Below are 72,089 nucleotides of genomic sequence, written 5' to 3'. Positions count from 1 at the left end.
AGCTCCTCCACGACTCTCTACAAGCACGTGATCGCCAGTTCTTGAAGGTTCTTGGAGGCTTTCCAAGTCAAGAGGCGGATCTATTGCAAGAGGAAGAAGTTAGGGTTAGGGTTTTTACTGCACATCTTGTAAGCTTTTGCTTAACTTGTATTTCCCTTTCTTCTTCTTGTATTGAGAGTGTTGTAGGGCTTCTCCGCCTTTGGTAGTTACCATAAAGGAGTGTTATTCATAGTGGAGGGTGTGTGCGTTGGTGTGGATCCTTGGATTAGTCACCTCTTGTGAGGTGGATACCAAGTAAAATCCTAGTGTTAGCGTGCTTGTGTTTGTTTCTGTATTTTCCGCTGCACATCCAAGAAGAAACAAGCAACGCCAAGCAACGAAGCGCACCGAGCGAACGCGACGAGCTATTCACCCCCCCCTCTAACTACTTTTGGTCCTAACAAAAATAATAATAAAATATTATTGATGCACTTTGGAAGCAAAGGACACACAGTGTGCACCAATATTTAGCTCGATAGGTATACGAGTCCGATATTCCTTTTCATACCATTGACAATGATAGCTTCAGGAGATTTGTGGAAGTGGTTGGTCAATTTGGCCCAAGTTATCGCCCTCCAACTTTATACTTATTAAGGAAGCCCTTATTGAAGGAAGAGGTAGATAGAACTAAATGTCTATTAAAGAAGCAAGAAGAAGAATGAGCTTTGAATGATTGTAAAAGTATCATGAATTTGTGCGTCAATTGTAAAGAAGGCATAACTTTCCTTTCTTCTAGGGAAGTATCAGATGGAGCACACACCAGGAATTATATATTTGAATATGTGGACAAGTGTATTGAAAAAGTTGGGCCCTAAAGTGTAGTTCAAGTTGTAACGGACTATGCTTCGAATAATATGGCAGCAAAAGATTTGTTGAAGGAGAAGAGACCACATATATTTTGGACTTCATGTGAAACTCACACCGTGAATCTTATGCTTCAAGGAATTGGGAACCAACCTAAATTCAAAGAGGTGATTGAGAAGACAAAGAACCTAACAATCTTTATTTATGCATATCACAAGACATTGTCAATGATGAGAAAGTTTACTATAAAAAGGGACATCATGAGGTCGGGAGTAACACGATTTGCAACCTCTTTTCTAACTTTGCAAATCTCGATGGAGAAGAAAAGTGAACTAAGATCTATGGTTGCCAGTGAAGAATGGAATGCATGCAAACATTCAAAAAGTGTAAAGGGGAAGGCAACACATAATACCTCTATGAGTGCCTCTTTTTGGAATGGAGTAAGTTTTTGCTTGAAGGTGTTTGCCCCTTTAGTTAAGCTCCTTTGTCTTGTTGATGGGGATAAGAAGCCATCTATGAGTTTTGTATATGGAGAAATACTTAGAGCGAGAGAGAAGATTAAAGTGGCATTCAAAAATCAAGAGCTTCACTATCTTCCGATTATTGATATTATTGATGAGAAAAGTCGTAATCAGCTTGATAGTCCACTACATTTGGTGGCCTACCTCTTAAATCCTTATTACTCCTTCAATGATCGAAGCATAGGAAGTGAAGAAGTGGTCACGGATGGATTATTCACTTGTGTTGAAGCATTATTTCCCAATGATATTGATAGCCAAAGTGAGGTAGTAAATGTAGAGTTATTGAAGTATATCAATAAAGCGGGGGGATTTGGAAGACCATTGGCAATGATTGGATGCTTAAAAAATAATGAGAAATATGATCCGGGTAAGAACTAAGTACTTAGTTACTTTATTTTGTAATTTTTATTGCTTGTTTGTTGTTTATTGATTTTGTTTATTGTTATTGTTTGATTTGTCTTTATTTACTTGGATGGTGGCATCTTTTTGGAAATGGTGCACCTAAATTATAAAAGATGGCTAAAAGAATCATTTCTTTAACTACAAGTTTTTCCGGTTGTGAGAGAAATTGGAGTACTTTTGAGGAGGTAAGTATTTAATTAGTAATTTCTTATTAACTTATTGCTTATTGACTTAATATTTTTCTTTAATGTAGATTCATACAATGAAAATAAATAGATTAGATATCGGAAGGTTGAACAATTTAGTCTATGTTCAATTCAATGCCAAGATCCTAAATAAAAAGAGAAGATAAGAAAAAAAAGGAGTGGATGTTCTACTTGCTAGTGAAGCAACTATGGACACAAGGATAGATTGTTGACAGTGGAGATGAAGATTTTGAGACAAATATTGAAGATGTTAGAGAACTTCATGAAGAAGAATTTGTATTGGATGAAGAAGAGGAAGAAGCCATAGATTTTGAGTTTGAATCTGATACAGAGAAAATGTTGGAGAAATACATAGATGAACTAGAAGAAGAATTAGGGATATAGGAGATTATATGAGTTATTTTGTGACTTGTGAGAAAACTTTTGTAACAACCCAAATTTCCTCATTTCGAGTCCTAAAAGTAATTTAAAAATGCCTTAAAAAAATTCTAGAGATTTTTAGAAATTTTTAGAGTATTTTTATGCAATTTTTGGAGTTCGTTTGGTATTTTTACTAAACGAAAGAAGTTTCGACAAAAAAATATCCAAGCCGAGATTCGAACCCACGGGTGAAGAGACTTGGTCTTCGAGGTAAGCTAGCTCCGATATATTGGGTCATTCCACATATATGGAGAGGATTGGAGCAGTAGCTTACCGTCTGGCGCTACCACCATCTCTAGCCGACATTCATGATGTATTCCATGTATCTATGCTGAGGAGATACATATCAGATCCGTCACATGTTCTGTCGGATATATCAGTTCCTATTCAGGCGGACGTTACTTACGAGGAGATTCCGGTACGGATTCTGGACCGTAGAAAGCGTCAGCTGCGGAACAAGACGGTCCGACTGGTTAAAGTCGGATGGCAGCATCATTCTGACGAGAAGGCTACATGGGAGCTGGAGGATACGATCCGAGCTCGATACCCCCCCCATCTTTTTACTTGAGGTATGTGGGTTAGAGTTTCTTCAGCATTTATACTGCATGGTTATATTTCAGTGTTTGCTGTTGGTTATAGCGAAATTTGGGGACCAAATTTTTATTAGTAGGGGAGGATGTGAGATCTCGAAAAATTTAAATAATAGGGTTATTTGATAAATAGCCTTATAAAATTTTTCCGGAATTTTTAGAAATTTTCTGGGAATTTTTCGGAGCTCGTACTGAGGGTTTTGAGGGGATCGATCGGCGGGTTCGGATAAAGCCTGTTAGGGATACCCGGTTAAGTGAGGAAATGTTTTAATATATATTTCCTTTTTCTTTTTATTTCCTTCCCCCAAAAATGCCGACCCGACCCTCTCTTAGCTGATCTCCCCGATTTCCTTCTCCCCTCTATTCTTCCCGATCTCTTCTCTCCCTCATGGTTTCCCCTCGCGTCGATCGCCACAAGCTCTTCGCCGGTGGCAATCTTCCTCTTCCGAGCTCCGTCGAAGTCAAGCGCCAGTCGTTCCCTCGAGTTGCTCTCGGTTGCTATGGCTGACATCGGATGCCAGCCAACGAGCCGATCCTCTCTCGCTTGGACGACACGACGTCGACGATCGCCGGTGTAGATCTATCCTCGGTGCTTGCCGGAGATCAATCAAGGAGGCACGGATCATCTTGATTTCCTCTTCTCAACCCTTCCCCGATCCTTCCTCCTAGTTCTGCCGATCCTTTCTTCCCCGATCAGATCGCCGACTTGAAGATGCCCTAGGGTTCGAGGGTAAGCAACCGAAACCCTTCTTCCCTCTTGATTCATTGTCGGATTCTTGTAGATTCACAAAGTTGTATACTGTGGATCAAAAATCAAGGCTGTGAAGGTGAGGTTCGGTTCTGACACAGTGAGGTAAGATCAGATTAGGTTGTAGCTTGCATTGGTGATCTCAAATCTGGACATCTTCTTGATCGAAATTGTGGAGTGGAATCCAACACCTTGGTGTTTTGTGGGCTTTTTGGTTCGGCAGCTATAATCCCTGCTGTGGATCAACAGATTAGAGCAAGGAATTGAGGTATGAGTAGGGATTTTGAGTACATGAGGTATTGAAATTGGATATTAGTTTGGTGATCTTGTTCTAGATGAATTTGATTCATGTATTGGATTAGGAATGCATTGGATTAATCCATGATTAGTTAACACATGATGTGTAGATTTGAATTAGGGTTTTTGATTGTGTGTAGATTTAATTGTGTAGAAGAAATCTAATGAAATGGTTAGGGTTAGGGTAATTAACCCTAATCAACCGTTGGATTTCTAATCTAATTGGTGATTAGGGATTAGGTAACTAACCCTAATCGACCATTAGATTTAAATTGGTAAGTTGTGATTGTGGTGATTAGGGTTTTGCCTTAATTTAGTTTTGGGAATTTTATTTAGCCATTTCATTTGGATTTAGCTAAATAAAATATATATGTTGATTGACGCAGGATTCTGATTCGAGACAGGCGTCTCGAAGTTGACATTGGATTAGGACTGGATTGTACCTTCTATTTGAGGGGGGTACCCTTTGACTTATCTTTTGATACTGTCTTATGATATGTGCACTTTATATACAATTACTAGTGATTAGTAGTTTTATCACTTCCTTGGTTATAGTTCATTCGATACCTGTAGGCGGTTACTAGTGATTGGTAGTTTTAGTACTTCCCCTGGTTTTAGTTTAGTTGATATCTGATACATGGTTCTACTGTTAGCTGCTATACCTTAGTATACTTTTCTTTTTGGCTATGTTATCTGTGTTCATAGAGATAGAGGTATTTATTGTGCTTCCCTCTATGCTGGATTAGTTGATAGATATATTGGATATGTGATATTGGATTCATGCTGTTTATTATCCTTGTTATATATGTGTTTATCTTTTTGGCACCTACACATATGGAGGAGGATATGTTCAGGTATGACATACTATAGCCGCATGCACCATATTGCATGATTGCATGCTGGGCGATTGACGACTCCATTATTGTTGAGCTCGTCGGCCGGCTACATGGGCCTGCACACAACGTGACCACTGCATGGGTAGTGGCACAGCACTCAGGGTGTGTATGGTAGGTTGCCCGGTGGTGCTCCGCTAGGACGCTCATGGGTAGCGTGACAGGAGCGTGGTAGCACGCCGGGGTCCCTCCCCGTCATTGTGTACCGGGAGAAGAGAGCATTGCGCTCCCTCACTATGTTTGAGGTAGGAGGATAGGTGTACTCCGACAGCATCCCGTCCACTCGGTCACTCATCAGGGGTAGTGACGGCAGAGTGCACGGTTGTCACATCCCTACCCACTCGGTCTCACCATTGTGTGTGAGATGGCTGAGCATGGCAGTAGGGGTGACCAGGACATGTCATTTGCATCATATGCACAGATTGCATTATTTATGATTGATGCATTTTGGTGATTGCATATGATTGACATGCATACAGGTTATATGCTTTTGCTCTGACTATTTTTATTTGTGTATGTTCACAGTCAGTTGTACAAGCCTCGCAGGTGAGTACAGTTTATTTCAGTTATGCATTTTCTTATTATTCTCGCTATAGACTGTACTTTATGCCTATTGCTGGTTATTACAGTTTATTTCAGCTATGCATATCTGTTATACTGTTAGGAGACTGTATCGTAAGTTGTACTGTTAGGAAACTGTACTGTAGGCTCTATGGTTTAGTGTACTGTACCATAGGATGTTACTGGTGGTTATATGTTGCTGTACATATCTATTGGATTACCTGCTGAGTTCTTTGAACTCACCCCGTTGTTACTATTTTTCAGGTTGAGGCCGTCGGGAGATATTCCAGTCGCTAGCCCCATTATCGCGAGGATTTTCTTTGTCGGATTATATTTTGCTTTTGCATCTTATATTCTTGTATTGTGGGTTTGTATTGTGGACATTGAACATTCGGGTTTGCTACCTTTGTTTTCCGCTGCGGATTTTCTCATTACTTCGTGGATTTGTTTTCTTCGTTGTAGTGGAGTAGGATGTTTACATATATCTTCGAGGATTCTATATCGTTCTTCCTTATTAAACTGCGTGGATTGTTTATATGTTGAGCTGTGTGGAATGTTGATATAAATTGCGTGGTTTATTTCTTATTTGTATTGTATTGTTCCGGCCGTGTGTGGCCGAGGTATAGATATATGTATTCTGGATTCATATTGTCACCCGTACAGGGGAGATGCTGCCGAAATTTCTTCGGACAGGGACTACCTGGGGCGTGATAATTTTTATGCAATTTTTGGAGTTCGTTTGGTATTTTTACTAAACGAAAGAAGTTTCGACAAAAAAATATTCAAGCCGAGATTCGAACCCACGACCTCCGACCGAGCCAACTCTTAAACAAATCCAGCTGACCAAGTGTCCAAGCGGATGTTGCTGAACAAATAAGGGACAAAATTATATTTAAGCAGTAGTTAAATAATAAAATGCCCTAGTTACAAAAAGAGGGCTTAATTTTCCCGAGACCAAAATTCCTCTCTTCTCTTCTCTTCTTCCTCGCGTGCGACGGCGCCGATTCTACCCGAGCGAAGAAAAACGAAGCCCTAGCTTCATCACTGGCTACCGGCCAAGGGGGATTTCCGCGAGCCCTTCTCGGATCCAAGCTCCTCTCGTCAAGAAGGACCTGTGAGCACGAAGAAGAGGCCACAATTTCAAGAGATCCGAACCCTAGAAGCATTAGAAGTCCTTCCTCTTCGGTTGTAAGTCCAAGAACATCTCGGTAAGTTGCTACTCACCTGCAGTAGGATAGCTCCGAATTTCTTTGGTTCCTCACTTTGCTTCCGAAGCACACATGAACCCTAGAATTGTTTCTTCACTGCACAGCAAGTTTTTCTTTCACCGTGAACCCTAGTTTTCAGTTGGTATGCACATTAAGGTGCTTTAGTGCTTAAAACTTAGTATGTAACGACCACCCTTCTTACAACTACTACTCTCTAAGGATGACCGTTACTTAATTACTAACTCTACTTAACCGGTATGATTAAAAAAATCATATGGAAACTCTACCGAAAAATTTCGGCAGAATCTCCCCTGTACCGGTGACCTTAAACTGATATACATAACATAATATACACAGCCACAGGCGGCTGGATCACATATCAAACAACAACCACGCAGTTTAATAAATCAAAACATGCAGGTAATGAAAAGTAGAAACATAACTTCTTACTACAAAATTTTCTTATCAACTTAATAAGAAATTAAACTAAACAAATTCTTAAACTAAGTGAGTTCTTTAGCTAAGTCCAAAGGATCTCCATAGTCCACACATCACACACCGTCACAGCATCTCCTTGTCGCCTTCTTCCTTATACTTTAGCTTTTCCTTTATCTGCAGTAGGAGGAAAATAGTATCTATAAGCTAAAAACTTAGTGAGCGCTATCCTACTCACAAAAACTCGATATGCATGTATATAAATAAAAACATGCTAAAACTGAATGCTAACATGTAAAGCTACTCATGCTCATAAATAGCAAAGAAATCAACTAACTAAAAACTAACATGTATAGCTACTCATGCTCATAAATAGCAAAGGAATCATGCTAACTGAAATACTAAACATGTATAGCTAATCATGCTCATAAATAGCAAAGGAATCATACTAACTGAAATACTAAACATGTATAGCTAATCATGCTCATAAATAGCAATAAAGGAATCATACTAACTGAAATACTAAACATGTATAGCTAATCATAGAACTATCATGTGTATCAATAAGAAACTGAATTGATACCTAAGCTAAACTAATTAATGCTAAACTGAGTCTAACTTGTATTCACATAACTAATTTGTGAAGTTTTGAAAAACTATTTACATAATAGATTAAAATAATAATCATGCTGCTGATGGGCCCGGCAACTGTACTTGCTGTGCGCGCATCCCTAACTAAACCCAGGATTGCAAGTTCCGAGTCTAGTAGGGTTTACTAGGTTATCTAAACCTAGGGACGACTGTGGGAGCCCAACCCAATGGATATCTAATCCAGTACAGTGCCACTGCTAAAAGTAAAATACTGAATCTTAAACTAATTAACTTATCTTGATTTTACTAGGTTATCTGAACCTAGAGGCGACTGTGGGAGCCCACCCATTGGACCGTAGTCCTATATAAGCTGAAGCAAGACTAAATAAGTTATTTTAAATGCTTCTACTGCATTAACTGAGCTATTAAAATGCCTACTGTAGCATTATATTGAGCTAAGCATTTTATCAAGCACTTGGTGTGCACTAGAGCACACCCTACGTACTGAAAATCTGTATACAAAGCTTAACATAAATCTGCATGCCATACTAAACTGAAGTGCCTAAAAATAACATGGTACAACACTTAAAACCTCATACCAAAACTGAAAACACATATAACAGAACGTAATGGATCTACTCATGTTGATTTGTTTCTAACCGAGCATAGCCTAAAGGAAAATTACTACTGCTATCAAAGTTAACACAAGTTACACTAAAGCATGCTCTCAACAGGTTTGCAAATTCTGACTCGTTTCCAGTTAATTGCATATAAACTAAAATCTGTAAAGCTTTCATAAAATGAACCACTTAAACACATGTTGTTCATGTCATTCTAATGGTAAAGAGGACTAGTCATGCTTATTAAATGGCACAGAAAAATCTAGAACTACATGCTCAAGATGAAGAGTTGTTTAGGTTCATGAAAGCAGCCTAAATTCAGAAATTGCATGCTCTAAAATAAAACTGCTCATACACATTGGATAGCATGGAATTAATTAAGTCTGCATACTAAGCTTGACACTATAAAAACAATCTGCACTTAATAAAAAAAAAATTGTGTAAAACTTATTCAAAGCTATACTTTTACATAGCAATTGGGATCTTTAAGCATGCTACAGCAGAAACAAACTAAGGAACGAGTAATTTGGATTCCTTAAACATGCTTCAACAGAAATAAGTCAAAGAAACAAGAAATCTGGATTCCTTAAACATGCTTCAACAGAAATAAGGCAGAGGGAACCATTCTTGGGAATTACTCTTAATCTTCCAGTCATCAATTCCTAAAGCATGCTACTGCCACATTAAAAAGAAATAAGCGAATCTCATATAGAACTCTCTAAGCATGCTATAGAATGCTACGGCAGAAATAACAGGAAGAAAACAAATCTCGGAAGTTTCCCTTAATCCCTAAAATTCTGCACACATGATCCAAACAAAAGAAACTATATCCCTAGCACAATAAATTCGGCACAACACAATCCGAAACAAAAAGACATGCTGTGGATGATAAGGAATGAAATCAAATTCCGAAATCAAAAGGAAAAGAAGATCAATGTCGCGGAACTACTCCTACTGCAGGTGAGAAGCAACTCACATGCGTTCCTTGGACTTACAGCCGAAGAGAAGAACTTCTAATGCTTCTAGGGCTTGCGGCGAGCCTGAAAACTCGGTCTTCTTCGCGCCTTCGAGTTCTCCTTTACGAGAGGAGCTTGGATCGGTGAAGAACTCATGGAAGAAGACGCTCGCCGGTCGCCGGAGACGAAGCCCTAGCCTCGGCTTCGTCTTCGCCCGAGAACAGGAAATCGCGGACGCCGTCGCCGAGTGCGAGAGGAGAAATTTTGAGGGAAAAGAAAATAATTAATCCCTCTCCTAACTTATCCTTTTATAACCTAGGGTATTCTGTTATGGCTTAAGATTATTTCGCTCCTTACCTTTCCATGAAATACTCGCGGAAGAGTTGGTTGGCTGCGGTTTTGACCAAGTCAAGGGTTGCGGTTTCGAATCCTCCGCTGCGCACTTTTATTTCCAATTTATTTTATTGTTCCTAACTACTACTTAAATATATATCGCTCCATATATAATTAACAAAACATCCGTAGACCAGATGGTTGGGCTGAGTTCGTTAAGACTTGGGTTCGGGTCCGTGATCTTGGGTTCAAAACTCGGCTTCAACATATATTATTATTATTCTTTTAAACTTCTTCCTCTTGGTAAAAATACCAAACGAACTCCAAAAATTGCATAAAAATATTCTATAAATTCCTAAAAATCTCTAGAATTTTTCTAAAGCATTTTTAGATTTTAATAAGGTCTTTTAGGACTCCAAATCATGAAATTTGGTGTGTTACATAGTATTAGGAAGTTGTGGTGATAAATGTAGTTTTATTGGTTGTTGCCATGAACTCAATTCCGAATTTAAAGTGTTGTTTGTGTTTTCCTTGCTGCCATGACTATTATGTCAGTTCAAAGTTCATAAAAGTTGTCTTACCATCCATGTACATGATCAGTAAATGGCTGAAGCTTGTGGCACATATTCTATTTGGTTATTCTAGTTTGATTCTTGCTTATCTGCATGACCTGAAGTTGTTTTATAGTATTACAATTAATTTTAGCATTTCATATTTTAGATCCCTGTTGCATATCAGTTATAGACCTTTTTTTTTGAATTATTAGAGCATGAAACGCTGTAGATTTATAGCTCTTGCTATTTTTCTCCTTGCTGCAATGAAAAGATCAGCTTTAAAGTTAGCATATCGAACTTAGATCTCAGTTTTAGCATCCCAGTTTTATTTGCATTTCTGCAAGCACGAACAACTCTGTTTAGAGCTTAGAACAGCTTTTCTTTAATTGCATATTTGCAAGTAAGAACAATTTCATATAGGGCTTAGAACAACCTTTCTTTATTTGCATTTCTGTTTGTGTAGCAATAGATGTACATGAGCAGATTTTCTAGTTGTCATTTGCTATTATTGAGCACGTGCAGCTTTTATTTGCCATGAGTTGAGCATGACCAGTTTTCTTTACTACTAGATATACATGAGCAGATTTATCTTTAGTTTTCATTTGCTATTTTAACAAGCATGAGCAGCCATGTATTTTAGTGGAATAATTATGTATTCTATTAAACCTTTTTGAGGATTATGAGTAGCTATAAGTAAGAAAAGACCAAGGTCTTCATAGGATCCCTAAATTTTAAGAATTGGGATCAGCAGCACACCAATTGCTCAAAGAAATGCCAAGACATTTTATTGTAAGAATATTAAAAGATAACAAGTATTTTATTTTAAAGAAAGGCTAGTACCCGATTTCCAAGGTTGTCGTTAAATAAATCCAGATGACCAATTCCAAGGTCTTGGCCCTGGTGAGACCAAGGTCTTTACCCTCGTAGGACTGATGACTAGCTACCACAGTCTCTATTAGGGAACGCGCTTTGGTACTACGCCTGGGCCCAAGAGAAGTTGATTATTATTTTGAAGTATTAAAGTATAAGTTTTGAAACAAATGAAACAAACTTCACTTATGTTTAGAGTCAACAAGTTTAGTTTCTTTTAATTCGAAGCATGCAGTATTAGTTTTATTTGTTTCCTGATTAGTTTATTGAGCATGATTAGCCTTATCTTCCAGCATGCAGTTTTATCCTTGTACATCATGTGTATGCAAATTTTAGTGCTTTACTATGGATTATGCATGAGCAGATTTATTTCCTAATTTTAGCACTTTTAACATGAGCAGCTATATATGTTTTTTTTTAAAGCATTCAGTTTCTAGTTTCTTCTTGTATACATGCATATTCGAGTTTTTGTGAGTTAGATAGCACTTACTAAGCAATTTTGCTTATAGTTTGCATTTCCTCTTACTGCAGATAAAGGAAAGGAAAATATATAGCAAAGGAAGGCGACAAGGTGGTGCGGATGGTGTGTGATGTCAGGACTATGGGAGAGACTTGGGATGTTATTGAGTTTTCGTGTTTTAGTGGTTAATAAATATTTGAGATTGTATCTTACATTTCATGCCATTGAAGATTATTCTGGTTTTAGATTGTATGCTGAGATGAGTTCTGTTTCATAAGTAGATATGTTGGTGTTTGACACTTATTTAATTGCTTGGGTGTTTGATATATGTTCCAACCACCTGTGGTTGATGTATACTATATATGTATCTCAGTTTATGGTCACCGGTATAGGGGAGATGCTGCCGAAATTTTTCGGTAGAGACTCCTCGTGGTTTCGATCATACCGGTTAAGTAGAGTTAGTAGTAAAGTAACGTCCACCTCTAGAGAGTAGTAGGGAGGTGTGGTCGTTACAACTTTTGCTATTTTATTTTGTATGCCTTGTCAATTTGTACTTTGTAGTTTGTAATACTTTTTCTATTTTGATATCTCTATTTCCATTTATCAATTGGGGTCAAATTATGTTTGTATAATATTTTGTAATTTGTATATTTGTCTCAATTTAGATATTTTGGTGTCAGGATTAAAGGAAAACCCTATCGGATCAATCAGCTGCTCAATCCGACAAAGATTTCTTGAAAAAAAAAAACAATCCTTCTGGATCGATCAACTGATCGATTAGGAAGGGATTTCTGGAAAAAACCACTTAGGCGGTCGTCTAGCGCCTTTTTGAACACTATTAAAAATAAGGGTTTATTCTGAAAATAAATTTGAAACAAATTATAAGGAATACAAAAATAATGACTAACATTTAGTGAAATTATGAAGTTTAAATTTTGAAAATCTAAATGTTTATGATTTATAAACCAATTTTGGAAAAAAAAAATTAAATTATTTTCAATTGTTGAAAAATTCTAAAAATTTTTGTAAGGGTTAAACAGGCATATCTAAAACAGCAATAAAATTTTCACTAATAAACAACATTAGTATAAGTAATAATTAATTATTATATATAGAGATAATATGTATTTTCCAAAAAAAATTAATAAATAAATTTTGAGCTCTAAAACTCTAACTTTTTTCTCAGTATGTAAAATAGTGTCTATCTATAGAAAAATAAAATTTTCTAAAATTAACTTTTTGAAAATTTTTAATACTAAAAATTATCATTTTAATAAAAAAATTTATAGAAAATTAAATAATCATAATTTTTTTTGAAAATATTTCTTTTCGACAGAGAACATGATTTTTCATCACTAAAAAATAAAAATTTTAAAAATAACTTTGCAAAATAATTTTAATTTTAAAGATATAATTTTTGTTGAAAAATTAATAAGAAATAATAAGACAATCAAAAAATTTTGAAAACCTTCCTACATATAAGTAATGAAATTCTTTTTATAGAAAAAATCACGATCTAATTAATTTTGAACAGAAAGGTTATGAAACAATTTATTGAAAAAGTTAGACAATTTTAAGTAAAAAAAAATTAAATCAAACTAAAAATAAAACATGCATAAAGATTTAATCTAGGCATGATTTTAGAATACAATATAGGTTCCTACCTATAGGATTAATTAGATACTTTCTAGTAATAAATTTTCATGATAATTTTTTAATTTGACCTTTATGATATCTAAAATATCAATTTAGTCTTTGATAATTTGAAATAGTAAAATTTGGACATGCAGAATTCTTCAAATTTTTTATTTGTTCTTTCAACTTTTCATTTTCAATTTTCATCTTGTCAAAATCTTCTAATTGACAAGATTTTACTAAAGTTCCTTTTAGCTCTTTGTTTTCTTTTAATAATTTATTATTATTATTTTTAATTGACAGGAATTTTTCGATAGCATTTTAATAAACTTGTATAACTAGTCAGGAGGTAGAGATCGTATCTGACTTACCTTGTCGATCTCGTTATCTGATTCTCCCCCTATAGTACTGCTTCCCTCTGACATTGTTTCCCCTTCATCGATGCTCTCGATGCTCATTTTGAATGAGCTTGCTTCGTCATCTTCTTGGTGACTTGTCATCAGCGCAAGTCTGGCGTAGGCTTCAATCTCCGACTCTGACGACGTTTCGTCCCACGTCGCCTTTGGATTTTTATTCTTTTTCTGGGTTGGTCTTTTATCCTTGGCCTTATTCTTCAGTTTTAGACATTTATTTTTGATATGCCTTCTTCATTGTAGTGATAGCATCCCACTTCCCTTTTTATTTTCTTAGCTTGCACTTGATTGAATTTATTAGATCTATATTTTTTTTAATTTTCTTACCATAAATGTTGTTTCATCATCGTCGGGGGATGTTTCGGAATCTGGTTCACCCATTTTCACCTTTAAGAAAATATTTTGATTTGGCTCTTTTTTTAGATCTGCACATCAAGATTCATGAATTTCAAAGGTAGAAAATTGTTGGTGCAATTTACACTAACAGTCTAACTCAAGTTTTGATAAATGACAAGTGAGTTTAGTTAGGTGTTATTGTCATCTAATGCATTTATCGAGTGTGTAGGGATTGACGGGTCTACTAAACCTGACACCAAGATGAAACCCAACTAGCTCTGAGAACTCGATAGTTGGTGTGAAGCCTAGATAGGTCAAAGGGTTGACCTGATATCTAATGGAAAGTCCGGCTAGGTCTACGGGGTTTGACAACTGGCAGTAGTCTAACTAGGTCTACGAACCTAACAACTAGCGTGGGTCAAGAGGCTAGTCAATATATTATAAGTTGATAAGTGAAGGTAAGTCATTGAAGGAGAGTAACTCAGTGAGGATGCATTTCGGTTGATGGGATAGTAGGCGTCGATCCAGTTTAGGTCTATTTTAGATCCTTAAACTGAGATCTTGACTAGTTCTTGGTCCTAGAAGTATAAGAATTAATTATTACTGCCGATTATTATTTGTGCTAACTTTATTTTGCAGGTTAAATATTTTACTATGGGACTAACACATTTTATAGGAAAAATGGAGTACAAAGTGCATCAAGTGATGTAACGTCCGAAAATTCTCAAATAAATTTTAGAAATATTCTATTATTTTTCTAAAATTTTAGAATATTTTTATAGAATTTTTGAAGTAACAGAAGTAGCAAAATTAAATAAAAATGTAAAATAGCCTAAGCAGGAATTGAACCCGTGACCTATTGGACCCTACAACTTATAGCATGACTTTAGTAACCAAGTGACTTCAGCAGGGGTGTGCTGAAAGAAGAGGAGAGAAATTATATTTATGATTTAGTTGGGTCGTATTAATCACTTAATATAAATAGAGAATTTAAGTGGAGATTTATTATTTTGATCGGCAACTTCTCTTCTCCCTCACCCTCACCTGCCGCCCCTCCCTCTTCCTCACCCTCTCAACACACCAAGCCCCAAGAGACCTAGGGTTCCATCCCTAGGGTCGTAGGAGCACCTTCCGGCGACGACTCCGATACGAGGACGCTCCTCTCCGCGAGAAGAACGCGTAAACGCAAGAAGATCGCCGAAGAGATCTCCTTCTCCGGAAATCTAGCGATCAGAATTATAAGAAACCTAGCGCAAGAAGTAAGTAACTCATCACCTGCAGTATAAGTAGTTAATCATACGTTTATATGCTTTTAGTTCAGCCATATGCATGATTATTAGGTTGAGGAGAGTTAGAGCACATCAAGTGTTCGATAAAATGACTAGTATGGTTAAATGCTACCGTGGGCATTTTAATAGCTCAGTTAAATGCCATAGAAGCATTTTAAATAGCATACTTAGTCTTGCTCCAGTTTATATGGGACTACGGTCCAATGGGTGGGCTCCCATAGTCGCCTCTAGGTTCAGATAACCTAGTATGAGCAAGATAAGATAAATCAGCTTATGAATCAGTATTTTACTTTTATCAGTGGCACTGTGCAGGACATTTAGTTGTCCTTGGGTTGGACTCCCATAGTCGTCCCTAGGTTTAGATAACCTAGTAAGCCCTACCAGATTCGGTACTAGCTACCTCAGGTTTAGTTAGGGATACACGCATAACAAGTACAGTTGTCGGGCCCATCAGCAGTATGATTATTACTTTTATCTATTATGAAATAGTTTTCAAACTTCACAAATTAGCTATGTGAATGCAGTTCAGATTCAGCATTAGTCTAGCATCAGTTTAACTCAACTTATATATCAGTTCAGTTCTTCTTATTGATATAACAAGATGGTTCTATATTTAGTATTTGATTGCCATGATTTATATCTCAGTATGCCATGTTTTAGTGTTCTCAGCATGAATACAAGCATGTGTTTCAAAGAGCATCATTTAAAAGCATGATTTCATGGAACGCATGTTTTGTGAGGTAGATGGTTCTTACTAACCTCCCAAGCTTATAGTTTCCTTTTTCCTTGTACTGCAGATAAAGGTAAAGGGAAGATGGACTAGCGGAGGCTGGAGGGCAATGCGTCAAGATGTGTGTGAGAAGGAACTTGGAATAAAGACCCTTGGGAACTAGCAAGTTTAAAGGATTAGAACTCCTTATATTTTATTTTTTCCGCACCTTTGAATGTTTAAATTTTATGAATTGTGAAAGTATGCACTATGTTGTCTTAAGGCTTTCACTTTTGATTTTTTTTTTAGTATTCTCTTAGACTTGTGTTTAAGATTCATAATTTTTTCCCCCAAGTCATTTTAACTTGATAAATTCAATTTTTTTTAAAACTAAAAACTTTCTATTTTTGAAAAATTACCCTTGGATTTTTTTGGTACCCCATTATTATGTGATCAAAAGGGGAGAAGGGAAGATTAAGTCTAGGGGGAGATAGCTTAACTTTTTTGGTACTCCATTTCAAATTTTTTGCATTTAGTTGCAAATTATTATCTTTACTTTATGATTTGTTTACCCTAACTTAACTTGGGTTGCTCACATAAAAAAGGGAGAGATTGTTAGTACCCCAAGGTAGTTTTGATGTGATCAAACAAGTTACGTTAGGTTCTGTTGTGTTTAACGGCCTGTGTCTAAGTGTGTAAGAACTTAGGAGCACAGGTGTCGAGCAAAAGACGCAGCTAGCGAGAATAACGACATGGGAGAGAGCCGACGGGCTCGGTGCGTCTGAGGGACGAGGTGCTGCGGAAGAGTACACCAGCGAACAAGAAGGGAGCGTGTGGTGTTTTCGAGGGACGAGAAGCCAGGAGCGGAAGATTGCTCGAGGAGCAAAAGATGCAACTAGCAAGAAGGACATCACAGGAGAGAGCCGACTGGCTCGGTGCGTCCGAGGGATGAAAAACTGTGGAAGAGTACGCTGGCGGACGAGAAGGAAGCATGCAGCGATTCTGAGGGATGAGAAGCCCAAGGGAAAGCTTGCTCAAGAAGGCCGGAAGTTGGGTTCGGGTTAGCCTTATTCCTGATGGCCGAAATCACTCAAGCGAGCGGAGCCAGAGTGGAAGACCCGGACCAAAGCAAGCGGAGTTGAAGCTGGAGGCCCAGAGAGAAAGTCAACAAAAGGTTGACTTTCACATTCGGTGCACCCGGAACCATTTTGAGCGCCAAGAGAAGTTCGGGGCGCCCGGAACCCTTCCGAGCGCCCGGAATGCAAACCTTAGCCAAATTTGACGTGGCACGTATCGTTGTATCGGGGATAAAATATTATCTCATTCCAGGTGCCTGGAACCCTTCCAAGCACCCCGAGCAAGGCTATATAAGCAGCCCTGCTCCCAGAAGCTAGTAAAAAAAAGAACAAGAAACATCCAAGTAACACTTGTACACACTTTCTTTTCTGTTTAGCTTCATCTTTCTGTGCTTTCATTGCTGTAAAGAGGCTTCTCTGCATAAGGAGAAATTAGTGTGACTTCACTGCATTAGATTAACAACCTCCTCGATTGTAACCAAGTAAACTCGTGTGCCTATGTTTTTTAGTTCGTTTTAGTATTTCTTATATGCAAGTGTTATTTTAATTAAATCATTTGTTCGAGAAAGGTTTTTGTTTGCTTAATTTATGCATGAGCTATTCATCCCCATCCCCCTCTAGCCAACCGCCAATGATCCTAGCAATCTTGTCTCTCCTTTGCTTGCTGGCAAGAGCGAGAGTGATGGAAGAAGACGACAAAGGAAGGAGCTAGAGCGAGAGAAATATGAATTTGGAAAAATCGAAAGATAAAAAATTGAGCCATAGGTTTTGAATAGAAAGGTGAAAGGAGAGAGAATTAAAAATTTTAATAAAATAAAAAAATCATGCTGCCAACACCACCACGTAAGCACGTGACTATTGTTATATATCTATTTTAACATAAACCAGATTTTTTTTGTCGCCATAATTATCTTCTATTGTATAGATAGTAACGTTGTAAAATTAATCACACTCTAAAAACATAAGTAATATTTTTAAAAATAAATTATATTTATAAGATTCAATTTTAAATCGAGTTATATCACGGAGTCAAGCGAGGGCAGGGCGATGTCACGGCCACCCCTCAAACTAATTGTAAGTTAAAAGCATGCACGAGAAACCCCTCTCCCATAGTAGGAGGGAAGTTTTTCATTTAGATAAAAAAGTGGTTTTATAATCATAGAGCCGTTTCTTCGTATTTTATATATATATTTTAATAATTAAAAAATAAATGAAAATCTATAATTTTAATTTGAACAACGGCTAATTTTTATAGAATCGTTTTTGTATGTCGTTGAACAACGATTAATTTTTGATCATTGTTCAACGTTTTTAATATAATTTTTTAATATAAAAAAAATCTATAAATATGATATCTATTTCATTCATTTCATTGTTATCTTTGCTCTTAATTCATTTCTTCCTTTCATTCCCTATTTGTATTTGAGATGGATGAAAATCTCAATACTTCCTTTACGAATCTTTTGAATTCTTTAAATGCGGAAGGAAATACATCTTTTCAAAATACTCGCACTTCTCCAAATATCCAATAGCCTCATATTTTCTCTCACACACAATATCCTTCAAATGTTCAAAATATTTCATATGTTCCACAATATTCTCCAAATTTTCCAAATTCCTAAAGTTCTCAAAAATTTTTACAGACGTGGAATTCAAGTAACGCTGCCATGCTCCATTTGGTATGTATCCATCCCAAAATTGGTCAGCAATGGGTAGTCAACTTGGGATGCCTTATCTTTACGTATTTTCTCTTACTCAACATCCTGCCATACATTCGAATGAATCAAGAAGAGCAACTATTGATCCATCTATCAGTGACAAAGAATCTCTAACACAATCATCTGTTTATGCAACTCAGTTGCCACCACACTCATCACAAGAAAAGCGTGAAATTGAGCTGGAGGAAAATGAATCGAAACGAAGATTTTGGTCTCTTGATAAAGATGTGGTCCTTGCGAAGTCATGGGCAACTATAAGCACTGATGCAATCATTGGTAATGACTAGAAGGATCAAGCTTTTTGGAAACATATAGCTGATTACTACAACAAACATCGCCCCACTGGATCTATGACGAGAAGTTATCGGCGGCTGAAATCACATTATTATAGGTTTGCACCAATGGTAAATGAATTTTCTGCAACTTATAATAATTTTTATACTCATCGGCAAAGCGGTTGGAGTGACGAAAATGTGTTGGAGAATGCATTAAATATGTGAAAAGCCAACAATAAAGGCAAGGATTTTAAGTATATGCATGTGTGGAGAGTTCTCAAAGAATATGAGAAATATACTCTACAATCAGTTGTTCATTACTTTAACAAGAAGGCAAGGACATCCGAATCAGGAGGAAACACTTCAACATCAAATCCAGATACAAGTGTTGATTTAGATGACTCTGAAATCCGCATTCGTCCTATAGGGCAAAAGGCAGCGAAGAGAAAGGGCAAATCTAAAGTCAGAGAGGGCGACACAATGGAACATAGCATCGACAAAGAATGACAAGATATTAAAGAATATCAAATACAAAAAATGATTTTGCTAGAAGCCGAGATCTTTTATAAGGATTATGAATTCTTATGAAGGATACCAGTGAGATGACACCAGGATAACTTTATTTACATAAGAAAATGGTGGAAAAAATTAAACAAAGACATGACTTGGTGTAGATAAATTTACGTTTATTTTTATATATTATTATAATTTATGTCTTTTTATTTGATGCACTGTAATATTTATGTATTTTTTTTAATTATTAATGTTATTTCATGTTAGCAATTTATAAATTTAAACTTTATAAAAATTTAATGGTATATAATGTAAAATATGGAGGAGAAATGAGAATTATATATAGTGAAAAGTATGGGGCCCATGAAAGAATTGTTGAGAAGTTTTTTGATAGTGAAAAGAGATATAAAATTTTTAATGGCACAGATACGCTAATACCCGCGTTATCAGCAGATCACGTGAAAACTGAAAATATCAGATAATTTTGTTAATAGTGAATAATTATCGACAAAAAATTTCTACTTTGATATGTTAGAATATCCATGCTGTCCTTTATAATTATTATCAAATTACTCTTTTGCTAATAGAGATCATTTGTTGAATGGGAGCTCACAACAATAAACAGGAAAAAAAAGGGATAATATCACACTTCATAGATGGATATTTTAAATCACATAATAATATGATAACAAAACTGTGGACTTCTCTCTAGTTCTCAATCAATTAAAAAAAATACGAATGCTTTTACATCAATTAAAGCGAAAATGGTGAATGATGTTATAATGCGATAGGATATTGCAGGTTTTTTTTTTTTTTTTTTTTTTGGCGATATTAGGTTTCTGTGTTCTTCTTTCGAAAGCTCTCCTTCATCAAAGCAAACTTCTTTTTGCACTGTACCATTGTTTTGCCAGGAACAGCAGCAGCAACACGTTCCCAGCGTTGGTTTGCATCCTTCGGGAATGTTTTGAGAGCCTGGATAAGAGCTCTTTCTTGAGCTTGTGACCATGTATCGTTCTCTGCCGCAGAAGGAACAGCCTCTCCTGAGTTCTCATTTCCATTAGCGCACGTAGATTGTTTTATTGGCGCAGTAGAGGGAGCACCATCAATCTTCTTCTCGGCCAGAGGTACCTCTGCTGCGGCTTCCACTCGGGTAGAGAGAGGCGATGATATGGTCTGCACAGGCTTTCTCTTCTCAAGGAAGGAGTCGAAAGCTTTTCCAGAATCAGGCTTCTGGAGGAGGACCGTTTTTGTCGCCTTGAGAATCTCTTCGACTGATCTTCCAGTACCAATGTACTCCGAAATGACCTCCCATCTCCGAGAGGTTCCCTTGGGATACTTCTGCATGGCTTTCTTAAGCATTTCAATCTCTTCTTTTCCCCATTGTTTTCCTTTCTTTTCTAAATCATTCACTGTACCATCCACTTTCACTTGTGCAGAAGTTGCTCCGTTCGCTTTTGAATCCTGAGCTTGAAGACCGACCGATTGCATATTTCCACCAAGTTCCTTGACATTGGACGCATCTCTTAGCAATTTAGCCTTTTCCATATTCTCTTTACCATCCATGTTGTCACACAAACACCTGAGCTGCACCACCTCAAATGACATGCATATACTTTCCACAATGTCGTCTGAAATATCAAGCGAGTTGTCTGCGATCAATTGTTCAGAGAGTTTACGAAGACGACTCCTTTCTTTGCGCAATAGCTTCTTCTCCTTCTCCTTCATTCGTTTCTGGATCAAAGCGGCTTCTGCAATCTTTCGCTCCTCTTCCTCCTTTCGCTGTCTTTCCTCTTCAGCAGCTCTTTGTGCTTCTTCCTCTTGCAACTTCTTAGCCATGGACTTTGCCTCCTTGATTCTCTTCTTCTCTGCCTTTTCCTCCTCCTTCCTCCTCAGAATTCGAGGATCTCGCTTGTAAGCATTGTCGATGAGGGTCCTTATCCGTACATATTCCTCCTTCCTAGCTTTCTCTCGTAACTTTGAATTCTGTCGCTCCATCCATCTCTTATGATCACGAGATTCAGCTTGCTCAAGGTCGAATTCATCAGCATGCGGGAATTCCCTCCAACTTTTGAAACTATACCAGAAATTGTAGAAACTGTCAACATCTTTAATAGGAGACTTATCGTCTCCAAGAGAGGGAACAGGCTGATTGACAGACCATCTCCCGTTTCTCATAAACGCCAGACCAAAAACCTTAAAGAAGTCCTGTGGAGCACAGTCGGTTGGAATGTCATCATCGAATTCGTCGGTGGAGTCATATATCCTTCGTTTAACTGGATCTATTAGAGTCTCATATGCTTCCTGAACGTCCTTGAAATGGCTTTCTATCTCATCCTTCTTAGTTTGCCTAGCCTCTTCAGTTTCTTCAGCAAGAATGAGTGCAGTCTGCTTGTCAGGATGATACTTAAGAGCCGTCTCCCGGTAACTTTTACGTATTTGTTCCTCAGTGGCTAGAAATCGCAAATGCCCCAAGCCAAGTAATGCGTAATGGTCTTTTTGTTTGCTTCCATCACTAGATTTCTTTTTTCCCTTGCTGCTATAAGAATCAGAGGTTCGTAAGTAATCTTGGGATTGTTCATCAGATTGAACACTTTGGGTATCGGTTTCTGCTTCATCTTCATCGCAAAACCCTGATAGTTTTAGAGCAGCAGAGTGAAATGAATGCCCGGCAGGTTCAAAATTGTGAGCCTTTACAGGGAAGCAATTTGAGGAGAAGAATAGGGGCTCCCCTTTCTCAAGCTCTGATGAATACGTAAGCAGCAAAACGCTTTCGTGCCGGTTCATACTGCAAAACCAACTCCCTATCACAAAAAAAATGCCGTCAGACGGCTAAATCTGAATAAGGGACATAAAAGAGTCAATATCAGTTAACAGTCTATGAAAAGGTAACAAAGATCAGACAATAAAACTTTGAGTCACTATTTAAAAATACAATGCGAAATGTAGAGCTCAACTAACTTTTAAAACTAGATCCATACATTCTAACATAAAAAACCTACATAAAGAATTTTATGTGCAGCACTTTTGAATGTTTTACCCCCATTTGATCTTTTATATTATCAATTCAATCCCTTTATAAGACGAGAACAACAGCTTTTAAACAATAAATGGAATTGCATCCCACATTCTAATCATGTACAATGATGTTATAGGCTATTGTCGGGATGGATTTTATTTTTTGGAAGATATGCCCTCTTCTGTGTTGGCTTGGGGGCGAGCGAATCACCTTTTGCCACCATGTACAATGATGTTATAGAGAGACCACCCTCTAGTCTAAGGGAACCTCCAATTCAACACTTGTTTGCCCCCACAAGACACACATAACACCAAGTCTCACACTTCCAAGACAAAATAGGAATACACAAAATCGCCAATAATGTCACAACTGAAGTATATTCACCAAAAGCCAACCCTTCTCTAACTATTAACCACAAGTTCTAAATCCAAGAAGTTAATCTACGCCGAAACCACAAACAAATCATCTAATCTGCAGTCTAACACAATAGAAAGAAGTAATACGACCAGGAACACTAAGAGGATGCTGGGAGACCTGTGCAGTTGCTTTTCTAAATCGAGAAGAACTGTCATCAATAGATAAATGAGTAGAAACCTTTAATGCACAAGCTAAAGCAATGCGAATGCAACGCCTAGCAACACTCACCAAGATAAGATTTGTGCACCAACAATGAAGAAGAGGGCCGCTGGTTTCTCCTTGCAGCCGCTGTCCTGTGCCAAAAAGTCAGCAATTTGAGAAGAGAAAGAAAACAAAGGAAACACGCAACGAACAACAAGCAACAGCTTACTCCAAATCGGGAAGGGAAAGGGCCGGGAGTTGCTGCTGGATCGACGCACAGGTTGCTCGGACCCAGACGAGAGGAAGAGAAGTATCTCCGTTCAAGGCGCTACTGTCGCCGCCCTGCCCTCGTCAGCGACACCGGACTGGAGTTGCGGGTTGCTGAGACGAAAGGAAAGAGGAAGGAGCGATCAAAGAGCTCTTTGATGGAGGCCGGAGCTCGCGGGATCGGAGTTGGGGAAGAGAGGCTGCGTGCGGCGCTGGTACAGCGTTTTCTTAACCCTAAAAATCAATTCCCGGTGAATCGGACCAAACTCCGCCCGATCTTGTGCTATTTATCTTGAACCAGATCCGATTTAAGACCAATTCAAACTGACAAAATATAGGGGCAAAATTGTACTTCGAGAAAGCAAGCTGCTGCTTCGTACCCTGCACAAAACTACTAGCCATCTGCTTCTCCCATCTCTTGTCGCTCTCTTGCTATCGCCCGCTTTCTCCGCGGCTGCGAAGAGTGCCCGATAGAGCTGCGGAGGCCACCGGAGGTATTCCAAATCGCTAGAGTATTTCAGGTAGGAGGTTACTGAAGGCTTCATCATATGCCCTTTCCGACCAACCGCTTCCGACGGCCAGCGCCTGACTGTGTCGAACACAATCGTCCGAGGTTCTGGTGCTCGTTCTCTTCATCTCGCCCTAGAAATGGAAATATCCAGCTTAAGTGCTCGCTAAGTAGTCGAGGGTTTTCGAAATTGCTAAGGTTTTAGGGTTTGGCACCGGGGAGGTCGCTGAAGACGTACAACGGCCAGCGTCGGAGAGTATTCGTCATAACTCGTCCGAGCTTCTGGCGCTCATAGTCTTCATCTCGCCCTAGAAATGGAAATATCCACCTTTGCTGCTCGCCGCCTCGGTCACCCTGTTGAGTGCAAGCTCCCAGAGCAGCGGCGTGAGTTTCACTCTCCTCGTCCTGTGGTTTTCTTCACTCCTCTTGCTCCACCGACTAATTCTTTCTTTCTCACTCTGTTTCGCTAGTTTCAGAACTACGATCAGCACGTAGGTGCCTCAAATGCAATCTTCGATTGACAGGAGGCCTCCGTGGCGGACCACGAGTTTCATTATCCTCCAACAAAACTGTTGGTCTGCGCCCTTCGAGGAGTTCCGTTTTGTTCTGCTCTTTAGACAAAGACATGATGCCAGCCCCACCGTTGGAGGCTGAAAAAAGGCCTCTTTTGGTGAAGATCGATGTTGAAGCTGATAATCTTCTTGGGCCAAATGGGAAAGATTCTGCACTTGAGGCAGCCTCTGAGAAGATTGTATCTAAGAGGTTCAACAATAGGTTCTTGAACTTAACTCGACTTGGCTCTATAATCAATGATGCAGCAGAATCCTTCTTCAAAAGCGAGATCAGAAGAAGACTCTTTGTGACAGCTGTGCTGATCATTGCAAGCCGTCTGGGCTACTTCATTCCTCTTCCTGGATTTGATCGTAGGTTGATTCCAGACACATATCTTAGCTTTGCTGCTGGATCGACAGGTACCTTCTTCTACTTTATTCTGCAAGGTTGATCGGCAGTTTTGCCAAATTATTTTAAAGAAGGAAATTATAATAAAATAAATGAATGGGAAAAAATTTAACGATAGAAAAGGACATGAACTTCTTGAGCTTATGTGAGAGATTGCAATAAATAATGCCTGCATGATTCTCTCCTTGTCATGGTATAATGTGTGTGAAATAATATGAAGTCATCTGCTGGGTGTTCCAATTCAAATTAGTCATTGAGGGATGTTGCTACATCTCTCAATCTGTTTTAATTGTAGTCTGGATCATCCAATATTAGCCAAACATGGTGCTTATTTCATTGTAAAATAGTGCATACCATGGAAGTTGTTCCTTTACATGTTTTGATTAACACTTTGACAGGTTGGTGGCAGTTACATTAACTAGCCTTCATAACTTGCACTTCAAGTTGATGCAAATTATTTTGTTGGGTATTAAATGTAGAATAAAAAATTTCTTTATTGTGTCATGAAAATTTTGTGACATGCATCACCCTTGTGGTTGTGTTGTTCTCCTTTAGCCACTTCTGCACTTGCATGAACATTTCCCTGTAATGTTACTCATTTTTAATACTATTTTTAATTTTGTTTCTGATTTGTGAGGTCAGTCTAGTTAACATGTTCATCATGGTATGCAGATGAGCTTGGCGACTTTACTGGTGAACTGAAGTTATCGCTTTTCCAACTTGGATTGGGTCCCCAGATTTCAGCTTCAATTCTTATGCAGGTTTTGGATTCTAAAATTCTCTAGCTTGTGGAATTTCTTCCATTGTATATTTGAGAAATTTATTTTCTGTATGATAAACTTGATAAAGCCATTATCTTATGTCATGATTCCTTAATCATCTACTATCATCTTGATTTAAGAAGCCGTATTGATTTCCTAGTTTTTTTCCTTGAAGAAATATGTTTGTTGAATTATTCATCTAGCACCAACCTCTTTTAAGAGAACTTCAATTGTGACTTTAGCATGCTAGGTGTTGGTCGACCATGTTTTAACTATATATTCCACTTTCATATGAATTCCTGATCTTAACTTCTTTTGTTATAATTTCAACTTTTTCTCTTGCAGTAGCTATACCAGCAGTTTTACATAGAACAAATATATCTTAAGCATACTTGTTCAAGGTACTACATAAAGTTAATATGTGCACTAAACTTAGCTCTGGTATTGATTGGTACCTGCCAGCTAGGTTATTATCCATAGCAAAGATATTATGTCCGTTTTACTCAGCCTAATTCATGATATATAATCTTCTGTTTCATTCCTATTCATGTGTAGGAGTTTTGATGCTAACTATCTAAGCCTAACACAATCCTCAACCATGCTCATCCAAGCTTGTGATAAGCATTGGCAGATATGTAGGAAATACATATCCTCCAAAAATCACATCCACATACCTATCTTATGTTAGCCCTTTAGTAAATTCTAATGTAAATTTGGTGGCTATGATCCCAGTTAAACAACACGTCAAAATCAATCTCCTAGTCGCTGTCTGTCTAGGTAGTCTGTTTCTTCCCATGTGACAATGTGTAGGCTGAGATCCTCAAGATTATTCTTGTCGATAGAAACATATGTATAAAACTTGTAAAGTGGCTATTTGGATAATTTCTTTATCTGGTTGCTATGCTATGCAGAATGCAACTAAACCCATTGCTATTCAGCTGAGAACATGTATTTGCAATTATAAGTCCTTGGAGCCAATTTGTGAAACACTGCTCCATGTTCTATCCACGTGATGCAACATTACAAGTCTTATGCACCAGATAACTGTGCAATAGGACAAACATGGCCTGTTCCATGTGCAATCTGGCCATGTCAAGTGATTGTCTTGCCAGTTGGTCTGTGCCTATACATTTCAAGATATCCAATCTGTAATCAACAAATGACTAGGCTAATATCAGTATGTGTTGATCAGAGTTTAATTGCAAGAACACTTTGGCATTCGGTTAGCTATTGCCTATCTTTATTAACACTACATAATGATTCTGGAACTATGTAATGCAACCTGGTGGGTAAGGTGGGATGGTTCCTATTTGAGAGTTCCCATGCAATGTTCCATACATGAGACCATTGTGACGCTTCGTTCATAAAATTGCATTAAATTTTAGTTCCTTTGTACTTTATATGTCTTGCATTCTCTGGCCCAACAATGCTAAGTTATGCATTTCATTGTTCTTAGAACAGATGAACATTTGGACCAACTTCTATTTGCTTCGATAAAGCTTGTGAAACTCGCTTAGTAAGGTCCATTTAGGTTAGGTATCAGTTGGACAATATTCTAACTTTAAGTCTGCACTAAAATAATTAGTTTATTTTAAGAACTACAAAGTGGAATGCTAGTATGGAGTGCAAAGACAAGTTTAAAACTCTCTGATGCAGAAATTAGACCAGGGAATCTTAGATCTTAGACCTTTCTTCATTTCAGTTGTCATGAATATTTCTTTAGTTAGTCTTTGTACTAAAAATCATGAGATTTTTGACAGGTTCTCTGCCATGTTGTTCCTTCCCTGGTAAAGCTACGGAAGGAAGGTTTGGATGGTCATGAGAAGATTAAAAGCTATATGTATGTTTTATGCATCTCATGCAGTGAGATTGATCCATCTTCTGAATGCTTTATCCATGCTTAATATCTGTAATAAGTCTTCTCTGATTTGGTTCTAGATGGTGGACCTCATTGGGGTTTGCAATCCTAGGGGCTGTTATGGTTGCTTCTTATTCACTGCAATATTCAATCTATGCTGCTAGTAGCAGGTAAAAATTGCCAAGAATATTGTCAAAGTTTTCTGCTGGACATTACTATTATCATTGTTATTATTATTATGTGAAGTGATCTAGTTCACCTACTATGAAAGGCCCAGCAAATCCAAATCTGTAGTGTTTAGATCATAAACTCTTAATCATGATAATGTAAGACATATAGGTCGATGTTATTTCATTTTAGTTTTGCCTGGTTATTCTTTCTGATGGTTTTCTTGGCATTGCTCATTGCTTTGTATTTGTATCGTACTGATTTCTTTTAACCATTTTCCTGAAATATAATAGGAAGCTTTATATTTGCTGCTTCTCATAAATAGTATTTATGTTTGTATCATACTAATTTGACATGTTTAGTTGTTTAATATGAAACTTTCTCATTGTCTCATCTCATGAGTAACAAACATTATTTCAGGGTCAAGCATGTTATGGTTACAAGCTTCCTGTTAGTTCTTGGTGCAATGTCTATGACATGGATTTGTGATACGATATCAGAATCTGGATTTGGTACTTTCTCAACAAATATGTATCCATCTTGTTCTTATTTATGATAATGCCAATGCACTTCTTGAATGTTTTCAATTTTTTGGCTATATAATGCAGGTCATGGTTCATCACTAATAATCTGCGTTAGCATATTGACTGGTTATACTGAGACACTGCACAAGATGCTGTCTCAATTATCTGGTTAGTTTTTTTGCCTTATCTTTATATTCTCTATCTGTTCACTCATTTCTCATGTTATCATTCTCATCATCATCAAGCTGTGTTTTTTCCAACTATTTGAAATAAACAACACAGCATTTACTGGAGAAGTTGCAGGGAAGATCAACACGGCATTTACCATTGCACCAACTATTAAATTTTTAAATAAACAAGACAACATTTACTTAATCATATTCCTTTCCATTAATAATTTTTTGTGCTTTTTTTTACAAATTTATCTGCTCCATTCAAATTTTACTTTTCTGATCTGGATTCAGGGAACATATTGAATTGGTGGCCCTACATATTTTCTGTTCTTGGGATTTTCACAGTGGTGACTATGTGGGCTGTTCTAGTTACTGAAGGTTGTAGGAAGATCAAGCTACAATATTATGGTTTTAAACTTGCTTCTTCAACAAGGTGATGCCATGTTATGTTCTTTCTGTTATGTGGTCAAAGTTCATGTATTCTTATTATAATCAGTTGCAATTCTCTTTGGATTCACTTGGCATTCAGTCTGAACTTTTAGGCATTTCACAATCTCTGAGCAATCCACCATACTTTGAGGTCATTATATCCTCTTTATATATTTTAAAAACAAGACTAAAGCTCAGTGTAAGTAATGCAGTTCAGTTCTTGCTGAAACTCAGAACTAAACATCTGCAGTTAGCTTCACTAGTTTTCAGGATATTAAAAGTTTTCACACGAGCTAAAAAAAATTGTTTTAATTTTCTCAATGTTTATCATCTGGAATTGTTTACGAACTGGAGAATATGTGATACAATACTACTAGAGATCCACTATCTTCTCTTACTATCTTGTTAATATACACTCCTTATATTTAGCTCATGCATTTTGTTTACTTCTATCATGATTTTGTATAACGCATCATTCCTAATTAAGTTGTTATATTTCTGTTTTAAAAACTTTATAAATCCAAGTTTCACTTCTTTGGCTTGGAGTAACTACTATTACAATTTGCATACATTTTGACAGATATAGCATTTCTTTCCTGAATGCGGTGTTTCAGTGTTGTTGTTTTCCTTCTTGTTTTCAAGTGCTTTCTTTAGTATCACTTACATATCTACTGAATCAGCTATTTTGGTTTCTTAGAAATGGCGGGTCCCCAGTTACCGAGGTGGAACCATACATACCTTTCAATATTAATCCTACTGGAATGCAGCCTGTTCTTACTACCACATATCTGTTGGCTTTTCCAAGTATTATGGCAAGGTTATTTTTTCTTTTCTTTGGTTCAATCAAATATATCTTGTTCCCTAGAAAAAATAGGACCTGTTTTGATGGTTCCCTGCATAATTATATTTTGTTGCTTCACATATCTAACATAGACACCTTTTCTAACAGCATCTTTGGCTCACCATTTTGGGAAAATTTGAAAGAGATACTAAACCCTGGGACTTCTGTTGGTGCAAGACCATGGATTTATTATACAATTTATGCTTTTTGTGTCTTTTTGTTCAACATATTTGACATTGTAAGTATTTCTCTTCTGATTATTTCTTTAAAAAAAATTGGTCCTATTATTTGGGTGTATCTATTTATTTTGATATGCATTTAAAAAAGCTACATTATAAGTGGTCAAATATATGTTTGTATGGTATTCAACATGGTTCTAGATTTTGAACCTTGGAGGTTCTATAAGTTACATTTGGTGACTAAATAATTTGCTCTGGTATTTGTGCTTTTACTAGTTTAAGTAGACTATTTGAAGATATTTATGTCTAATTCTACTAGTTATGTTTGATACTCTTTTATGGATATAGACAACAAGTTGAAATAAAGTCCATTTTACTAGAATTGAAATGAAAAGAGATAGAAGGTAGAATGAGCAAAAGAAAAGGAAAAAAACCAGGAAAAATAATTAGTTTGTACTAGATGCAACTACTATATAGCCGCATTAATGTCTATTAGAATGGAATTTTACCTATTGAAAAATATATATTGCATCCATCTGATGATTGAGTCAGTTTTTTGCGTTAACATGGGCAAACAAGGATTTCTAATTAATATGGTAGGTAAATTCTGAAGTTGCTATTCTTATATTCAAAAAATGGCATGAATCTGAAAGAGCTGATTTATTAACCAATTTGTTGGCCTATGCTCAAAAAGGGTATTTAGGTGGAACTACACCAATGGTTGCTCTTCCATTTATGTCTCATGATTAACCAATTTTCTATCTGATTTTCAGGCAAACTTACCAAAAGAAATTGCTGATTACATGACAAAGATGGGGGCCAGGATACCGAACATTAAACCTGGAAAAGCAACCATAGAGTATTTGACAAAAATCCAAACTTCAACTCGATTTTGGGGTATGAATCGCTAGAATATTCCTCACTATATTCAATGCTAGATTATTTCTCTTTATGTAAGACAGAAGCATGTTTTATCTGCGGATAATGCAGGAGGATTGTTATTGAGTGTGTTGGCTACATCTTCTACCTTGCTTGATCACTATTTACGTCGTATCAATGAGGGATTTGCTGTTGGGCTTACATCAGTTTTAATAATTGTAAGTGCAATTTAATAATTTTGTTGTTTATACAAGTGAGTTATTTAGTTGATAAGCTAACATGTGAATATGTTGAATGACATTTTTATTAATTGTGCTGAATAGTACTGGGATTTTTTGAGCCACATGCAATTGATTTTGTACTTAATCATGCTTCAGATGGCATAACAAGCACAAAATCTTCAATTTCTTGGTTACATCTTCCATAGTAATAAATACTATCTAGGATGGCATATATGTCAACCAGCTTCACACCTCTATACTCATCAGTCAATACCTCAATGACGAATGAGCAAACGCCGATTTAGCATAGGACTAGGGGAGGTCATGGCCCCCCAGGCCCCAGCATGCGAAGTCATATGTGCCCTAGCGAGAAAACATAAAGGGCTATCTCACTATGACTTTGATGCTAAAGTTGGCTAGGAAGAAAAAAAAAAGTCAGTGTCTGTGATGCCTCCCTTGAGTAACCTTAGAAAGAGACATGTAATCATATACTATGTGATGCCTCCAACGAGTGACCTTCGGACTCAAGTCGAAAAAAAAAGAACCTCTACTTGTTTCATTAGGGCATGTGATTCCCGAGTAGCAAGCCCGAGTGTAAGGGTGGCATGGTATAAAGGAACTAGTGTTCTATTAGTGGTTAAAGCAGATGGGGGAAGGAGGTGGCTTCAACGACTTGGGCAGGCGACGCCCCCTCCACCTACGCTACGTGTATGGGCGTGTGTCTTGCCCCTGGAGTCCTCCGTTCCACACCTTCAATGTTGTGCGGTTGGATCTTGTACATGTGGCCACGGTAGGGGAATCTTGCCACGCATCACGGTTGCATGGATGGAATGACGTTGTCGCCGCCATGGCGATGCCACCATCGGACCGGTAATTTTGCAACTAAACAACATGATTAAGAATGAGGATGGATTAATTAAGCGGCAATGACGATTAACTTGCGAATTAAAGCAATGCATGATTTCTATACGTGTCTAATTAATTGAGTAATTAGTTGGCCAATTAGCAAAACATGTGTCATAATACTACCAAATGCGGCCAATGGGGTATGCATGACTCGTATGCTTATGTCGCTAGTGCTATTTCCTCCAACTTAATTAATCACTCTTCATTGTCAATTGACTTTCATTATAAGTTGATTAATACCGATGCACCTTTTGTTGAGGGAATTCTTTCAATCACATTGAAATCGATCAATACTTCCGCAAGCACATGAATAAAATAAATTAGTAGATTTTTGTTCCCATTTCTATCCTAATTTGTCACAAAAACCTTTCTTTATACCAATTTCTCAAACCACAATCAATGCTGCTGGAACACAAAACAAAGTTTTAAAATCTTTTTCATGACATAACAGTTGAACAACAGACATCGACAGACAAAAAAGAAGAGTAAGATGAAATGCAAAAGTTATCCACCTTGTAAGTTGAAGCGCTTTGATTCTTCTCCTGAAATCTACTCTGCCTCCTCTAAAGATAAATGTGTATAGTTAGTATGATAGTACTCATCACTTAGTATGCGATCCCTTCAAATTTAAAATCTGAGATCCGCCCCTGCGAATGAGGTATGTTGAAACCATAGGCCTTCGTTATCTACTAATTGTAGTCTTGTCAAACTGAGTCAGAAGCCTCAAAATCTCTTTTTTGGTGATATCTAGGCACAAAGCCAATCAAATTAAATAGCTAGTCAAGCGCAACGAGCTGATTTATTCTATTAGATATTATTTTGGGGGAAAATAGCTGAATGATTATTGATTCTCAATACTATGCCAGATTCCATGATTTCATATGATTTTATTTTTTACAAAAAACAACATTGTTTAGTAACTGTAGTATTAGTACTGATCCTTTCCAAGTGTCTTTCTCTGATCTATGGCGCATGCAAAATCTATTCTATCATAAAAGATTAAGTTGTCTCAGTATTTGCATTTTAGTTCGTGGATGCTATTTTGTTCCTGAGGGTAAACTGGTATTTATGATAAGGAAATACTTGTGCTTTTCTTCTTATATATACTCTTACTGCATAATTAGTATTGTCAAAAGCTCTTGTCAATTTAAGCCGTCAAGGTCACCTTGCTTAAGGAGCTGACTTAGGTGCTTGCCCAAGTAAATCAACACACATTGTGGCAGAAAGCGACGCCCCCGCCAACCCGTCCCTGGGCCAACACAGATCATGTTCATATAGATGGTAGTAAGGCAAATGGTAGTAAGACAAATGACTCTGCATTGATCATGTTAGATGACAAATGACCATTATCAGATGAGTCAAACAAACCCGTGCATTTTTACAAGTTCTAGAGGGAATTTTATTATATACCATAATATAAGTGCTCTTTGAGAAAGGCAAGTAAATTTTGGATTTATTTTTCTAGTTAAATAATGCTTTTCCATATTGGACACTCATTTGAAACTGTGAAGATTGATGATTATTTAATATTTTATTTCAGGTAGGATCAATTATAGAATTGAGAAGATCATATCAGGCATATAATGTGATGCCAGCTCTGAGCAAGGTTTTAAGAAGATATGGTATTTAATTTCTCAAAGCATAAATGCATCTCAATGAGGTAATCACATGTTCCATAATTTTTCTGCAAAAGAAGTTTTTATTGCAACTTGCTTTTAAAACGTCACTTCTAGTAAAACCAGGGGCATTGGATCATAATGGTTCTGCTCGAGTATTGCAAAGACATTACTAAGGTAATGCTTCTATATATTCATGTTCTACCTGTTCGCTTGCCCCCGGGGCATGGTTGAGTTGGTTAGTGCGGAGCAGAGTTGCTACCATAGGGCAAGGGTTCGAATCTCGGCAAAGTCGAGAGAAAAAAGCCCTCCTCTACACGGCCAACTACAACTTTCCGATTTACCTCCTCACATGGTCGTGGGGTTGACTGTGTGAGGCCGCTGGGGTGGCGGATTCCACCTTTTTGCTACCATGTTCTACCTGTTCGCTCGTTAAGTACCTCGAAATTACAACTTACATTCTTTTTACTGCGTGCATGAACTTGGACTTGCAGATTTTATGGCATTGCACAAGTGGTAGAGCTTCAAGATGCTGTAAAAGAGGGATGTCATCAGGATTGGTTGCCCGAAAAGGCTGGAATCAACAATGAGATTGAATACTTGATGAAAAAAACATCTGCTGAATGATTAATAGGGATAGCATTTCATCAATATATGATCTAAGCAGAAACATGGAGTTACCAGTGTCGCATGAGTCTTGTCGGGGATCGCTTCATTAGTTTCCTCCGCAATCATAGACTGTTGAATCTGTCAGCATGGATCTTATTTTGCATGGAAAGTTGTATTAGTTTCAACTATTTGTGATTTAGTTTCAACATGTTTTGCAGGTCAAGATAATTTCCTTCACCGTTGTAAGCTACCAGAATGTCTCAGCATGTTTAGTAGTAATCAAGTATCTTTTTTCGTCGCCATTGTCACTTTGTAGGTACTATCCTATTCCTTGATGCTCAGAGTATCAATGTTTTTAACCTCCAATATAGAAAGCTATAGTAGAATAACTTCTTTTGTGATTATAGGCTGTCAGAATCTCTTAGTTTGTGACATTCTTTGTTGAACTGTTAAACCAAAATGCTCAACAAGATTCTTACCCATTAGGCAATGTCTAGTCAAATTTTTTGGTGCAAAGGAAGCACTTTAATAGAAACTTGCTTACAAATTCAAAGTATATTCAAAATACCTTTAATTACCTCAAAATGCAAAGGAAGCACTTTACACCACAAAACAATCATAATTATTCATAATTGTCTTCTTAATAGACACTGGGAATCAATTTCTATCGAAATAACTGTAGTAAATATGATGGAACATAAAATGTTGATAGTTAGAACAGTAGACCTCTGTTTAATTAGCACCTTAAACATTGGAGCACAAAATAACAACTCGAATAACTAGCAATTCTTCAACGCCAGCTCCAAGGAAAACAAATGGAGGGTTCCTCCAACTTCTGCCATTGTTTTGCTGAAACAAGGCCAGGTTTGGTTGGTCATCACTTGCTGTCCTCTTCTGATTCCTGCTTTTGAGCTGGTTTTGGGGCTTCCTTTTCTTTGATCTCATCTCCATCCTCCTAGCAAATGGAACATAAATCAGGTATCAGAGAGTGTTTAGATCTTAGCGAACTTATTTGTTTATATCAATGAACTTGTTTAACTAAATGCTAATCGAGTTAGAACTTTCACTGAGAGCAACTAACAATATAATTATTCTTTTAATTTAGGTAAATCATTAAACCAATAAGTGAAAAAAAAATTATCTATTTTTTAAGCATGTTAAAGATAATTTGAAATTCTAAAATTATATCATAAATAATAGCTACAGATAATGTTATAAATACACGTGTAAAGACATGTTTGTAAAATTTGTTTATGAACTCTTTATGAGTTTTATTCATGAATATTAATAAGCCAACTTCAAGAATGTTAAGATTTATTTGTTATAATATATATATAATCAAATGAACATGGATGAGCAACCTACATGTTTATCCTGAAGTATTAGAAGGTTCCAAAATTAAAAAGAAAATATAACAGACCGTGATATCAGAAGTCCAAAGGGTCAAGTTGTCGCGAAGGAGTTGCATGATCAATGTGCTATCTTTGTAAGATTCCTCACCCAAATTGTCCAACTCCGAGATGGCTTCATCAAAAGCCTGCGAGAAAAAAGAAAACAAAACTGCTGTCATCTAGAGATTAATCAGATTTGCAGTTTGGTGATGCAGAGCAATCAAACAGCTTACTTTATGGACACTTTCTCACAATATTTCAAGTTACAACTATAGATATCTTAAACAATTTAGCTATCAAAGTGTACATTTCGAAAGAAATGAACTAAGTAAGAAGCCATGAAAGAATAAACTTATGATCGCTCTTCTGCTATGAGTTGTCAGCACTGAAGTAAGTTCTGAAATTTGAATATGAAATTTTTACAAATATAAACAGAAAACTTTAGAGGAAGATTTAAGCAAGGGCTATAAAATTTAAGCTTATCAAGAGAAAATGGAAGTATAGTGATTGATCAAAGTGTTTATAGGAACTTGGTTTTGACACGAGTAAGTTTTGAAACATTTTACATTAATAAGATTATACATGGAACATGATCAAGCAAAAAGACAACTAATTGGATGATTCAGTAAAGGTATGATCGCTCGTAGTTTATTCCATCTGATTTGTCATATCATAGAAAGTGCACATTGCAAAGCATAGACGCCCTAATTCTAGGACAAGGTTTCAGACTTAAATTTTGAAAATTTGTATGGAAACTACAATTTCTCACTCTATCCAACCACACAATCAAAATATACTTTAAGAAGATTCTATTATTAAGGACTGTGCTTAAGGATTAATCATGAACAAATGAATCAATTCATGACAGGTAATCATCATCTAGCAATATGTTCAATAAATGTGCTTAAAACAAAAGACAAGAACTAAGTATCTAACCTGTTTAGCAAGGCTGCAAGCACGGTCAGGAGAGTTGAGAATTTCATAGTAGAACACAGAGAAATTAAGTGCCAATCCCAACCTAATTGGGTGGGTTGGTGCCAGTTCAGCCAGGGCAATATCCTATATATTCCACAAAGTTGATGAAGTGATAATAGGAAATTAAGAGGAAAAATAATAAACAAACAACAATCATCAAAATATTTTGGCATAAAAAAAACTAAATTGTCAAGATAAAGCAGTTCTCAAAACACACAATATAAGCATATAAAGTTTTCTAAAAAGCTATAAATGAAACCAATAATAACAAAGCATGCTCACAAAGTTGATGAAACAAAATAGCAGGAAATCAAAGACAGAGGAAAACAATAAACAAAGAGTAAAGTCTCTCAAAACAAGAAATAGATGGTGTAAGAAGCTTTGCAAAAATCTATAAATGAACCACTTGTAATAACACAACATGTAGGTTCTCAAACAAGAAAATAAACCTGTGCAGATTTATAAGCTGCCAGTGTACTCTCAGCAGCCTCCTTCCTCTCATCTCCAGTCTTGAATTCAGCAAGGTACCTGAATAGCGTACAACATTCAAAAACTAATTTAATAAACTACAAAAAAAACACAAAACGCACTTAGCTTGAGGATTTCGCATCACCATTTACCTGTGGTAGTCACCCCTCATCTTCAGATAAAACACCTTTGAATCTGCGGATGTGGCAGAAGGGACAAGGTGGGAATCGAGCAACTTCAGAATTCCATCACAGTTCTTGGTGAGCTCAGCCTCGATATTGCTTTGGTACTTCTTGATCACCTTGGCATGGTGTTCATTCCCGCGGCTCTCCTCTTTCTGCTCGATCGAAGAGGTGATGCGCCATGAAGCCCTACGTGCACCGATGACATTCTTGTAAGCCACGGAGAGGAGGTTGCGCTCCTCCACTGTCAGTTCCTCAGATCCGAGACTCTTCACCACCTTCTCCATGAATTCCGCCATTTCTTCATATCGCTCAGCCTGCTCAGCCAATTTAGCCAAGTATACATTCTCCTCCCTGGTTAATTCTGTAGAGGACATTTTTGCTTTACCCTCCTAAAAGTTACTAGTCAATCTGCAACAGAAAAAGGACTAAATATAAATTTACTCTTTTCCTTATTCCTCCATCAAATACATGTCATCCATGGATCGAGAAGCCAGAAAACGAAGAACACTACCAACAAAAGACTCATAGATTGGGGAAATGAAAGAACAGATTCAAAACTACCAAGTTTTCGAGAAAACATAATAGAAAATCAAAATTTCTCAGATAAGACAGACAAGTAAAATCAAAGAACATAATCAAATAATGGGACAAGAAGTCGCAAGATGTTCCGATCGCTCTCAATTTGGGGAAGAAAAGCAAACTTAGTCGCCAAAAAGGTTTAGAACAAACTCAACGCTACCAACCTTTTCCAGAAAACATCACGAAATCTAAAATTTTAAGAGGAAAACAGCCAAAAACTAAAATCAAACAACATTACAAATAAATGTGACAAAGAGTTGTAAGATCTCGTGCTCATCGCTCTCAAATATGGAGAAGAAATAGAGAAGTTAATCGGCAACAATGTCCGAAACAAACACAAAGATCAAAAGCAGAAGAAATGCAAAGTAGAAGAATTAGCCGATGTAAACATTACCTCAGAACTCGAAGGGATCGAAGAACGGAAGACGATCGCGAGGCCTCTTCGGGAGTCTTCGCTCTTCAATTTGTGGTCTGTTTAAATTTGTAGGAATGATTTCGAGAGAAATAAGGATCTAAATAACTTAAACGTACTTCACAATACCCGAGAAATGTGCATGTGAACGAATACCGATTAGTCAAGCGGGGCCCAAGTTTCAAACAATTGTGAGTAAGGTAACTGATTGGTTAAGTATCGAAGATTTGATGATATAGGAAAAGCAAAGCCGCGTAGTACGCTCGTATTTATCGGTCAATGGTCCATCGAGGTGTTGACACCTGGCCGTCAATATCGTCGTCCGGTGGCAGCCTCACCGGAAATAGTGTGAGGCCTACTTACGATGTTTTACCCCAATATTTCTCCAGTTTCTAGTGGACTATGATTGTCGGCCCCAACGCTTCCATATTGGACCGACGAACTTCAAATATCATTTTTTAAATTGCTCAATTTTCCTGAAGGTGTGTTATAACACTTACTCATTAACCGCGTTCAAAAATAAATTTCCAACGGTTTTAAATCAGATTTTATAAAATAAACATTAAAAAAATGATAAATTCCCAACGCTTTTGATATTTCGAACGCCTATGTTAGGAAATTAGACGGAGTTGAAATATATCTAAAATGTGGGCTCAACGTTCAATTTTATATATTTCAAAATGTTTAATTTATATGTTGTGAGTTTTTCTATGTTGTACTCCATTTCAAATTTATAATAAATTTTATTTTTAAATAAACAACATTAGTAAAAGACGACTAAATTTTTTTAAGTAATAAATATATTTAAAAATAATAATATTATAAAATTACAAGTATAAATTTAAAATGTATTTATTTATTTAATATAAAATAAAATAAATATGAATGTGAGTAGTAGGTTAATGTTCAAATAATACGGGCTGTGTAAAAAATATAGAAATATTAATATAATATGTATATGATATATGAGTCCTATATAATTTGGTGGAGGAGGGATATGACATTTATTAACGTTCAAACCATGCTATGCACATACAAAAACTCCATGTATTGCCATAGTTAAATTACACCTAATTATTCATAGATTTAAAAAAATAAATAAAGAAAAACTTTTTTTTTAATGATTGCTGTGATTGAATTCAGCTCTCACGTGGCCATGTGGTCAAAAATAACATTGAGCTGTTAGTTAAAGTTTAAGATGGATCAAACGTAACTCAAAGAGAATCAGATTCAACCTAAAAGAAATTTAAATGTGATTGAGTCAAGGAGTAGAGTTTACCTAGGATAAGTCAGCTATGGTAACTTAGCCTTAGTTGCTGATATCATCCCTTTCTCACCCTCAGATTCTAACATCATTTATGTCTTAGCCTCTGATTCCAACATCAGCACTAGCTCTGTCTCAATTCTTGATATCATTTATGTCTCAATCTCAATTCTCAACATTATTCATACCTTAACTTCAGATCCTGACATCCTTCTTACCTCGACCTCAAATCTCGACATCCTTCCTGTCTCTGCTTCAGAACTCGATATCCTCCCTACCTCAGTCTCGATCATCAACTTCGTATATCCTTAAAGTCACTCAACGTTAACCTCATTTCTTCATCCATCCTCGGATCAGACCTACTTCCTACGTGGCATGCTAAAAACACATGAGTGACATGTGAATAAGGAGGAAGTGTAACTGCCTCATTAATGAGACTGTTTCTCCCTAGATATGCAGGCAACAATTGTGAATATTCCGGAACATGTAGCACCGGATGAATAGAGAAGTAGTAAATTTGATTGTCAGATCTAGTCTCTTAATTGCTCTCCATCAAGCATATGACGCTTGGTGAAGGGAAAGACAACTAACGGTTATCGGATTTGATTTCTTCATTGGCTCATACTAGAATGACGTCAAGAATATAGCACTTGACGTGAAAATGCTATTCTGATAGCTATATAAACACTAGAGAATGTACGCGTGGGAGTTCTCTCCCTTTTCTTCTTCTTACCTAAATAAATTCTAACTTGAGCACCAGAGTGATCCGTCGGAATCCATCCACAACGTCATTTTAACTCTCTTTTGAAATACTTTTTAGATCCTTTCATCCCGATAATCTCCAAAGAACGCACACATCAACTTATTCGTTGATCGATGACTTGACTGTTCACAATATTTGACTAGAATAACAAACAAAACACAAATGATTCGAATATGTTCCATTAATATTTTTTATATATAGGTTGTTTTTTTTTATATGTGCTCAACTTTCAACTAAGAAATTCAACAATGTTAAAACTAAAAATATATTTAGATGGCTATCGAAGCTACAACCAACTTGTAGAAGATGTGATAAGATGGAACACATTGATATAACCATAAAGATCGACTACATAATCTTATCCTTCGCTCTGTAAAATTAATGACTAATAATTACAATAATGTACTTATTCATACAAAATTATGTCTTTTCATCGAATTCAAACTCCTAAAGTTTCAGGTTGAGCAGGACTCGTTGGGTTCATCGACCCAAGTTGCAATTGCTAAAGTGTGTCGTCCCCCACAAGCAACAAGCTTAGCACTCCATCGACCGTCAGAGTCGTTGAGGTCTTTCCGGGGTGGTAAGTTGATCGGCACCATCGTTGGATGGCCGGTTGTAACCTTCTTCCCATAACCTAAGCGCCCATGGTCACCTCTTCCAAACTGTTTCCACATTCAAACAGATAGAGTAACTTTCCAAGACAACACTGAACAAGTTTCAAATACGTACCGAGTACATTCGCCCATCGAGAGTCAATGCTACTGAATGAGTGCCACCACAAGATACCTGAAATCAGCAAGAACGGGCACGCTTGACTCGAGGTCGTATGGAGGAACAAATTGCTGGTGCATTATTTTTTCGATGATAACCAATATAACCAATTTACCTGGACGATGTTTGCTCCAACTAATAGTTGAACTTTCTGTGGAACCATTTTGCTACTCTTGTCATCTCCAAATCCAAGCCTTCCATGTTCCCCTCTTCCCCATGCATATACCTTTCCGATTAGCAACAATAATCTTAACGTTAACACGAGCAGGAACGAATACAAACTCGTATTGATGTTTTGTATTCAAGCAGCACCCTTGATGAAGCAAACCAAATACAAATAACTATGCACGAAAACTCAAAACTCTTTCAGTTAATTCTCATTTTACAGTCTTAAAGCAGAAAGTAGATACTACTTGCTTGTTTTACTAGATATGTTGTTCCTGTTATCTCACTGATGTTTCTTTTAACAATATTCCATAGTACAGACCGACACGGCCCATACTTTCCATAAAACATAGTACTATAGTAACATAAAACATCCACAGGCCTACTTTTGATCACAGTATGCCACAAATTCTTAAGATTGAGTTCAAGGTGATTAATGATCAAAGAGGTTACTGAATAATGACGAATTCAATCATGTTTGTTTATCTTTAGGCAAGATTGGACTAAAAATGATGGGAATACTACCTCTCCTTCATCTGTTAGTGCAGTTGAATGCCAACCACCAGCAGCAATGTCGACCTAGAAAGAGAAAGACAACCAACTGAAAAACACAGAACTTGACAATCCGCCAGACATTCTAACCAGATGGTCAAAATGTGCATAAACTTGCTCTAATGAACTATTGTCTATTACTTTAGTTGTGAAAAGTGAACTGAAATCAGACAAGAAGAAAAAACCAGAAATTTTTTTATCAAAGCCTTATGGGTTGATATGGGAAGCTATCATAGTGAAGGCAAAGACAATTTATCAACTTTCTCTACCGTGGCTAAATATATGTGGTTGCTCACTAAAAGTTCCGTGCCCAAAAGCCAAAAAAAAAAACATTAGATTGAGATCTTACTAGTATTTCATAATTCATTTTACTAATTAGGTAATTATCAGTGTAATAAGATGGCTCAAGGTTTCACTGTACAGAGTGTAATTGCAAAAATGAATTGTTAAAATTTCTCTTTGGTTTGAGAAGAGTGCTCTCTTCTTAAATACTAAAGCCTCCGTGTGACCAGAAACATGAGGACGAAACCTTATTCTTGGATTCCTTTCGACAATGAACCGAGGAAGTCGGTAAAGACAAAGTACTTGAACTGATATGCCTCTAGCTCTACATAAAGACCAAGGAAGTGAAATGACCTGAAGGTACTTGAAATGACCAAGGAAGTGAACCGATAGTCTTAACATAGAGTCAATAGCGGCTATAACATAGGTTAGTTGATTCCAACTAGTTTTGACAAACAGTTCCATTGTTGTTGTATGTTGGGAAGGTTCAACTTAACCTTTACTACAGTCAATTGTTGTATGCTGGGAAGGTACTACTCAACCTTTACTACTATCTAATTGCTTTACAAAGATATGGATAAATTATAAATTCATTGAAGCAATATCAAACTAAAAGGATGAGTTGAAAGAATCAACAGGTCCTTAAGAATTTTTATGCTTGAATTTGGTAATATAGAAATCATATGACGGTTTTCTGTTACTCATCAAAATAGATAATAGCACAAAATAAATTTGAAGGGATTACCTTTGGATTTAATGGTTGACCAGATGAAAACACAATGAAGATTACCGCAAAAAGAATCGGAGTAAGAATTATGATTATATTAGTGTAATGGAAGAAATGAAGGTCCTGTTTTCCTAAATGGAACAAAAGTCCAATGTCCCAACATTTTGATCAACTTAATTATGCATTTTGGACAGGAGCGAAAAGACACTAAAGGAAGGCGAGATGACAAGGTTTATCCATTTTGGACAATATGCAAAAATAGACGATGTGAACCGAGAAGTAATATAAGGTATGAGATTTCTCAACGTGTACATGACTGAAAGTAGGATACAATGCTAAAATTTATAGTTTTGAGCTTTCATTTTGTTTTATCTTTATGTTGTTTGGTTTCATTGGTAGATTTAGCAAATGGTGGCTAGAAACTAGCCGTCATATAATGCCCAAAAAAAAAGCGGGATCCCACCTATATCTCAAAAACTCAAACCTAAATAAAAGGAGCAATATATAAATAATTGAGAAGTTTGTATTACGCACCAAAGTAAGGCTAGATAAACCCCAAACAGGAACAGGTTGTGATCTTGGTTGAGTATCACCAGTTCCTAGCTGACCATATTCATTATTTCCCCATGCCCACAAGGTTCCATCCTCTTGCAGAGCCAAATTGTGAAATGCACCAACAGCAATCAACTTGACACGATCAAGGCCTTGCACACGTACAGGGGTTGAAATCTGTGTACTACATACAAAAAGAGGGGCAAAAAGTAGACGTTGTAGCTAATCCAGAATGTTTTTAATATATATATATATATATATATATCAAATTGATGTAACAGGAAAGACAACAAACTTCCGAAGATGCAAGAAAGAACATACATGTCTCCGGGAGGCCATGGTTGCCCCCAAGTCCAGACATGACCATCTTGAGTTAGTACAACCGAGTGTGTCCCTCCAGCAGCAACCTGGGATCATATGAAGCTAATTCAGAGAAAATTTCTAACCAACTCGAACTGTGCATGTATGTTATTGGTGAGGCATAATGATTTTAGTAGCCAGCATAAGAATACTGGTTGTAGAACCATCAAGACCAAGAATTATGAAGCTTAAGATGAGAATCGTTTGAGAAGAATTCCCAATAAAATAACTACAACATTATTCAATTCAGATAGAAACATGAAATTTCAAGCATTATTCTATCACATTATTTGCCTATCAAGCATTTGTATAGTTCGAAGGAAAAAGACCTGCAAATCTAAAAGAAAACAAACTTCAAACATGAATTTAAGGCCTTACAAAAAAAAAAAATTGATAATCTCAGTTAGCTTTATTGACTATCCCTGAGGGTGACCGGCCCGGTCCCACGGAAATTTTCCACCTGCCACCAGGGTAAATCACGACCAGCCCAGAAACCCAACATCCTTTCTCTGTTTGGAGGAAAAATTCCTGCAAATACGCTATAGCTGGGGTTCGAACCGCGGGTGCCTGGGTGACAACCTGGATGTCCTACCGCGGCATCATGGCCTCGGGGACAATTTAAGGCCTTACAAGCTATTATATGTTGGAGTTTTTAGGTTAAAAACTAACTCTGAAGAACAAGAAGCAAGAAAATTTGAGAGATAATTGACAGGTTACTTTTTAGCTCCATAAGCAAGAAAAATTGGTAACAGCCACAACAGCAGTTTGCTGCAGCTGTTCAGTTGCTCATATGGTTATAACTGAGACACCAAGTAACAAGAAGAAGGTTTTTTAGGTTGAATTAAGGTTACTAAAACTTGAGCAACTTCAAACTCGGCACCCTCACAGATAAAGTAGACGATTGGAAAGTGATGCAATTTGTGAGGGTGGTGTCTCACAAACAAATATTTGTTAGACCTGTTGCTAACCGACACTTATATTTGAGGTGAAGAAATGACAATGTGGAATTATTAACCAAAAAAACAGAAATACTAACATACTCTTATCACACAGAAAAATAAGCCACTCCTTAAGAATGATAACCTCCGAGACAAAGGAGTGACGAGTAAAGGTAAAAAAAAAAACACACAAGATCCTACCAAGAACTCTCCTTGGGAATCTTAATAAATATTATTTTGTATACACAGAAAAAGGCAATTACGAGGCCCTTTGCTTTCAGTTTGGTAAGCCTGCTTCAAAATGTCTACAGAATCATGATATTGGTTGGAGTTTATAGCTCCTAGTTCATAGTCAGAAAGAAATAATAATATTTAAAGAGCACATTTGTGAATGTTGGAGTGTAATAATTTAACCAAGTAAACACTTATCTGAGAAGGATAAACTTTAGGAAAGAATTAATCTACACATTTAAATTTGTAACATACCGAAACAGTTGTATTCTCAGCGGTCCCATAACCCATTAAAAAAATCTATATCCGACAAATATTAGTCCGATACAGAAATTTGAATGGCGGGAATTATAATTTATTAGTTTATGCAAATTGCTGACTTGTTTGTTTGTTTTGGAACAAAGCTGAAAGGCGGTAGGCCATAAAGTTCATGATTACAATAAGGTAAAGACGTGTCCACAGAATACAACATGAACAAAGCTAAAAAGCAAAGTGAATAGTGTTTCTGCTTGTTACCTGCCGAACAGAGAGCTTAGGCGCGCACCTCTGAGGAATTACAATGTCCCTCCTTAATGCCTTACTTCCATCTTCTTTTCTCTCTGGCTCCTCCCCACACTGCCCATACTCATTTCCACCTGTCCTCCACAATGCACAAAGTAACATGCATAATCTAAGATGCTGTCTCATTCAACATCGAAATTCCCAATAAAGAAAACTTTTACTAGTTTTTTAGCATACCCCAAGCATAAGCCCGGCCTTCGTTGTCCACAGCCAAGCAATGCCAACCACCAATTGCGGCCTGAAATAAAGAGCCGATAGACAAAAAAAAACAATAAGGACCAAACGGCATTTCGTCGAACGAGTTTAGCGCATGAAGCGAAGGCGTAATATTTCTTTCCAAATCATACAATACCTGAACTATCTTTACACCGGATAGGGCATCGACGAGGCTCGGGACGCTCTCCGTCTTCTTCTCCGGAGGATGGCCCAGAGTTCCCCTTTGATTCCATCCCCATGTGTAGAGCTGAAAACTCACAAAGAAACAAAACAGTTCATTATTTCTACAAGAGACAGAAACATATCGATAGAAATGGACAAAAACACCCAAAACAAGAACTTTTGGGGGGAGCAGGAGTGGAAAGTAGAGACTTGGCCGTTGTCGCAGATGGCGAGGGAGTTGCGACTGCCGGCGACGACAGCTACGACCTTCTTGGGCTCGAGGGACGTGATGCTGTGAACCCAGTCCTTCTCTTCCCAATCCCCCATCCCAAGTTGCCCATCCTCGCCCGATCCCCTTAAACCCAACGGGGCATTCAGCCAGAAGTAAACAAAAGCAAGTCATGTAGTACGAATTCACGAAGAGAGAAAGAGAATTACCATGCGAGGACGACGGAGTGCTCCGATTCCATGGCGAAGGATCAGCGAATGAGCGATCTTGAGGCGTCAAAAACTCGAATCCAAGCGGCGGCAGTGTTGTCAGAAATCAGAATAAACAACTCTTATAATGAAGTACCAAATAGACATATCGCATACGGAGTAATTTTCAAAAAGACCATAAAAGTTTCACTAATTCTAAAATACCTTTTAATATTTAACTTGATTATCAAAATACCCCTAGGTAGTGTACATGATAATTTAAAGGATAAAATAGTTTACTATTTTATGAATAATAAAACGTTAATGGGCATTTTACAAAATGTATTAAATCTTAAGAGCTATATTAATAATTCCCTGACTTGGTTGTTATTCTTTATTTTTTTAAAAAAAAAACATGTTCTTTTAACAATTTATTAAATTCCAAAAAAAAAAAAATTGATATGAGCAGTACTATCAATAGGCCGTAAATTTAGGTTAGATGCATTAAATTAGTCATCTATCAAATAATTTAAATGAGTTAGATTAAAATTTTATTAAAATAAGTTTATCATGAGCCGATCCATTTAGACATATGACCCATGGGGATCAATCGACGATAGACTTAAATTGACCAACAGATTGAGAAACATATGTAAACTAAGTTTTATATTCAACTATTATTTTTTTATTATAATTTTAAAATAAAAATTAACTTTTTCGACATCATAACATATTCATATTCATATATATTTAATATATCTGTTTCGGGATAAATTTAATTAATGAAATCTTTTTAAATAAAACGTTCAAGATAAATTTTTTTTAAAAAAAATAATCATAACCGATCTAATCCATAATCCATCTTATATTAAATTGCATTGACAATTTTTTAATTCGTTAAGATGACGGATCAACTCATCTTATCTCACTAAAGGCTGACTTTCTATAAACCGATCTGTCCTGTCACGAATTGATCCATATAACCGTTCTATACCGATGTCTGTGACAAAACTTTAGTTATTAAATTAAATTAGTCTTAACAATTTTTATGGTATATTTGTGTGTGTCTTGTTGCTATCAATTAGATCAACAAAAGTTGCATGGAACCAAATTCCACTTGTCACTTGTCCATGTGGAATGATCACAGCTGGCTTACACTGAGAACAAGTGGAAAGCAAAAGTGGGAGCTTTATTGTAAAGTAAATGGCGGAGTTGAGATATATATTAAAAAGACAAATCCGGTGCGCTTCCGTTAATACGAGATCTCGGAGAAAAATATAATAATTTTATCCTTATAAATATTTTATAAGAAATTATTTTCGAAATTAGGCCAGGGCCATAGGCGTGCTTCAAGGCACGATGATACCTCAAGGGTATATGTAGTATGATCATACCCAAGGGCATGGCATAGCCGCGTCGCATCTTGGGAAAGTTGGCGTGCATATGTCATGTATTGATATAATTTATATTAATAATCTAATTTATATTTTGATATTTATATTAATGATCTAATTTAAATTTTGATGAATGATAATTAATTAAAATTAGAGTATTTATGATCTAATTACTTTACTAAATATGTAGGAGTTGACGGATTTGGAGGACATGACACTATTTTGAAATTCAGATAGGTCCACAGGACCCGATAGTTAGTGCAAAGTACAGATAGGTCCGCGAGACTCGATATTTGTCAGGAAGTCCAGTTGGGTCCGGGGGACCTGACAACCGACTAAAATTCAGTTGGGTCTATGGATCTAACAACTAGCGGGAAGACCTGGTGGGTCAAAAACAAGTCAAGCGACTGCAGTTGGTAAATAAAAGATAAGTACTAAAGGAAAAATTCACTGACTATTGGTGTAATTTGCATTAATGATCTAATTCAGATTTTGATGAATGATAAGTGGATAAAAGTTAGAATGTTTGTAGTCTAACTGCTTTACCAAGTGTGCAGGAGTTGATGGGTCTAGAGGATCTGACATCAGACTGAAATCCAGCTAGGTCCGTGGGACCCAATAGCTAGTGTAAAGTCTAGATAGGTATGCGGGATCTGATATCTGGCTGGAAGTTCGGTTGGGTCGGCGGGACTTGACAACCGGCCAAACTCTAGTTGGGTCTGTGGACCTGACAACTGACGGGAAGACCTGGTGAGTCAAAAGAAAGTCAAGTGATTGCAATCGGTAAGTAAGAGGTAAGCAACTGAAGGAGAGATCCGGTGAGGACGCGTTCATAGTTGAGGGAACAACAGACATCGGTCCAGCTTAGGTCCATTTGGAAAACCTAAGTTGAGACCTTGACTAGATCCTAGTCTCAAAGAGACAGGATCTAATTACTACTACTATCCTGCTATATTGTGTTAACCTTGCTTTGTAGGATAAACATATTTTTTGTTGCCTGAATTAACCCTTTTTGCAGTGAAGAAAATGTTGAAAAAAGGGAGTCCGGACACTCGGAAGGGATCCGAGCGCCCGGATTTGGTCGGGGTGCCCGAACCAGCCTCGCCCGGGCAATCTGGTCAGGCGCCCGGGCGGCCTGGCCAGGCGCTCGGGCAGTCCGAGCTCCTGAAGCTGGTCTAGACGCCCAGACCCAAAATATCATCCAGAAGTTGAGTTGGAGTGCGATGACTGGCCGAACCCACGTCAACGGTACAAGCACCCGGAGGGGGTCCGAGTGTCCGGAGGAGGATAAACTTAATGGATCAAGTTTCGATGAAGGATCACCACGTGAGTAACAATCCAAGCACCCAGAGGGGTTCCAGACGCCCAGAATAGACTTATATAAAGTCCTTCGACCAACAGCTTCAGAACATCATCTGCTACAACTTTTGTTCTTGCATGTTGATCCAAGAAGGCACCGATAATCCTGAAAAGCTACTCCAACATCCGATAGTTAAGGAACTCGATTCATTCTCTCTTCTTATTGGTAACTTTTTAGTTTACAATTTGTGTACCAAAACTTTGAAATTCAAATATTCGAATTGATAGTGATTACCCAACGAAAGTGATTGACGATCACGGACCTTGGAGTAGAAGTCGTCACAGGCTCTGAACCAAGAAAAACTTGGCCTTGTTAGCATTGATTTTATTTTCTTTATTCCGCTGCATACTTTTGACTTTCCGAAAAAGTGACGAACGCTATTCACCCTCCCCCTCTAGCGTCTTTCCAATCCAACAAGTGGCATCAAAGTCAAGTTGGCTCTGAATTGGTGCAACCACCAATCAGGCAAGGGGGTAACTTTCAAAACCTTCTTTTAATTTTTTATTTCGATTTTGAGCTTTTTGATATAGTTCAAATTGGTGCATTTACCTCTTTGGACAATTTTTTCATTACAAAATACTCTAAATTGGTGCAACACCAATCGAGTTTTAATACTTTTATTTCATCCCACACTACTTACCACATGCATGTGATGTGATTAGATTTTACCATATGTATGATATGTCATGCTATGCCATGTGTGTGATGTGTCATGTCATCATTTATGTCATGTGTATGACTTGTCATGTCATCATTTATGTCATATGTACGACGTGTCATGTCATCATTTATGTCATGCGTTTAATGTCATGTAGATAAAATTTTGCATGATGTAGATGAGACCTAAATCCCTTACTCAATATTAAAACCTACACCTTCCGTTAATATGGTAAGAATCAGAGTTTAAGTTCTTGTTTGAGTTATTGGCCAAAGTCAAGCTCAACTTGAAATTAAATATGTTTAAACCATAGAGATGCAATCTCATGATTAACAGGTTGGTTTTAAACTTGAAGCGTTGATTTGTTGTGTCAAAGTCATGATCAATGTGGATAAAGGTGAAGTTGGGTGATGTGCATTTGATGTATACTTGTTAATATGTTAATAACCTGATATTTATGCGAAGATCAATTAGTTACTAGCATAATGTGATAGTTGCATATATGTGATATGCAAATGGTAAATATGTTATCAACCTCTATAGCTAAGAATGACTTGTTAGCCAAAATCAAGGTTATTCTTATCTATGGTGGATATCAACCCACTTGGAGAAAATCTATCATCTCTCGAATTCAAAATAAGGATATTTGAATTTGATAAATAAGTGAGCTTTTATGTAAATTGTTTACATAAATAAAATCATGTCCTTATATATTCTCGTTTTTGTATTTCTAGGTTAATCATTTAATTATGACTTTTGTTAATCTGCGTTCGATTTTAGACTCAAACAAACTGATTGGGCCATACTTCTTGGACTATTTTCGAAATTTAAGAATTGTTCTCAAAGCTGAGAAGCTAGCTTATGTCCTTGTTCAGCCTCTTCCCACCAATCTTGATGTCGATGCAACTGCGAACCAATTGTTGGCCCTTCAGAAACATACGGATGATTCTATATTTGCTAGTTGCATCATGCTAGCCGCTATGACTCCTGAATTACAGAAACAACATGAGCATTTGGATGCTTATGATATTGTCTATCATCTTCGTGAGCTATTTGATGAGTAAGCTAGATCCGAAAGATTTGAGGTCTCCAAGCTTCTCTTTTTCTCAAAGATGCAGGAGGGTTCGTCTACAGTACAATATGTATTAAAGATGAACGGCAACATAGAGCATTTAGGATCATTCGATTTTACGATGGATCATGAGTTAAAGTATTGACTTAATTCTACATAGTTTACCAAAAAGTCATTCACAATTTGTGATAAACTATCGGATGAACAATTTGGAATCGACCATCCCCGAGATGATAAATATGCTCAAGACTAGGGGTGTAAATGAGTCAAGCCGCTCGCGAGCGGCTCGGTCAAAGCTCGACTCGAACTCAGAGTTGACCGAGCTCGAGCCGACTCATTTAATATTCGAGCTGATCTGGAGCTCATTTAATACTGGCTTGAAGGCTCGTCGAGCCTGTTCGAGCTCTGTAAATTTAATATTTTTAATATTTAAAATAATTACTACTTTGAAGTTAAAAATAAGTTGAGGAGGTGTTGTGGTTAGAGTGTTTCATAAGGTTGTTAGAGGTTGAAGATTCGAATCCCAGCTTGTGCGCACTTGTTTTTATAAACATTTTAAATTCACTTTTTTTTAACCGAGCTCGGCTCCATGATTAAATGGTCAAGCCAGCTCAAGCTCAAATTCAAAAACTCGCTCGAGCTCGAGCTGAGCCTATTTAATTTTCTCGAGCTCGAGCTTGAGTCAACCCAAGCTCGATCTCAGCTCGGCCCATTTGCAGCCCTACTTAAGACTGTGGAGCCTTCTGTTAAGGGTGAACAAAAAACTGTGATGTTCCAAGAAAGCTTCTAAGAGGAAGCCAAAACATCAAGCTAAAGGGAAGAGCAAACAGGCCAAGACAGTAGAACCAGCACAAAAGGGTTCATGCCATCATTGTGGCAAGATGGGACACTAGCGAATAAAGTGCAAGATCTATCTTGAGTCCGTGAAGAAGAATAAGGCATTTGATGCCTCATCCTCTTCAGGTATTTTCGTTATTAATTGTCAAGTTATTTTCTTAAACACTTGGATATTGGATACTGGGTGTGGCTCACATATATGTAATGACATACAGGGGCTAAGGAATAGCAGAAGACTCGTCAAGGGAGAAACAAGTTTGCGAGTTGGATGGAGCAAAGGTTGCTGCAGTCGCCATCGGAGCATACTTGTTAAAACTTCCCAGTGGACTTGTCTTAGAACTAGATAATTGTTATTTTATTCCAGCATTAATAAAGAACATGGTTTTTATTTCTTGCCTAAATAGAAAAGATTTCTATTTAACTTTTAGTAACAATTATTGTTATATAACCTTAAATGGTGTTCTTTATGGCACTGGAACTTTATGTAAGGGCATCTATGCATTAGATATATCTAGTGACGTACTCAATATCGAAAAGAGCAATAAACGCGCCCAAATAGATAATCAATTAACCTCTTACTCATGGCATTGTCGCCTTGGTCATATAAGCAAGAAACACATGTCTGAATTGTAAAAGATTGCAGTTCTCGAATTATTTGAATTAGATACATTTGATACATGTGATTCATGTTTAAAAGGCAAGATGATAAAGTTATCTTTTTCTCGAAAGGGTGAACGAGTTGATGAGTTACTTGGGCTCATACATACCGATGTATGTGGACCAATGACAACTCATGCATTAAGAGGTTATAGCTACTTCATTACTTTTATTGATGATCACTCTCGTTATGGGTATGTATATCTAATGAAACACAAGTCTGAAGCCTTTGAAAAGTTTAGAGAATTTAAAAGTGAAGTAGAGAAATAACTTAGTAAAAATATTAAGATACTTCGATCCAATCGAAGTGGTGAATATTTAAGCCAAGAGTTTCTAGATTATCTAAGGGATAATGGTATATTATCTCAATGGATTCCGCCTTATACGCCACAACATAATGGTGTATCGAAAAGGCATAATCGAACCTTGTTAGACATGGTTAGATCAATGATGAATCGTGCAGATCTTCCCAAGACCTTTGGGGGTTATTCACTCACGACAACTATTTACTTACTAAACAGAGTCCCGACAAAGACAATCTCAACTACTCCATATGAGGTTATGGACTAGTAAGAAACCCCTAATATCTTATTTGAAGATATGGAGATGTCTTGCTTATGTGAAGAGGACTATATTAGACAAGTTGGACGTCAAGTCTAATAAGTGTTTATTTATTGGATACCCTAAGGAAACTAAAGGTTACCAATTCTATCACCCCTTGGAACAAAAAGTGTTTGTTTCAAGATATACTACCTTCCTAGAGAAAGAATTTCTCTTACAGGAAGTAAGTGGGAGCATGGTTGAACTTGATGAAGTTCAAGAGACTCTAATAAACACTAATGAGATGCCAGTCAAGAACCACAACCGATTATAACTCAACCTCCTCGTAGATTAGGTAGGACACGCAATATTCCTGAGAGATATAGATCTCTTATAATAGAATTGAATGAGGTGTTACTCATGTTTGAATCCAAGAAAGGTTTCATCCTATGAGATATGGAATTCAACTTTTAAAGTCTATGTGCTCACGCACAGAAGATAAGAGGATTTGCATGGATAAGATACCTTATACGTTCGCAATAAGATCTATCATGTATACTATATTATATACAAAACTCGATGTATCATATGCTCTGAGTGTTACGAGCAGATACCAGTCTGATCCAGGAATGGATCATTGGGTGACTATCAAGATGATCCTTAAGTACTTAAGAAGAATAAGAATATGTTCTTAGTTTATGGAGATTGTGATATGACCATACGCGGATTCTTATACAGATGCTAGTTTCTAGACGAACAAGGATGACTCCAAGTCCTAGTCTGGATTCATATTCATATTAAATGGAGGTGCAGTTAGTCGGAAAAGTTCCAAGCAAGATACTAGTTGCAAATTCTACCTGTGAGGCGGAATACATTGTAGCTTCGGAAGCAGCAAAGGAAGCGATTTGGATAAAGAAGTTCGTTACTGAACTTGAAGTGGTTCCATCCATTGTTGAAGCATTACATGTTTACTGCGACAACACTGGAGCCATTGGCAAGCAAAGGAACCAAGGTCTCATCAGCGATCAAAACATATGCTTCGCCGTTATCATCTGATCAGGGAGATCGTTAGTAGGAAAGAAATACAACTCGAGAAAATTCCCACTGAAAGGAATCTAGCGGATCCTTTGACAAAGGTTCTACCACAAAGTAAGTTTTAGAGTCACGTCTGTGCTTACGATTTAGGACACCGTGGCAATTGACTTTAGGCTAAGTGGAAGTGTTAGAATTTAAGGGATATCCTAAGGCAATCGTCTTACAATTTTTTCTATTTATTTGATAAGTATAGATTCACTATTTGAGTGCATATTATATATTTGATTGTCTTAAACTCATTTACTGAATGTCCGTAATATAATTTATAACATGAGAGAATTTGTTATTGGATCGCAACTAGTGATTATCTTTATATATATAATTATGAATATATTAAAATTTACCTAGTCATCAAATTGATGCATTCGGACATCATCAATTCTGTAAGACTAGCACGTGTTATACTCCTTGGTTTGGCCAAGCGGCTATTTTCTCACTGGCTGGAGACATTGGGATGTTGAGACTTAAACGTGGATACTGGTTATAGTAATTAGTTCATTGGAGTGGCTCGCTGTAAAACTTCATATGGTTCTCTACATATGTATATAGATATGTCGGTGAAGTTCTTACTACAGCACGAGTGCAAGTTTCCTTCGACCTGAGGTATACAAGTCATTTTGGTCATGGAGACTTATACTTTGACATCTTAAGTAAGAATCTCATTAAGGTGTGGACCCGGGATGATTGGGTATAAGTTGAAGTGCCCGAAGGTATTTGGATAGCCCATAGAGGATTCATCGCTCCTTGCGAGGAGACGTATACCCTATGGCCACTCATTAGGATTATTACTCAAAGTCTTTGGTCAAAGCATCATATGTTAAGAGTACGAGACTCTTATACACATGTATGAGTAATTTGAATCCGTATAATGAGAAAGTATTACTTGGGCTAGATGTGACGTAGTCAGTCTAGTGGGGACAAGACACATAGACCATGTCCTGAACTAAGTGGGTATAAGACGAGTGAAAGGAACGAGGCATGATTCACTGTAGCTGCTGAAGGGTTTAGAATTAATTCTAAGATCAACTATGATTTTCCGGCTAATTGGGGATCATGATGTACTACTAAGTATCACTCATGATCGTTCTATAATTAAGTAGTTAATTATGGATGACTAAGATAAACTGGGAACCTATTGGGTCACACACACTAACGAGTCTCTAAAAGACGTAAAACAAGTTAAAGAATAGAATTCTTATATCAAGATATAAATATTTGGTTGGACCATACATAAGACAAATATGGAAATATTTATCTTAATGGAAGCACGGATGAGTCACATCTCTTATGAAAGAGTTGGACCATATTTGATTTAATCATGAATTAATCATGAACCAACTTCGTTTAGTTGTAAACCAAACCAAGGGGTTAATGGACTAATTTTTTATTAAGGAATAATGGGTTGGATTTGAGTTTTCTAATCCAACTCATTAATGAGGGCTATATATTGATATGGTTGAGAGAAAATTATATACATGAGATTATTAATTGGCTTGTAAGATTTTTTGAAAACCTTAACCCAATTTCTCTTCTCCTCTCCCTCTCCCCTCTCTCTTTGCCACCGCCAACAAGAGGAAGCCCTTCCCCTTGTTGCCGTGACCACCACAAGGAAGAAATCTCTTCCTTGTGTGCTTCTCTTCCTCTTCCTCTTGATCACTCTTCTTCACTCGTGGCTAGTAACTTCTGAAGGAGAGGCTTGTACTCAAAGAGTTGTCTTGAGGAGCTCGGCGTGGATACAAATAGAGGCAAGGTTCGACAGCATCACTAAGATTAATGCCCTTCTCGTTACAAGTCATCCGTAAGGTACACCTAGCGTAAATTTACTTTCCGTAAAAATTTAATTATACAATCATGTTTGGCATGTTGTATCCTTGTATGCGTGTGGTGCGTGTGATGTAATAATTTAGGAATTATTATTATTTTATTTTCCACTGCGTATGTTTGTAAAACGTGTTTTAACACACACCGCATCGTCTATATCCCAACACCGGGTGCCCGGACCATCCTCGCTCAAGCGGCCTAACCAGGCACCAGGGCAGTCCAGGAGCCCAAAGCTGGTCCAAATGCCCGGACCCGAAATATCATCCAAAAGCTAAGTTGGAGCGTGATGGCTGGTCGAACCCACATCAACAGTCCAAGCGCCCGGATGAGGTCCGGGTGCCCAGAGGAGGACAAACTTGATAGATCAAGTTTCAACAAGAGATCGTCATGTCAACAAAGGTCCAAGCACCTGGAGGGGTTCCAGGTGCCCAAAATGAGCCTATATAAAGGTCTTCGACCAGCAGCTTCAGAACATCTGCTACAACTTTCATTCTTGTGCGTTGATCCGAGAAGGCACCAACGATCCTGAAAAACTTCTCTGACATCTGATGGTTAAGGAACTCAATTCATTCTTTCTTCTTGTCAGTAACTTTTTAGTTTACAATTCATGTACTAAAACTTTGTAATTTAAATATTTGAATTGATAATGATTACCCAACAAAAGTGATCGACGATCGCGAACCTTGGAGTAAAAGTCGTCACAAGCTCCGAACCAAGTAAAACTTGGCCTTGTTAGCATTGTTTTTGTTTCCTTTATTCCCCTGCATACTTTCAACTTTCTAAAAAAGTGACGAATGCTATCACCCACCTCTAGCGTCTTTTCGATCCAACAGTGAGAACGTGTTCCTGGTTGAGGGAACTGTAGGTATCGGTTCAGCTTAGGTCCATTTGGGAAACCTAAGCTGAGACCTTAACTTAATCATGGTCTCGGGGAGACAGGATCTAATTACTATTCCTATCTTATTGTATTGTGATATCTTTGTTTCGTAGGATAAACATATTTTTATTGCTTGGACTAACTCTTTTTTGCAAGAAAAGAAGAGGTTGAAAAAAGAGTGTCTGGTCGCTCGGAAGGGATCCGAGAGCCTGGACTCTAGGAGCCTGGACCAGCTTTGCCCGGGCTGCCTGACCAGGCACCCAGGCAGTCTGGGGGCTCGGTCCGGGTCCAGACACCCGGACCAAAAAAAGTTATCTAGAAATTGAGTTAGAGCACGACGACTGGCCGAACCCACGTTAACAGTCTAGGCACCCAGAGGGGGTCCAGGTGCCCGAAGGAGGATAAACTTGATGGATTAAGTTTCAACGAGAGATCGCCACTTCAACAGCAGTCCAGGTGCTTAGAGGGTTTCCAGGTTCCCAGAATAGACCTATATAGAGGTCTTTGACCAACAGTTTCAGGACAACAAGTGCTACAACTTTCATATTCGCGCATTGCTCCAAAAAGGCTCCGACGACACTGAAAGGTTGCTCCAAGTTTAAATTTCCTTTCTGTTTGCCAATAACTTTTATGTTTTAGTTCTTGTACTAAATTTTTGTAAATCATTTTCGAACTGATAGTGATTGCCCATCGAAAGCACTCTCATATGTGGGCCTTGGAGTAGGAGTCGTTGAAGGCTCCGAACCAAGTAAAAAATTACTTAGGTTAGCGTTTGAATTTTCATGTTTCTTTTCCACTTTGTACTTTCGATTTCTAAAAAGCAACTATCACTACTCACCCCCCCCCCCCCTTCTAGCATTTTTTCGATCCAATAAGTGGTATCAAAGCCAGGTTGACTCTGAATTTGTGCAACCACCAATCAGGCAAGGGGGTGACTTTCAAAACCTTCTTTTAATTTTTTTTTATTTTGAGCTTTTTGATATACTCCAAATTGGTGCATCACCTCTTTTGGAGAATTTTTTTTCGTTGCAAACTACTCTGAATTGGTGTAACACTAATCGAGTTTTAATACTTTTATTATCTCTCACACTGCTAATCCAAGACCTAGTCTTGGGATTTCTTTCTCCTTTTCTTTGTGTGCAAGGTTCCATTCTTAAATGGCCCAAAACGAGGGATATAACATTGTTTGTCCCCCCCCCTCTTCAACGGGGATGACTTCCCATGTTGAAAGAAGCGGATGAAAGTGTATCTAAAGATCGACATCGATCAATGGTTCACCATCCGATGAGGATATAGGGTGTCGATAGACGAAGCAACAAAAGTACCGATCGACCCAAAAAGACAGAATCTGGAAGACAAAAAAAAGGCCTAGATCAACTTGAAGGCAATGAACACAATCTAGTGCGGACTTACTAAGGAAGAACTGAACCGCGTCGGCCTATTCGAGAATGCCAAGGAGCTTTAGAACAAACTGATCGAACTGCATGAAGGCAAGAGTGATGCAAAGGTAACGAAGCGTGACTTATTATTAAATAATTTATTTAACATTAAAATGTAGGATGGAGAAACAGCTACTCAGCTTCATGCAAGAATCAAGAATATTCTGAACGGACTTCACCTAATCAGCCACCAACTAGAGAACAGGGATGTAATCAGGTATGCTTTGATATCTTCTTCTCGAAATATACTATGGGCATCTATAGTAGATGCCTAAAATGTTTTGAGGAATTTAAATAAATTAAAACTAGATGAGCTATTTTGTGAGCTTGAACTCCATGAATAGACTAACTCAAAGCTGGTCGAGAAAAGTGTAACTTTTCTTGCAGGTCCATCAAAAAAAACAAAGACTAGAGCTCAAGTCAAGCCTAAGTTAGAAGATGAATCTGACTCAGAAGCTCACAAAGAAGAACAACTCATGAACATAGTCAAAAAAAAAAATATTCACAAGAAGGAAGAACAACTTCATAAAGAAGGACTTACAAAAGGTGATTAAATCAAACGACGCGAACGCGAAGATCACATGCTACGGGTGTAACAAGAAAGGACACTACAAGAACGAGTGCCCAAAAATAAAAGAGGACAAACTCAAGACAAGCAGAAGAAAGAAGGCACTCAAGGCAACCTGTCTTCGGAAGAATCGAACGTTGAAGATCAGAAGCATCACAACTACCTCGCGTTGATAGCATCCAAAATGAAATCAGAAAGTCAGGTGGATCAAGACGATGAGTAAGAAGATGAATCAAGCCACGAGTCTGCACTAATTTTCGAATGTTCAAATAAGGTATCTTTCATCTTAATTGCTAAATTTTTTAGAATAATTGCATGTCTTAATAAAAAATTAATTAAATCTAAAAAATAAATTGAAACACTTCTTGAGGAAAATCAATACCTTAAGGAACAAATTGAAAATAAAAATCCAAATAAAGATATAAAATTTAAGGAGGAAAATATAATTTTAAAAGGTGAAATTAATAAACTCAAAGGATTATTAGAAACTTTCACCACAAGATCAAAAAATTTGGACCTGATACTTAAAACACAAAAAGTTGTATACAATAAGTTCGAGCTTGGATATAGTCCAACTCTACAAATAAAATTTTCATCTCTTTAATAAGTCAAAATTCGAAACAAACACAAGCTTGGGTTCCAAAAGCTTGTTTAATCAAGCACGTAGGACTCAATGAATTTTATGTACCCAAAAATGAAATTCATTACCTAAAACCAAATTCAACTAAACCTATTAATTCAAACCCAAACCTAAAATGTAAAATAAAATCAAACAAATCAAACTCAAATTGAAAAACTAAATTTAAATAAAATAATTACAAAGTTAATTTAAATTCAAGTTACAATCAAGTTTATTATAACTATAAAAATAATCGACATAAACTGAAAACTTAAACCCAAATTCAATAATTCAAGAGGAGACACCAAATTAGTTGGCACCTCCAAAAATAGTAGTTTACCCGACTGGGTAATTAGGACTAGCGTAGATAGGGATAAAAGTTTAACCTGACAAATAGCACTAGAGAAGTTTTGGATGATAGTAGTTTAGGGAAACTCTGTCTATACATGTCTAGGAAGATATAACTTTGACCTGGTGCATTTGACTTAGTGAAACTAACTGAAGCTACCCCTTACTAATCCTAGCTTGTTAGACCAAAGTTTTATACTAAGTTCAGTGGATCGGACTATTTGGAAAATTTTGAAGGCGTGGTTACTCTAATGATGTCCAGGTGACTCGCCACAGCTTAAAAGTTTATTTAAAGAATGCATGTTTGTTGAACCCAAATCTAAACTTCAATCTAACAAAAGTTAAACTAAACCCTGAAATTCAACTTAACTCATGTCACAAAACCAATAAGGTTAAATCAATTCAAAATAAATTAAATTAAATTATGATTAACTCTAATTAATCAATATGAAATTCAATAATTAATTCCTTTAAACTTATTAATCTATCATACTTACAAATAATTATAAGTATATTATTTTTATATGAAAATTAAGATCTTAGGTTAAGGGGGAGGATATTTATTCAGATAATTTTTAAATTCTAGGAAAATTATTTATTTATGTTTTCTAAAAAAAAATCTATTTTTTTAGTGTTTTAAAATTATTGTGGCCTTAGCCTATATCGAACCCATAGAAATCATGATTCTATAGATCTAGGAATCGAGCATCTCACAAACACACTCGGTTTATCTTGATTGCGTATTCAAAAACATAAAATGGCGTGAGATGCATAGGCATATTGCCTGGACTTCAGATGTTTATATCAGTGCATCCACATAAGTTTAGGCAAAAAATATAACAGTAAATTTTTTTAGTAAATTTCTAACTAAGTATTACTACTTAACTTAACTAACCAAGTAAGCACTGCTATCTTCTAGTAGTTAATTAGTAACTAAAGGTTAGATATTTAAGGACCAATTTTATTTTAGATGAGTATTTTTAAACTAAGTTTCAATTATTATTACTTTTTAACTTAAATTAATTTTTAAACAATTTAACTTAACTTAACTTAATTTTTAACTTAAATTAATATCTTAACTTAAATTAATTTCTTAACTTAATTTTTAACTTTAATTAATTTCTTAACTTAAATTAATTTTTAACTTAAATTAATTTTTAAATTAAATTAACTTTTCTTAACTTAAATTAATTTTTAATTTAACTTAATTAATTTTTAATTTAATTAATTTCTTAACTTAAATTAATGTATAACTTAACTTAATTTTTAACTTAAATTAATTTCTTAACTTAAATTAATTTTTAACTTAATTAATTTCTTAACTTAAATTAATGTTTAACTTAACTTAACTTAATTTTTAACTTAAAATTAAATTTCTTAACTTAAATTAAATTTTTTTAACTTAATTATTTTTTTAACTTATATATTTTTCAAATCTTTAACAACTTAATTCATTTTTTTTTTCAAATTTGTTTAACTTAATTAAAACTTTTTCAATAACTTAAATTTTTTTAACTTAAGTAAATTCTCAACAATTTAATTAAATTTTTTTAACTTAATTTAATTTTTAATTACACTTTTCAACAACTTGATTTTTCATAACTTAATTAAATTTTTAACTTAAATTGTTTCAACAACTTAATTAAAATTTGTTTACTTCAACTTAAAATTAATTTTTAACTTAAACAATTGAATTAATTAAAATTTAATCAATTTAAGTTTTAACTTAAATTAAATTTTCAATTGCTTAATTTTTAACCTAAAACTTTTTTTTAAAAAAAAATCACAACATTAAAAACTAACCAAACTCGGGCGCTTGGACGTCATCCAGGTGCCCCTACAAAACCAATTGCTAGTTTTACAGTGGGCACCCATAGTATAGGGTTCCAGGCACCCGCGCCTCTTATGGTCCAGGCACCTGGACACAGTCTAGGTGCTCGGACCACGTTTATAAAAGCACCCAACGAGTGCCCCCATTTCCATGCCCCATCTCCCTTTTATTCTTTTGCAATGGCTCTTCATCGGGATTTTTTTAACAGCAAAACCAAAAAAGGGGAAAAAGAAATTTTTAAGTTTTCTTTTCACAAATTCTTAAACTTTTTTCCTTCTGTTCTCGAGTCACGTGCTGGAGATAAACCGAGGTCGTCACTTCTTTTATAAATATTCACGATGTGTCGGTAATATTTTAAAACTTACACTTTATTTTTATTTTTTTCTTTTAATTTAGAATTTTATTTTTATAATTTTTTTTATTAATTAGGAAAAGGTCAAATACTGGTGTTGGTCCTTCAACTCCTAGTACGGACCCTAGGTTTCCAACAGAAGCACTTAGGATTAGATTTTCTTCCATTACATATATTCCGTTGCATTTTAGATATCTAGATAGGGGTTTCTTCTTGCGATCATGCATTCATTGTGTAGAGGTCATTGTCTATTATAGGTTGCAGAGTTTAGTGTATTGTTCTAGTTTAGTAAACATATGTTTATGTGCTGAATTATATATCAACTTAGTTAAAATCGATGATTTTACACACACTTGTAAGGTCGTCGGTATGGACATTACATTATCTCCCACGATCATTAGAGACTTTTTAGGATTGAGACCCACGCGCAAGTTTGATTGCATCACTTACAAACCAATAATGGAGACCGTGGAATTTATTTATAAATCCCTCTCCCATTTAGTTATTTAAGATGAGGATTTTATCATGCAAGCACACATCACATGCACACACACATCACAGCAAATAAAAAGCAATAAATATGGAAAATTAATTTTTCAACTATTATGATCTCTTTTATCACTGTCCTCCGTGTGCTGCCAACCCTAGCTGCTGTCATCTTTAGCCACCGCAATCGGGTCTAGTCGTCGCATCTATCTTGATTCTTATTCCATTGTGCTTCTGGTCCTCAAATAGTACCACGCCACGCAAGGATACGATCCGCGATAAAAATAGAATTTTACATTTATCGATCCTATATTCCATGAAGGAATGTACATAAAATCTAGATCGAACAAAAAGTAAAATCCTAAAACTAATACAACTCCTGCTGTATTTAATACATACAATTATGCATACACATAAAATGCCCTCGACATGTCCGAGGGTCCAATCACACATAAACACATTAGGGTCATAATAGTTGGATCTAGGATGCCTGCAACCACAGAATTAATTTATTTGCACATCCTACTATTATCATGCCTAAAATATGTATGACATGTACATAATTAAATTGAAAAACCAAACACACAGAGGCAATATCCTAGCTCTGATAACAATTGTTGGTTGCTACCCAAAATATCACACTAGTTTCCCTGTATAAAAATTTTATACAAGTCCTGAACCTTTCCTAACAACCTATTGTGTTCTTTAGAAATTAAACTTGGAATCGCAAACAGAACTTAACATTATTGATTCCAAATTCAACTTATCTGTTATTATAGGTTTAGACTTGGATTGCAAACGATGCTTAACATTATTGATCCAAATCCACCCATGTTACAAAGTTAATTAAATATTTATTTCAAAGATCGGCTTCCATGTTAAATATGGTAAGGCACTAGGCCTTCTTAGGTATGAGATCATCCACCACTTCCTAGACAAAGCCTTTCAACGAAATTTAATATTTAATCTCCTTACAGTAACCCTAGGTTTAACCACAAAAACAATCGAATCACAAGATCAAAAAACAAAAGAAACATAAATCGAAACATAAAATCGATTGCCTAGAATTGTTAGCCTCTTGTGTTTGGTAATTCAAAATCCGTACAAAGAAAACTAGTATGATGTGGAACAAGACAACTAGTTATACCTTTCTTTGTTAACAAAAAAACCTCTTGATCTTCTATTGTATTCCTCTCCTTCTCTTGGACGTTGTGTGGGCGACGATTTACCAAGAAGAAATCCACCAAAGCCTTCCTCGCTTCCAAGTTTCGGCCACCACCATAATGCTCCAAAGGATGCTAGAAAACAATGCCTCCTTTCTCTACTTCTTCACCTCCAAGCAACCAGCCACCAAGAGCTCCACAAGAGATGATGTCGCCGGCCACAAAGAAGAAGAGAAAGAGAAGAGGAAGGGTCGGCCACCAAGGATGGAAGAGAGGAACAATAGAATAGGTTGTGTGTCTCATGAAGGCACCCTCTCCCTCTCTTTTATAATCCTTGGTGAATCCAAAAAAGGAAAGTTTTATAACAAAAAATAAAACTTTCTTTTATTCCTCTCTATGGCCGGCCACACCATGTTTAAACAAACAAGGAAAGATTTTAAACAAAAATTAAAATCTCTCTTTTAAAAATTTCTTTTGTGGTTAGCTATAAAAGGAATGTTTTATAAATTAAAATCTCTCTCTTTTAAATCCTTTTATGGATATCTATAAAAGATAAGATTTAAAAATAAAACTCCTTTTATATCATGGTTACAAAGAAGAAAAGTTTTCTTAAAAATTAAAATCTTTCTTTTAACATTATAGATATCTACAAATAAGGAAAGATATCTAATCTCTCTTTTAATCCTTTGTAGAAAATCTATAAAAGGAAAAATCTTAAAATTAAAAACTCTCTTTTAAAACCATGTGGATAAAAACATAAAAGGAAAAATTTTATCAAAATTTTATTTTTAATAAAATCCCTCTTCCCTTTCACACTTGGTCGGCCCCTTGCTTGAGCACCAAGCAAGGCTTGGCCGGCCCTAGCCTTAGCTCCAAGGTTGGCTTGGTCGGCCCCTTGCTTGGGCTCCAAGCAAGGATAGGGGCCGGCCCCTAGCATGGGATAAGAGGCTTTGGGTGGATATAAGGTTTTATATAAGAGGCTACAATAGGGACCAAGAGGAGGAATTGGTTATGGTCTCCCGATGAACTTGACCGTCCCGTGTTCGCCCCGAACACCCAACTCAAGTTCATCAATAATAACTCATATCACTAAAGAGCTATCATTGAACTACCGCACCAATCTCAAATTATATTTTGGGCTCCTTCTTATCAGGAGTGTGTTAATCTCCCTGTGTTTAAGATATCGAATGTCCACTAATTAAATGAGTTACTGACAACCCACTTAATTAATATCTAGCTCCAAGAGTAGTACCACTCAATCTTATTGTCATGTCGGACTAAGTCCACCTGTAGGGTTTACATGACAATCCTTATGAGCTCCTCAAGGAGACATCATCAACCTAGATTACTAGGACACAGTTTCATACTATAATCAACAACACACCATATAAATAATATCATTTCCCAACTTATCGAGCCTATTGATTTATCGAACTAAATCGCACCCTTTGATAAATTAAGGAAATAAATATTAAGTATACGTGCTTATTATTATATCATGATTAAGAGTACACACTTCCATAATAGCAGAGGTCTTGTTCTTTTAAAGAGTCAGTATAAAAAGAAACTACTTCAAATGGTCCTGCTCAATGCACTCATAGTGTACTAGTGTAATTTATTAGTCAAGATAAACTAATACCTAATTACACTACAACCACTCCAATGGTTTGTCCCATTCCATCTTGGTTGTGAGCAACTGCTTATAATTTATAAGGAACTGATAACATGAACTTGTGTCTCCTCACACCATGTTATCTACAATATAAATTAAACGGACTACACTTAGCATAAATGTAGACATTTGACCAATGTGATTCTTTATTTCAAAATAAATATTTTCAAAAAGCTAGGCTTTTAGTATTACTCTAACAAGTATTCCCTGCTAAGGGTTACCTCATATTAATGTGATATAATTTCAGAGACAATGGTACCTTTAGGGCTCAAAAGTCGAGGCTATAAGATATGCCTACATTTAAGAGGTATAGAACAAATTAAGGCGAAGATCTTGTTAGAGGTCTTGCCCAAGATTTTCTTTTTTTCCATGTGTCCAAATAATTAAGGTAAATAAAGATGTTATGCTATGTCATACCAATCCAGTTAGTCGAACTTTCACCTCCTTCAGCTAAATTTAAAGGGAAGATTAGTGATACAGGAGCAATCATGGATAGTCACGTGGCTAAAAAGGTTAATAATCTGACCACGATGGTAGTCAAAAGTCAAAAAAATTATACTCAGGTATTCTCAATTCTTGACTCTTGGCGACCGACTCCCGACAATTGACTCCTGGTGATTGACTCTCGACTCCCGAAGACCAATTCTCGACTCCTGATCCCCCACTAGAATGCCAAACACCCCCTGACTAAACTGAAATAGTTCTTGCTAAAGTGATGAGCCATTATTCATGGGGGATGTGGATAATGCAACCATTATAGTGAGAATGGCAAAAAAAAAAAAATGTAGCTATTTACTCCAAAATAAATGGACTGTAATAACCATTTATTTTTGGGAATATGCTAACAGTCGTGAGTAATAAGGAGAACTTAGTAGATAGTCCTGTGGTCCTTATGAGAAGTATGTGCACATCATTCTCATAAACCCTAATATTGTTGTTGGTGAGCATTCGGCTTATGGATATCATACTCGCTCAACTAGGTGATTGATTTGATCAATCTCCCGAAGGCTTATGGATTGGTGAGCATTCGGCCTAGAGTGTTGTTGGTGAGGATCATGATTAGGTGAGCCTAAAAGTACGACATTAATTAGCGAGCGAATAGAGCCAACCTAAGGGTCAATTTCTCTAGATTAGTGTACCTAGTCTTAGCGTCTTTTAGAAGATGACTCAAAAAATAGATGAGATGATGTATACCATCCTCCAGCAGAGCAAGACCATGACAACTACTCCCTCAGATGTCGATAGATACACCCATAGTATTTCTCCAGCTACTAGCTTGGAAAGGAGATGTGAGTGGGACAGATATTCCTTCGACTCAGCAAAGACCTCATTATATTTTGCATCCCACTCAAACTTGGAAGCCATTTTCAACAGCTTAAAGAAGGGCGGACTCAGGTGAACGGAGTGGGAGATGAATCAGGAAAGCACCGTGATGTGACCAACCAGTCGTATGCTTCTTTGAGATTGCAGGGGCAAGGCATATTCTGAAGAGCTTGGATCTTCTTAGAGTTAGATTCTATCCCTTTCTCAGTCATAATATATTCGAGAAAGTTTTTGCACATGATTCCGAATTGGCATTTATTAGGGTTGAGTTTGAGCCCGTACCACCTCAATGTACTACACATTTCTTCTACATCTGAGATCAGATTCTCACATTGAACATTCTTGATTAAGATGTTGTCTACATACACTTCAATGTTTCTCTTAATTTGATGCTTGAAGATTCAATCCATTAGCCGTTGATTGTTGCCCCTACATTCTTTAAGCTAAATGACATGACAATATAGCAAAAGGTCCTATTAGCGGTGATAAGACTGATCTTTTCTTAATCTTCAGAGCCAAAAGGATTTGATGAAAGCCCTAGTAGGCATCCAGTATACATATAAATTCACAGACAGAAGTTGAATCTACCTAATCAATACGAAGGAGGAGATAACAGTCATTTGGGTAAGTCTTGTTGAGATTCCAGAAGTCAATATAGACTCTCCACTTGTCACCCAGCTTGGACATTAGTACCATGCTATGCGTGTAAGTACCGCGAGGTAGTTTTGATGTGGTCAACCGAGTTAAGTTAGGTATTTTGTATGTTTGATGTCTTGTGTCTAAGTGTGTAGGAACTTAGAAGCACAAGAAGTCGAGAGAAAGACGCAGCTAGCGAGAATGATGGCATGAGTGAGAGTTGATGGGCTCGGACATCTGAGGGACAAGGTGCTATGGAAGAGTATGCTAGCAGACGAGAAGGAAGCACACGGTACTTTCGAGGGATGAGAAACAGAAGCGAAAGCTTGCTCGAGGAGAAGGACGAAAAATGAGTTCGGGTGAGCCCTATTCCGGATGGTCAAAATCACCCAAGCGAGCGGAGCCAGAATGGAGGAAAAACTAGACAGTCAACAAGGTGTTGACTGTCTAGGCGCCCAGACCCCTTTGGCTATTGGGATGTATACTATAAGCCTAGCTTTTTGTATGAACATCTATTTTGAAATGAGAATCACTTTGATCAAATGTTGCATTTTATATTTATTTATATGTTAATGCAGTTGTCCATTTAATTTATATTATAAATAACATGGTCTGTGGTGCCACACAGAATATCATGTTATCAGTTTCTTATGAATTATAAATAGTAGCTCACGACCGAGATGGATAGGGATAAACCATTGGAACGGTTGTAGTGCAATTTGGTATTAGTCTGTCTTGACTATAAAATTACACTAGTACACTATGTGTGTATTGAGCAGGACCATTTGAAGTTGTTCGATTTATACTAACTGTATAAAAGAACAGAATCTTTGTTATTATGGATGTGCGTTCTCTTAATCCCGATATAATAACAAGCACGTACACTTAGTATTTATTTCTTTGACTTATCAATGGGTGAGATTTATTCGTTAAATCAATAGGCTTGATGAGTTGGAAGATAGTGCTATTTATACGGTGTGTTGTTGATTATAAAAGGAAACTGTGTCCTATTTATTTAGGTTGATGATATCCCCTTGAGGAGCTCATAAGGTTTATCATGTAAACCCTGTAGGTGGACTTAGTCCGACATGATAATAAAGTTGAGTGGTACTACTCTTGGAGTCAAATGTTAATTAAGTGAGTTGTCAGTAACTCATTTAATTAACGAACATACGATATCTTAAACACAGGGAGATTAACGCACTCATGATAAGAAGGAGCCCATATTATAATATGGGATTGGTGCGGTAGTTCAATAATAACTCTTTAGTGGTATGAATTATTATTGATGAACTTGAGTTAGGTGTTCGGTGTTGGGACCGATATGCTCTCTAGAGGGGGGTGAATAGCGTCGCGTCGCACTCCTTGCATCGTTTGCTTTGTCTTGATGATGATATGCAGCGGAAACTAAATACAAGACTCACACAACGCTAACAAGTAGATTTACTTGGTATCCACCTCAAGATGTGGTGACTAATCCAAGGATCCACACATGACACACTATCTCCACTATAAAACCCTCCTTCTCAGTCGTAGCCGGAGGCGGAGAAGCCTTGTACAAACTCACACTACCACATAACACTCACACAAGAACGAGAAATACAAATACAAATGAATACACTCTCTTCTTGCTTACTTGTGCTTGTAGTTGTCTCTTAAACCTTAAGAGAACACTCTCAAGAGCCTTCAAGAACTGGCGGTGAAGATTGGAGAAAGTTACTGAAGATCGCAGCAAAATCGCAGGAAGAAAGCTCGCAAAGAACTGCGGAGAAAATGCTCCACCCAGGCTTTAAACAATGCTCCCAATCGATCCAATTCATCCCTAATCAATTGCCACATCAGCACCACTTCATCGCAGCCGTCCATCACTTGCATCCTGCCTAACAGTCGAATCCCAATCGATCGACCGATCGATTGGGAACATCTGAATCGATCGGTGGATCGATTCAGAAGCTTTCTGTGTTCTCGCGATCGCGCGAAAACTCCCCTGCCCAATCGATCAACCGATCGATTGGCAGCTCCCAATCAATCGCCCGATCGATTGGGAAAGCCACTGTGCTCGCGATTTTACATCCCAATCGATCGGCCAATCGATTGGGCCTTCCCACAATCGCAGCACACTCCAATCGATCGACTGATCGATTGGACCGTGGTTCAATCGATCGCCCGATCGATTGGACCGTGGTTCAATCGATCGCCCGATCGATTGAACAGCCTAGACTTGACTCAAACTCAAGTCCAAAGTCTCCAACCCAACTCCTGGTCAACCGTGACCTGTTGGGTCTCCATGCCTAGCATTTGGCCACACCCGACCAACCTCGAACTAGCCTTCTAGCCTCCTCCATCAACCTTGCATCTCTCGGATATCTCCCATCCTTCACGCCTTACCTTCAGGAGCTTCCTTCGGCCTCATCCTAGTTATCGGATTATACCACCACACTTGACCAACCTCGAACTAGCCTTCTAACCTCCTCCATCAGCCTTGCGTCCCTCGGATATCTCCCCATCCTTCACGCCTTACCTTCAGGAACTTCCTTCAGCCTTATCCTAGTTGTCGAGTTCTCTTTGCCAAGTCACACTAGGACTTACCTTGCCAAGATCACATGCTTGGACTTACTTTGCCAAGACCACATGTTTGGACTTACATCCTTTGCCAAGATCTCACTTGGACTTACCTTGCCAAGACCACATGCTTGGACTTACAACCTGTGCCAAGATCACACTTGGACTTCCCAATTGCCTGACTCCTCACCAGGACTTCCCAAATGCCTAGCTCCTCACCAGGACTTTCTCCTTCGCTAAGATCACACTTGGACTTTCCAATTTGCCTAACCTCCAGTTAGGACTTCCACCATTACCTAAACTCCAGTTAGGACTTCCATACACCTAACCTCCAGTTAGGACTTCCATATGTCTAACCTCCAGTTAGGACTTTCATACGCCTAACCTCCAGTTAGGACTTTCCCAGTCAAGTCTCCTGTCAACCTTGACCTACTTGACTTGTATTCTCATCATCCTGGTCAACCCTTTGACCATCTCTATAACCGGATGATTGTTAGAGTGTATACTAAAAGTCTAGCTTTTGTAAACATTTATTTTTGAAATAAAAGAATCATATTGGTCAGAAATATCTACATTTATGTTAAGTGTAGTTGTTCAATTAATTTATATCGTAGATAACATGGTGTGTGGTGTCACACACAGAAGATTATGTTATCAGTTCTTTATAAATTATAAACAATTGCTCACGACTAAAATGGAAAGGAACAAACCGTTGGAATAGTCGTAGTGTAATTAAGTATTAGTTTATCTTGACTAATAAAATTACACTAGTATACTCTGAGTGTATTGAGTAGGACCATTTAAGGCAAGTTCTTTTTATACTGACTTAATAAAAGAACGAAACCTTAGTTATTATGGAAGTGTGTGCTCTTAATCCTAATATAATAATAAGCACATATATTTAGTATTTATTTCTTTTACTTATCAAAGGGTGAGATTTAGCTCAATAAATCAATAGGCCCGATAAGTTGGGAAATGATATTACTTATAGTGTGTGTTGTTGATTATAGAAGGAAACTGTGTCCTAGTTATCTAAATTGAGAATGTCCCCAAGAGGAGCTCATAAGGATTGTCATGTTAAACTCTGCAGGTGGACTTAGTCTGACATGACAATAAGGTTGAGTGGTACTACTCTTGGAGCTAGATATTAATTAAGTGAGTTGTCAGTAACTTACTTAATTAGTGGACATTCGTTATCTTAAACACAGGGAGACTAACACACTCATGATATGAAGGAGCCCATAATGTAATTTGGGATTTGTGCGGTAGTGCAATAATAACTCTCTAGTGGAATGAGTTATTATTGATGAACTTGAGTTGTGTGTTTGGGGCGAACACGGGATACTCAAGCTCATCGGAAGGTCAAAACCAATTTCTCCTCTAGGTCCATGTCGTAGCCTCATTAAAGTCTCAAGTCCATCCAAATAATAGCCCATCTTGGTGTCCAAGAAGGGAGTCGGCCCAATGCTTGGTGACTAAGCAAGGGTCGGCCACTATCTCCTCAAAGAGGGGCGGCCCTTTGCTTGGTGCCCAAGCAATGAGGGGCCAGCCACTATATGTCAAATTAGGAGGGGTGTTTTGAATTTTTAAAATCTTCTCTTTGTAGAAAACTACAAGTTTTAAAAGAGAAATTTTAAAATATAAAACTTTCCTTATTTGAATTAGGTCACATAGTTTAAAATAAAGTTTTAAAAGTTTTTAAAACTTTCCTTATTTAACCATCCTCATAGTTTTTAAAAAGAGAGTTTTAAATTTAAAACTTTCCTTTTTTGTAACCATATTAAAAAAGGAAATTTTAGAAGAGATGTTTTAAATTTTAAAACTTGGTTTTAATTTTTAAAACTTTCCTTTTTTAACATCCACTTTAGGAAATTAAAAGAGAGCTTGTAAAATTTTATAAGAGCATTCCTTCTTTGCTTTTAAAATTTTTACAAGAGATTTTATTCCTTTCCTATTAGGGCCGGGCACCCTTGCTTGGTGCCCAAGCAAGGGGTCGGCCAAATCAAACCAATCAAGGTTTGATGATTGATTCAATCAAGAGGAAAGAAAAGGAAAAATAAAAGGGGAAAAGGAAAAACAAAAGGAAGATTTTAATTTTTTGTAAAAAATCTTTCCTTATTTACCTTGGGCAAGTAATATAAAAGAAGGGGAGGGGAGGCCTCATGAGATAACAATTCTTATTCTCGTGCTTGGTGATCCTCTTGTGGCCAGCCCTCTCTCCCTCTCTTTTCCCTTTGCTCTCTTTTGCTCCTTGGTGATGGTGGTGGCCGAAACTTAGAGAAGGAGGAGAAGCTCTTTGGGTGATGTTCATCTTGGAAGATCGTCGCCCACACGATGTCCAAGGCGAGGCGAGGAATACGACAGAAGATCTCAAGGTTATTAGCTTACAAAGAAGAGGTATAACTAGTATTTGTTTTTCGCATCATGCTAGTTATTTTTCTTTGTAAGAATTCCAAACACAAGAGACATTAGATTCTAATTTTTCGAATTTGTTATTCGAGTTTGTGTTTTTTTTTTTGTTTTTCAAATTTGTGATTCGATTATTCTTTTTAGTTAAACCTAGAGTTATATAAGGAAATTAAATATTAGCTTTCCTTAAAAGGCTTTGTCTAGGAAGTGGTGGTTGCTCCCATATCCAAGAAGGCCTAGTGTCTCGCCATGTTTAACCTGGAAGCCAATTTTGGAAATTAATATTTAATTGAATTTATAACATAGGTGGATTTGGATCAATAATGTTAAGTATCGTTTACGATCCAAATCTAAACCATTAAGAATAGATAAGTTAAATTTGGAATCAATAATGTTAAGTTCCGTTTGCGATTCTTAATTTAACTTCTTAAGAACACAATAGGTTATTAGGAAA

At 36.9% G+C, this 72,089-nt stretch overlaps 4 protein-coding genes across 9 annotated transcripts; 1 reads left to right on the top strand and 3 right to left on the bottom strand.

The window, feature by feature from the left end:
- Positions 1–20,096: 20,096 nt before the first annotated feature.
- Positions 20,097–23,553, bottom strand: LOC122046057 (dnaJ homolog subfamily C member 2-like). 2 transcript variants are annotated; one of them, XM_042606553.1, is made up of 3 exons: positions 23,276–23,553; positions 23,134–23,198; positions 20,097–22,273 (listed from the first exon to the last, which is right to left on the bottom strand). In XM_042606553.1, the coding sequence occupies exon 3, from the start codon at positions 22,254–22,256 to the stop codon at positions 20,304–20,306; it is 1,953 nt and encodes a 650-aa protein (XP_042462487.1). In that variant the 5' UTR covers positions 22,257–22,273; positions 23,134–23,198; positions 23,276–23,553; the 3' UTR covers positions 20,097–20,303. The 2 variants fall into 2 exon arrangements, with proteins under 2 accessions (XP_042462487.1, XP_042462488.1); XM_042606554.1 differs by having other exon boundaries at positions 23,134–23,193.
- A 166-nt stretch (positions 23,554–23,719) lies between these two features.
- Positions 23,720–34,247, top strand: LOC122046058 (preprotein translocase subunit SCY2, chloroplastic-like). Of its 5 annotated transcripts, none has more exons than XM_042606557.1 (16): positions 23,720–23,926; positions 24,027–24,205; positions 24,292–24,792; positions 25,454–25,542; positions 27,303–27,382; positions 27,481–27,570; positions 27,989–28,080; positions 28,177–28,260; positions 28,557–28,698; positions 29,392–29,511; positions 29,644–29,773; positions 30,488–30,611; positions 30,705–30,811; positions 33,261–33,380; positions 33,454–33,513; positions 33,831–34,247. In XM_042606557.1, the coding sequence occupies exons 2-14, from the start codon at positions 24,136–24,138 to the stop codon at positions 33,348–33,350; spliced, it is 1,719 nt and encodes a 572-aa protein (XP_042462491.1). In that variant the 5' UTR covers positions 23,720–23,926; positions 24,027–24,135; the 3' UTR covers positions 33,351–33,380; positions 33,454–33,513; positions 33,831–34,247. The 5 variants fall into 5 exon arrangements, with proteins under 5 accessions (XP_042462491.1, XP_042462492.1, XP_042462493.1 ...); XM_042606558.1 differs by having other exon boundaries at positions 24,020–24,205; XM_042606559.1 differs by having other exon boundaries at positions 23,720–24,205; positions 24,298–24,792.
- Positions 34,248–34,606: 359 nt separating this feature from the next.
- LOC122046061 (14-3-3-like protein) lies at positions 34,607–38,034 on the bottom strand. Its single transcript, XM_042606562.1, has 6 exons — positions 37,938–38,034; positions 36,932–37,372; positions 36,761–36,839; positions 36,273–36,395; positions 35,366–35,482; positions 34,607–34,900 (listed from the first exon to the last, which is right to left on the bottom strand). Exons 2-6 carry the CDS (start codon positions 37,336–37,338, stop codon positions 34,823–34,825), a joined length of 804 nt encoding a protein of 267 aa, XP_042462496.1. The 5' UTR covers positions 37,339–37,372; positions 37,938–38,034; the 3' UTR covers positions 34,607–34,822.
- Positions 38,035–40,291: 2,257 nt separating this feature from the next.
- LOC122046060 (ultraviolet-B receptor UVR8-like) lies at positions 40,292–46,065 on the bottom strand. Its single transcript, XM_042606560.1, has 11 exons — positions 45,938–46,065; positions 45,710–45,854; positions 45,474–45,584; positions 45,299–45,359; positions 45,077–45,195; positions 43,353–43,438; positions 43,014–43,215; positions 41,444–41,497; positions 40,869–40,979; positions 40,712–40,768; positions 40,292–40,644 (listed from the first exon to the last, which is right to left on the bottom strand). Exons 1-11 carry the CDS (start codon positions 45,967–45,969, stop codon positions 40,438–40,440), a joined length of 1,185 nt encoding a protein of 394 aa, XP_042462494.1. The 5' UTR covers positions 45,970–46,065; the 3' UTR covers positions 40,292–40,437.
- Between the last annotated feature and the right edge of the window lie 26,024 nt (positions 46,066–72,089).

Source organism: Zingiber officinale, chromosome 2B, assembly GCF_018446385.1.
Source record: "Zingiber officinale cultivar Zhangliang chromosome 2B, Zo_v1.1, whole genome shotgun sequence".
NCBI lineage: Eukaryota > Viridiplantae > Streptophyta > Magnoliopsida > Zingiberales > Zingiberaceae > Zingiber > Zingiber officinale.
This window is presented reverse-complemented; position numbering and strand designations above follow the sequence as displayed.

Bases quoted from the DNA above. Each gene is read 5' to 3' on its own strand.
- LOC122046057 (XM_042606553.1), bottom strand. From the start codon at position 22,256: ATGAACCGGCACGAAAGCGTTTTGCTGCTTACGTATTCATCAGAGCTT.
- LOC122046060 (XM_042606560.1), bottom strand. From the start codon at position 45,969: ATGGAATCGGAGCACTCCGTCGTCCTCGCATG. The intron at 43,216-43,352 runs GTATGTTCTTTC...TTTTGTATGTAG, and splicing joins CCATGGCCTCCCGGAGACAT to TACACAGATTTCAACCCCTG. The intron at 40,645-40,711 runs GTACGTATTTGA...ATGTGGAAACAG, and splicing joins TCGATGGGCGAATGTACTCG to TTTGGAAGAGGTGACCATGG.
- LOC122046058 (XM_042606557.1), top strand. From the start codon at position 24,136: ATGGAAATATCCACCTTTGCTGCTCGCCGCCTCGGTCACCCTGTTGAG. The intron at 24,206-24,291 runs GTGAGTTTCACT...CTGTTTCGCTAG, and splicing joins CAAGCTCCCAGAGCAGCGGC to TTTCAGAACTACGATCAGCA. The intron at 27,571-27,988 runs GTAAAAATTGCC...ACATTATTTCAG, and splicing joins ATCTATGCTGCTAGTAGCAG to GGTCAAGCATGTTATGGTTA.
- LOC122046061 (XM_042606562.1), bottom strand. From the start codon at position 37,338: ATGTCCTCTACAGAATTAACCAGGGAGGAGAATGTATACTTGGCTAAA. The intron at 36,396-36,760 runs GTTTATTTTCTT...TGGAATATATAG, and splicing joins CAGCTTATAAATCTGCACAG to GATATTGCCCTGGCTGAACT. The intron at 35,483-36,272 runs GTTAGATACTTA...TTTTTCTCGCAG, and splicing joins CTTGCAGCCTTGCTAAACAG to GCTTTTGATGAAGCCATCTC.